The sequence below is a fragment of the Denticeps clupeoides genome, chromosome 16, assembly GCF_900700375.1.
Source record: "Denticeps clupeoides chromosome 16, fDenClu1.1, whole genome shotgun sequence".
Taxonomy (NCBI): domain Eukaryota; kingdom Metazoa; phylum Chordata; class Actinopteri; order Clupeiformes; family Denticipitidae; genus Denticeps; species Denticeps clupeoides.
The window spans coordinates 2,784,555-2,856,643 of record NC_041722.1 but is presented as its reverse complement, the minus strand read 5'-3'; the positions used below and the strand labels follow the sequence as shown (position 1 = coordinate 2,856,643).

At 42.1% G+C, this 72,089-nt stretch overlaps 1 protein-coding gene across 1 annotated transcript; it reads left to right on the top strand.

The window, feature by feature from the left end:
* Positions 1–15,866: 15,866 nt before the first annotated feature.
* On the top strand, positions 15,867–68,854 carry insyn1 (inhibitory synaptic factor 1). The gene is made up of 3 exons (XM_028957011.1): positions 15,867–16,532; positions 16,665–18,076; positions 64,341–68,854. The coding sequence occupies exons 2-3, from the start codon at positions 17,930–17,932 to the stop codon at positions 65,187–65,189; spliced, it is 996 nt and encodes a 331-aa protein (XP_028812844.1). The 5' UTR covers positions 15,867–16,532; positions 16,665–17,929; the 3' UTR covers positions 65,190–68,854.
* The last annotated feature ends 3,235 nt before the right edge of the window (positions 68,855–72,089 follow it).

Genomic DNA, 72,089 nt, shown 5'->3' with positions numbered 1-72,089 from the left:
TTCTTTTTTCCTCTGCTTGGGATCCTGTTCAGGTTTTAGCACCTGCAGAGCTCAAGCATCCCATCCCTATCCAGCGCTCAAGCACCCTATCCTCCATTATCTCCGGCTGATTAAGGAGTCACCTTTGATCAATACCCAGTGGGCAGGGCACAAAGAAAAACAGTGTCTCAGTTTGAGTTGCTGGAATTGGTGGTCATAGGTGGCAAGGTGGATTTTATAAAGTGTATGTTGTGTGTTCAGAGAAAAGCCAATTTGAGCAAGGAATCATGAGTTGCAAATCATGAGTTGCAAAAGTACATGAAGTTGAAGGCATGCTCGATAGGTGAGTTGGTGACTCTGCATGTGCTTTCTCCTGTGGTTTACTGGGATGAGCTGTTTGGGAATAAGTGGTTATGGGCAGTGAGAGAGTGAGTGAGTAGTATGGACCCTTGTGCCTACATTAATCCCTGTACAGGCAGTGCATTGCTTTGTGGGTTGGTTCAAGGCTTGATGTTAATCCTTCTTGTAGATTAGCCAAACTGATGGTTTTAGTTGCACAATAAACAGAGTTGGGAAGAATATTTTGAAAATGTAATTAACAATTTCTAAATTACATGCAGTTACATGGACATATTGATTGTAAAATGTAATGTAAACCGAATTTAGAGAAAAGGAGAAAGTGATAAAAAGGAAAGAAAGATAAAGAGCAAGGAGCTAGTCTCCAGAGAGCAAACCCTGGACCAAAGAAAAAAAAATCAGAAGAGAAGAGCTCAGAACCTCAACCCATTTTGGCCTTTTGGATCAATGGTGATACTTCTTGTATCTTGGAGATAAAGTGAACACATGAAAAGTCATGGATGTGGAATCTCTAATCTTACAATTCTTAACTGGTAATTTTTAAGTGTTTACATCCCTTTACTTGATAATGAAAGGCATTGACTAGCAATCGAAATATTATTGAGGTTGAGGTTGAAGTTTATTGTCATATGTACAAAGTACCCGGGGAGCAGTGTGTGGGGACGGTGCTTTGCTCAGTGGCACCTCAGTGGTACCTTGGCGGATCGGGATTCGAACCAGCAACCTTCTGTTTACGGGGGCGCTTCCTTAACCGCTAGGCCACCACTGCCCCATAGAACATAGAACATGATACATAGAAGACATTGAAGACAAAGTGCAGCAGCAATAAATAATAAGTCACAAAGGGTGAATATATAAGTTGCATAAGAAAGTGATTGTGCATAATTTAAGTGACAGTGCAGTGCATACTATGTGTTGTATAGCCTGATGGTACTGGGGTAGAAACTGTTTCAGAATCGTGATGTGCGTGTGTGAATTTTCCTGAGTCTCTTGCCTGATGGCAGGAAAGATTTTTATTGCATGTATCTTTAGTTTATAATGGAGGATGCTGTATAAGAATAGGCAGGAAGGAAAGATGTTTCCCACTTTAACCTTTTAGTGCTTTCGGTGTCAGGATACAGCACACGAATAGTCCAGCTCCAATATCCAACAAGAAAGGTTCCATGTCAGGTCCAGTGACTTGTCCCTTTCAACTATCAATTTCCACTACACAGGGATTTCAATAGTCAGCAAGCACTGCTTGCTTATTGGCTGACACAAATACCATTCCCATGATTCCTGCTACATCATTATTATTCATATTTGCAAGGTTTTGTATACAATATTAAGAAGTAACTTAAATTGTGAACCAGTAACTAATTTAATTACACTTTTTCTGCAGTACCTGAAACGGTTTATAATTATAATCTTTTTGTAAACTGCGTAACGGCATTTCATGTATTTCGTTACTCCTCAACACTGACAATTAATCATGTTCAGTTATCAGTCAAATGACTCATCACCACAACCAGAAGATACCAATTACCCCTTTACACCCTCTTCCTGCTGTGTCTACACATTTTTAACACCTGGTTGTCTGCCTGTGTGATCCCCACAGCCTTGTTCCCGTACAGGGCATCAGCAGTAATATGACGATCCACTTGTTATTCGTCTGTGTGTCCGCTCTACATTTCATTCTGTTTTGAAGGCCTTCAAAAGAATTTAATGTCTGTTTTCAGAATCCCATGGGTCATGTATTCTGACCAAAAAAAAAAACTTTATGTCCAAACAATTTGCAAAGGCATTGCGTCAGCTCAAAGCCAAGCACATTTCCTGTGTGTATCATCCACAGAGCCTGGGAGCTCTAGAGAATTCCACCAGCCTTTAAAGTCTATGTTGTACTCTTATTGTGGTGAATTAGTCTGTGATTGGGTCTTAGGAGAGTATTGGTTTTAGCCCAAATGATCTGAGCATAGAGTTTGGGGGTCTAAGGCAGTGTTGGCTGTTTGTTGGGGATCTAAGCTACCCTGTCAATTTTCTGTACTCAAATTCTCTTTCTATCAAGCTTGTGCTAGCACAACCCACACATGAAATGCTGATTTATTGTCTGTAAATCTGCCTATTCGAGTCTGGAGTGATGCGGTCAATTCAGGTTTGTGTATGTGTGGAATCTACATGCATTCCTGAAGTTGTGTTGGTGTTCTCTGGTTTCCTCCGATTGCTGGCTCCACCCATGGTCTGGAGACCTGAGACGGTGGCCTAGTGCTCATGGAAGAGTTTGGTGTAGAGAGAGAAAGAGAGAGTTCGAGTTGCTGTTTATTGTTTTTTTGTTCTTGTCTCTAGTGTTACTTCTCCCTATTATGTGTCCCGTCCTCTCACCATGTGTGTATTTGTGTGTGTGGATTCCCCTCTGTTGGTGTGTTTGGCTCTGTGCCGGGGTTTTTATAGTTTGTGTGTGGTTGCTTGAGGGTTTTGTGGTGTATATAGTGCTAGTTAGTTAAACTGTATAATCACTTCCCACATTAGCTGCAAATAAATACACTTTTATTGCATGTTCCTCCTTTCCACCATCCACCTGTACACATTGTGGGTTCCCCAGATGGGAACGTGACAGATGAGATATGAAAATCACTTAGTTTTGGAGTGTATATGCTGTTAATTTTTTCGTTGTTTAGTGGTTGTAGTTATTTTGTGGAGGCCTTTCGAAACACTCCGCAAACAACATTGTCCAGTGGTTCCTCAGTCTGCCAAATCTCCATAATCCAGAGCTGGAAACATCCACCACACTGGAAAGAAAAAAGGAGGTAGTGAGACAAGACAGAGGCCCAAGCAGGCCAAGCAGAAGAAAAGCAGTTTTATCTTTAAATACCTCCACACAAAATGCCAAAATGCCTCCTGATTTAGGAAAACATGCTCATGAGCACCGGTCACGGTGCTTGCTGTTACAAAGAATTATTTAAACTAAAGTTTGAATGGACATACACACATGCAGAGTCTTTACATGATTGTCAGAACCTACAGTATTAACTATGTAACATACTGTAGAGATTATGAATTTGTAACTATACTTTAAAGTTGATAAGCAAAATCATTTCTATATCTGTTGTTGCAACATTCAAACACGATGAGCTGCTGTTTATCAGCTGAATAAAACCTTAGAGGGAAAGGATTTTGAAACGTAATGTTCATTTATGTGTGTGTGTATATAAAATGTAGTAAAATAGTATATGGTGTGTTAGTTGGATCTTGAATTTTTTTCTTATATTTTGAAGACATTTGGTTCTCAGTAAGATAAAAAAATCTAAATACACACTTCAATTCTACACCCTCAGCTGCCTTCCCTCCAATGATCTCCATTCTGTCTGCTCTGGTCGTGTTGTGTTTACAAGTAATCATGGGCATCCTTCAGCCATCACATATAATGGAAAGATCGCACTCATGATCCACAGTCATTCCGTCCTCTCACTGAGCCTTCTAACCTCACCCCCACCAAAAACACACTCCCTCTAAAGAGTCATCCTGTCTTTCAATACAGCACCTATTCCCAGGATGCACTTTGGCTCCACAGTGGTCCAGAACTGTGGGACTTGCTGTGGTTAACTGACAACTCTCAGAATCAGAGAATAGGGGGGTGGGACATACCGTAAAGCCTCTAATCTAGCCTTTGGGGAAGCGCTATGTTTGTACAGTACCCTTAAATCACTCGCTAATCATAAGATCTCTAACAACGCTTCTGAATATCAATGGGACTCTGCTGAGGCTCATTCAGGCCAGTAAAAGGATGGCTGATCCGAACATGGACAGAAAACAGGCAATCACATTTGCCTCATCTCTGCTCTGACCCCCTAATCCAGGGCAGTGGTGGCCTAGCAGTTACAGAAACAAACACGTAATCAGAAGGTTGCCGGTTCTGCAACCGCCAAGGTGCCACTGAGGTGCCACTGATCCAAACCCCACACACTGCTCCTCACTGCTCACCAAGTGTGATGGGTGGAATGCAGAAGACAAATTTTGTTGTGTCACCGTGTGCTGTGCACTTTTCACTTCACTTATCCGACAAGGCCACAAGGTAGCAACAGAAAAAGTTTTTATATAACAAACCCGCCACAACACAGTCATGTGGTTGTATAATTACAATGTGTATGTCGCGTGTACATGCAAACATACGTTTGTGGAAGAGCTAGAGTGAGAGAGGGGGGAACATAAGCCTTAGGGACCATGCAATCCTGTCTGTGAATTGTACAGGGTCTATGCTCAGTGCCAGTTATATGCTGTGTAATGGTATCTGAAGAAGAGAGCGGGAAAGGGTGAGAGAGAAGGAGAGAGAGATAAAGTGGACCGTACCAACGCTTTGCCTTATCAGGCAGCCCAGGCCTTACTACTACTTCATCACCCCCTACCTCTTGCTCACACGCGCACACACACAGAGGCATGGAGAAAACAACCCCCCCTGCCCAAAAATCCAACCTGACCTGATTATTGTAACTATTTCTCCCCAGATGCAGCTGCAGTTTCCTGTGGTATTCAATCACCACGTACAAAGACACACACCATGCCCACATCTCCAGAACACTTCCTCATGCCGCATGCTGTCAGAGCCGGGGAGGCATCGCTGCCGGCTCCTTCACATTCCTTGCTGTGTTCTGTTAAAGACCCTTATGCAATGACAGATCTTGAGGGTAGAAATTATTTTTGGAACTTTCTAAATGCTGATTGAGTGTGTGCAAATGCGTTTGGATGGATGGGCCGGAGTAGGCGTCATATGTATTTATACCACTGGCTTTGTTAAGTAGTCATCTCTGATTGGTCAGTGTGCAAGGGTGATTAAATTCACACAAATGCACACAGCTTTAACTGCAGAGGTAGTTTCATCCAGCCAAATCAATTAGGCATTTAAACACATCTTGGCATTTAGACACATCTTGCATTAACAATAATTAAAATAAAATAATCGTAATCAAGCTCCCACTTTTCATAATAAGAAGTGATGTGTCCGGTGCCATTTCTGACACTAGTTGCCACAACCCATCATTATGGGCATAACTAGGGTTCCAAAGTTTACGTTCTTAAGTTCTTATATCTTATTTCTCTATTTCTGCATGAATAATATTGCATAAGATTATCACATAAAATTCATAAAAATAACCCAATTAAATAAAAATGAGATGTTGTTGCATGTTTATGTAAATTTCTTTTAACTTCTGGTTGTTAATATTTTGTGTGGCCAACATTCTTTTCCATCACTGGAACACTGGGACTCAGACACAGTCTAAGTGTTTAAATCTAAACTGAAAACACATCTGTTTTCTCTGGCCTTCTATTAAAGTCCCGGACACAGTGTCAATTATTAAGTCCACTTTATCACACAGTCCCCCTGTTAAGCACAGACATTCACCTTAGTTAGGCTGTCCTAGTTAGGGTACTGGGCCACTGTAGCACCAATATACCACTATAACCACATATTTCAGTATAGATTGTACAATGCCACAGTCTGCTGCTGCTTCTGTTTGTTCTCTCCGAGACACGGAATCAAGCGCACAGACTACTGGCAGACTCCAGTGAAGAGACCAGCAGATAAATCCTGGTTCCTGACAACTGCTAAACATCAACTTAGCATGAAACATGACTTCAAGGGTCACCACAACCAATGTACACCATGGCACTGGACTACACTTTTTACTTCTCCACCTCTACAACTGTAGACTTTTTTTTTATTGGACAAATCATCACAAAACCTGCACTGACACCATTTGCAGGCACTCTCTACCCTGGAAGGGGGTCCCTCTGTGTATCACTGCTTCCCAAGGTTTCTTCCTTTCTTTTTTTCTCTCTCCTAAAGTTTTTTTGTGTGCAGAAGGGTCAAGTGTCGGGGTTCTCAATGCCCATTGAGACATACTGTATGTGATTTTGGGCTATATAAGAAATATATGTTGTTGTTGTGACATGGTTCCAGTAGTCCATGACCTTAGTTTGCTTGTCATAGATCTTTTAAGGAAAGATAGTGTGCTGTCCTCTTTTGGCAACTTGTCCCTTTCTTTTGTTGTGGGGTCTGTTGTAACCATTTGTAATGTAAACGATTAGTGGAAGTGTGTCTAAACTTATTAACTTCATATATTTCTAACGTTTTCTGCATTAGAACCAGTTAATGGAACCATGCAATTTGATCGCTACAAATGATAATGACTTGTGCAAGGATGACATTTCCATGTTAATCTGCAGACGATTAAGATAAACATCAGTAGGCTTGTTTACTGTGTTAAGATGTGGGGTAGATGATTATGATATAAAATAACTTTAAGGGGAATGGGATTTTTATATGTACTGTAAATGCACACCCCATGCACACTCATTGTCTCATTGTAAACCAAACAACGTGTATAGTAATATAGATGAGTGTATGTTGGGGTAATTTATGTACGTGCGTGTGTGTTTGAGTGTACTTTGTACAGTGTATGTGTGACAGTTTTTTTAGATATATATGAGTGTGATACAGTGTGCATTCTGAAACCACATCAGCACCATGTCACGGGGTCAGGAAGACAAATGGCCTATCTGCAGGCTCACAGGCCCAGCGTCAGCCCAGCCAGGAGCCACCCTCTCCCAACAGCCCGGCCCTGGATGGAGTTCTCATCTTCAGAGGGAAAGCGTGTCGGCGGCAGGCAGCAGTTTGTCTCAGGAATAGCTCTTATTTCTCCCGCCCGGCCACTCAGGGCCAGCCAGGGCTGGGTGTGGGAGACAGATGGCGAGTGACGGTGGCGGTGACAGACGTTGAGAGGCTGTGATGAGTCAATGACTGAAGCTAGGGAGCGGCGACAGGGCCTGAGCATACACAGCTGGAGGGAGGGGCGTTGGGGGATGAGAGGAGATGTCGTGATCTCCAGAGACCCACTGCACACTTCCACTGGTCATTTTATTATATGCTGTTTAATAGCTATAGTGCCACACCAGACATGGCTACTTATCATTGCAAATGTTGGTGGAGAGCCCACAGGGGGGTCATTTTTTTGGCAGTACAGACACATTTGACTATTGCTGATAGTGATGTACGTATGTAATATGTAGTGAGTACCTCACAACATCATTTCAAGAGAAGCTGCTCAGTTGACATCCCACTAACATCCCACTACAAATCAACCAGTCATTCCAGTCACACTGATCTATAAAGCTCTTATCATAGGCCACTCTGAAATGTTACTGGACTACTGTAGCCTACAGTTAACAAACTTTTTTGCTAGTCATTTTTTTGTGATTGTGGAAACTACACTCCACGCTCCTTTTCAGTGGCAGTCACACCCTCCACACTTATTTTATCATATTTTTTGGCCCCATAAAATAGTTAAATTTTACTCATTTTCTATGTCACTCAGTTGCCGAATCAGTGATCATTTTACGCAAACCTTGGTAAAATGTGTGAACATGCAAAATGATAATGTTGTCATCGTTTTACAGTAAGGTAGTTGCTTTACGGTCAGTAGAAGGATCTGGGTCAGTACCTCAGTCATTGGCTCTCCAACCAATTAATCAACAGTAGGAAACAGATTAATGGGTCAACCAGGTTCATAACATTCCAACAAAACATCCAAATGGGAAAATAATGTAAAATATTAGAAATATTTGAAAGGTACCTCACAGTGTGCCACATTTTAATCCATCCAATTTTCCAATTGCTCTAATTCAGATCCCTGGATGACTTGAACATACTCCTGTCAATACATCCCATCAATAGTTTTGTTCACAAATCATAAACTCCAATTCACCTAGCACGAATGACCTTGGGCAAGTCAAAGGACAGCATACCCCAAAGTCCACACACACATGGAGGTGTCATGCCACGACACTTCCCACTGTTCCCATTATAATATGGCATATTGAGTTTTTTTTACAGCATGCAGGAAACAGGTTCTTTAAAAAGTCATTGGAAAAGGGACATTTAATGAACAAGTGTAAAGATGACTGAGCAAAAGGGGGAGAGGTATGGTGGAGAGAATAGTAGGACCTTTTACCGAATCCTTTGGGGAAGAGGAGAAAACCCCAGAATACAATGCAAAATGAAATGAAATCCCATTAAGACCCTCAGTCTAAATGTCAATTTATCAGATGGTGTCAAAGGTCAAAGGTGAGTGGAGGAGACTGGAGTATGGATGAAAGGCTTAGGAGGAAAGTGTAAAAATCACACGTGTGCACTAATGCCGTCTGTTGAACTGTGCTGTTTATACTCTTCCACTTAAAGGCAATAAGGAGCATTAAGGAGACGTCCCTCAGTGGCGAACAGGAACTGACAGACATGAAAATTACATTCCAAGCCTCCCTCCGCATATGTGCACACGGCTAAGTGAGGCACGCTTTCAGCCATTTACTGTAATCTGCATTTAATCAAACGATCAGCAGAAAGCATGTCAATCAGCGAGACGAAGGTGAGAGAAGGAAGGAAAAAAGTGCAACGTGTGTTCACTTAATACCAGAAGCCTGCTCTTAACAGATGGGTAGAGTCGGTGGTTATAGTCATAATAAATCAGGGTTTTTTTGTTCAAGTTATGATTCATGGCACCGACTCACATCTGAATCATAGAAAGCATTCAGACAGTGGATTTTTGCAAAATTGTGACTTAAGCAGGCAAATCCCTTCCACATACAAGTTGTACATTTATTTACAGATGGGAAAGGTCATTTTACCGAGTTGCTTACTCATTATGTTTGCTCATCCTGTGTATATCAGAAGTCAGAAAACATTTTAAAGATACTGAATGTCTGCTCAGCCGTAGAAAGAAAAAGTTAATTCATGAATAGGTATGGAGAACAAGTAGTTGGATGAATTCATTCAGAATAATACATTTTTCCATGCATCAATACTCAGATGTTTTTGTAATGAAATACAAAATAGATTTTGTATAAAAATAAAGCCTAAATGCATGAGACATGAGCAGCACCTCCTAAGCTGTGAGTTTGAATTCCGGGCTTGGCCTTGTGCGTGTGCCGTTTACATGCTCTCCCCGCATTGACATGGGTTTCCTCCCAACATCCAAATGCATGCACACTAGTTGAAATGGCAAATTTGTATTGTTTGTAAGAGTGTGTCAGTTTTGTGTGTGTCTGTGAGTACGACCTGTGCTTTCATATCACATCAGATACAACTAGACTGGAACTAGACTGAGATCCCCTGACTAGACAAGGATTATTAAATTTACAATAATCCCAGGCTACCTCAAACCAGTGAAATGAACTGGTATTAAATATTACTTATTTAAATTGTTTACTGATTTTAATATTTTGACACCTCAAAAATATTAGACTAATCCATCTCACAGCTACGGGAGAGCATTACGCATCCAGTGCAAGCATCTTCTGCTACAAGGCATCTATGTAGTATGTAGGGAAGATGAAGGAGAAAACTGTGTAGAGCATCTGGAGAGGTATAAAGGCTCAGAGTGGGGATCCACACACTTCCTTTCATCTGTGGGAAACGGAGCATTAGGATGATCGATAAAAACAGCAGTGAAACCAACCAAGGATCTCAAAAATTTACAAATGCAAACACACACACACACACACACACACACACACACACACACACACACACACACACCTGCCTTGTGGATGTTCGCAAGTACCCAGTTCAGATTCTGTTGCTGTAACATGGTGACCTCTATCCATGATAAAACTGGGAGAGAGAGAGAGAGAGAGAGAGAGAGATGGGCAAAGGCAGCTCGGGGCTTCCATTTTTAACCAGCCTAAAATAAACGAGGTGAGCCTGTGGAGAGATAACCCCTGATGGAGAGTTAGCCATGATCCATCATGCATACATACACACACTTTAATACTTGTACTTTACAACACATACACAGCGTAGGCCTCTATTACACTGATGCAAACACACATATTGCATCTTTCACACCAACACACCCACACACACCAATACTTAAAGGTCAGGAGAATAAAGAGCATGGCGTGAGGAGAAGACAGCCAGAGCCTTTTGAGCTTTTATTCTGTTCTCTTGCTCTCTCTCACACTCTCATACTCACACACACGAGCACAGGCTCAGTACAAGTGAATGACTGTGTCTAGGTCTGCTCGATGCCCCGACCTGGTCCACACCTTGTGAAAGAGCAACGTTCCAGCAGAACCCACCTGAGCGTTAAATCAACAGTGCCGCTAATCCTGACAATAAAAATATATTGAGAGAGATATCACACTCTCGCTGCATGCTAAAGCTGACCTGGATAATAAAGCCCCTACAGTAAACATCAAATCGGTAAACATCAAATCCTAATCGTGACATATGCTGGAAGTACATTTATTCCTCAGCCTGTGTACAGACATAGCACTAAACCCTACTCTTATCAAAGTGATCATTTTACAAATATATGTTCAGTGTAGCGCAAAGGTAAACCCAGGGGACATTGATTTCTCTGAGGTCAGTGATTATCAATCATTTCACTAATTACCCCCAGTGGACAGTGTGGTTTGCATTTCAGCAATAAATACTGCTTGCGGTTCCTGGCCTGACCCTGAAAGTGTAACATTTTCACCACTGTGCTACAGTGCTTGAATCTGTGAGGCCCTAATTGGGTCACATTAGTGAGCATTCTGCTGTAAGGAAGCCAGTGTAGGGGTCTGTGACAGACAAGCGGATCCCAGTTGTGCACAGAATACAAACTCTGCTCAGCAGTGCCACACAGTGGACAAGAGTTGGGGGGGAAAGCAGAAAACCCCACTGAGCAGAGAACACCAATTAATCACCGTTCCATTACTCCACAAAGTAGATTTTATGCAGGCAGTGTCTCCGCACATTCACTGCCTTTTTGAAATACCCCAAAGACATGGTCAGTTGCGTTAAGTGTCCCAGGATGCCAACAAAATCAATCAAAACACACAGAATATATACACTGCTCAAAAAATAAATGGAACACTTAACACCATGCAACTCCAAGACAGACTTCTGTGAAATCAAACTGTTCACATAGGAAGCAGCATCAACAATTAATTTCACATGCTGTTGTGCAAATGGAATAGACAACAGGTGGAAATTACAGGCAATTAGCAAGATGTCCCCAATAAAGCCGCGGTCCTGCAGGTGGTGACCACAGACCACTTCTCACTTCCTATGCTTTCTGGCTGATGTTTCGGTCACTTTTGAATGCTGACGGTGCTTTCACTCCAGTGGTAGCACGAGACAGAGTCTACAACCAACACAAGTGGCTCAGGTAGTGCAGTACATCCAGGACGGCACTGAGTATGAGCTGTGGCAAGACGGTTTGCTGTGTCTGTCAGCGTAGTGTCCAGAGCATAGAGGCACTACCAGGAGACAGGCCAGCCATCAGGAGACGTGGAGGAGGCCTTAGGAGGGCAACATACCCAGCAGCAGGACTGCTACCTCCGCCTTTGTGCAAGTAGGAACAGGAGGAGCACTGCCAGAACCATACAAAATGACCTTCAAAAGGCCACAAATGTGCCTCTGTCTGCTCAAATGGTCAAATAGACTCCATGAGGATGGTATTGATGACCAGTTTGGCAGTGCTCCTCCTGTTCCTCCAGTTTGACAAAACCCTCCATGTGCTCGCCAGAGGTAGCCTGACTGCCATTAGGTACTGAGATGAGATCCTCAGACCCCTTGTGAGACCATATGCTGGTGCGTTTGGCCCTGGGTTCCTCCTAATGCAAGACAATGCAAGACAAGACTTCATGTGGCTGGAGTATGTGAGCAGTTGCTGCAAGATGAAGGCATGGATGCTACTGACTGGCCCACCCATTCCCCAGACCTGAATCCAATTGAGCACATCTTGGACATCAAGTCTTGCTCCATCCACCATCACCATGTTGCACAACAGAATGTCCAGGAGTTGGGGTGGAGGTCCCTCAGGAGACCATCTGCCACCTCATCAGGAGCATGTCCAGGCATTGTAGGGAGGTCATACAGGCATGTGGAGGCCACACACACTGCTGATCCTCATTTTGACTTGTGTTGTGTTTGACTTGTGTGACTCAAAATCCGGAACTCCATGGGTTGATAAATTTGTTTTCTATTGATAATTTTTTTCAGATTTTGTTGTCAGCACATTCAACTATGTAAAATATTTAATTCATTCAGATTTAGGATGTCTTAGTTTTGAGTTTGCTTTACTTTGTGAGCAGTGTATTATTTATATATATATATACATACATACATATATATATATATATATATATATATATATATATATATATATATATATATATATATATATATATATATATATATATATATATATATATATATATATTAGAGGTGGGCATAGATTAATTTTCTTAATCTAGATTAATATCACTGTAATCTTGGGAGTAATCCAGATTAATCTAGATTATTAATGGCTCATTTGAATTCTGCCAAAGGCATTCAGAATATGTGTGCTACCCAAATAATGACTAAAAGTAAGTCTTTGCGAACGGGTTTCTCAAGCCAGGTTTCCAAAATGCATCACAAACTGCTTGAGAAAGCTGTTCTACTATGATAATTGGTGATGAAAATAAATTATGTTCAATAAGATGTACTTGTGTTTACCAACTGTTTATTCAGTTAAATAGCTGCATCTATGTTACCACGTCACGTTTCATGTTGTAATTTCACAGTTCGAAGACTCGTTCTCGCCCCCTACAGTGCAATTTGGCTAGGTATACATACGCACTAAAATATCAAGGTGAAAGTCATCATAGTGTAGCGGTTCTTCTTCTGCGTTGTGTAATTTTTTTATTTCGTTTCTTGAACCACAAATGATGAGCTGACACCCAAGAGATTTTCTGTGCGAAGTGTATTGTGTACAAAAAGCAAGGTTGCGTCAGAACATCTCGTCACATCGCGTCTTTCTGCACCTCTCTCTCTCACAACTCACGCCATGTGTCCAAGAGAACTGAACATTAACATAAAGCATTCACAATTTACAATACTGCATTCCTGTACAAAAAGCAAGGTCGCGTCAGAACATCGCGTCACACATCGCGTCACACATCGCGTCACACATCGTGTCTTTTTGCACCTCGCCCTACAAAATATGGTATAAACATAAAAAACATAAAAATAATATTCACAAAATAACACACATGCAAAATATTCCTAATATGTACATAAATTAAAATGAAAGAAATAACTTTTTGCACACAAACCCCACGTACCTCTCACAACTCTTTAGAAAATAAGAAAATAAAAGACACAAGAAAGAAGAAATATACTTATAAATCTAGTGTAACCATTTAACTAACGTGTGTAGTATAGACTTGTGAATAGATTAACGGCGATATTTTTTTTATCGCCCGATAAGAGTCTCACGTTAACGCAGCACATTAACGCCCGATAACGGCCCACCAATAATATATATATATATATATATATATAGAGGATGATGTTCATTAAGGTAACCAAATCCAGTGAGGTAAAGAGACAGGCAGTGAGAAAAAATACAGAGAGGATGGAGAACATTTATTGATCCCTGGTATCCACCGCTCTCAGTTTTATAAAGTAAAAATAACCCCTGCCCACCAATTCCCAAGCAAAACTCAGTCGGGAAGGCAGCAATGGGCAGCAACAGAGGATGGTAACATCCACAAAAGGCAAACAAACAAACAACTTGTTGCTCTTTTATATGGCCCATAACCAGGGTATGATGATTGGTCAGGGTCAGGTAAGCGGAAACAGTCGCGTAAACCCCTCCAGAGAAAACATGAAGCATGCTCATGTGACCGGACCACAAAAATATTGCATTCCATAAAACCTTTCCATAAATTTCTGCTGCCGATAAATCCTGACAGTGAAAATATTAAGTGAAACCAGTTGTCTCTGGCCTTCGTCCAGCTTCGTAGTTTAAAAAAAAAAAAGAAGAGAATTCAGAACGACCTTAACGCAAGCATATTATGAGTATTAATGAGAGCACCTTATTAGCACGCCGTGAAATGATCGAAAATTATAACAGGGAGGTAGTTAAGAGGTAGACTTGGTGAGAAGATAAGATAAGACTGGAAAATGAATGTCATTTTACTATTAAATCAAAAAACTGTAAAAATAGCATTGCTCGAATAACATGCAATATCTGAATCTGTCACTTTACCTATATAATAATATTATATTCAAGTTAGTTATATTGAATGTTACGTAACAGACCTTTACATTTATGATTGTAGTATTGCAAAATACATACACCAATGTAACTATACCACAAATTTTGCATATTATTTAATGTGCTCACAGTTTAAGTTTATGATTACTGATAAGGTTAAGAAAAGGGCATGGTTCATATAAAAATGAATTAAAGGACTAAGGAAATATATTAAAAGACAAAAAAATTAAGGAAATTATAATAATATAAAGTTTACTTAGATAATAAATTGTTGTCCATACTAGACTCATGTTAAAGGGATTACACTGGCATACTTCAGCACAAAGCCCAACCCTCAAATAATGCATTGCAAACTCCAGATAAAATACCAGTTAATACACTCAGCTAATATACCGCATCTAATTAGTACACATTGTGTAAATCAGCTTAATGTGCTTAAATACCTGAGCAAATTCTACTACCGTTCTAACGGTGTTCTGTTCATATGATGTGTAGAGACAGCCTCTGTTCAATAGTAATATGTGTGAATGGAGGTGTGTTGGCTTTTGAAGGTTGTTAATCATCTTTTCACTCTCTCTTACACACACACACACACACACACACACACACACACATTTTTTGTATGTAAACTGAGGTTGGCCCCATGGGGCTGATAGATCAATACGCTCTTAATTAAAAGACACACAAAAGCAATGGAACATATCAAATTGCTATAGTGCCCAACACAGAAATGCATATTAAATTAAATCAACATCCAAGCCGTACACACACGCACACAAACACAAACATTTCTCGTGTGTAAACTGAGGTCGGCCCCATGGGGTTGTGTGATCAATACGCTCTTAATTAATAGACACACAAAAGCAATGGAACATATCAAACTGCTACAATGCACAATACAGAAATGCACATTAAATTAAAAGCTGCCGGTTTGTGCTTTAGATCTGCCATTAATTAAAGACAAAGAAAATTCAAACAGAATTTTTGTACTGTGTTCTAGGCTTAATGAGCTTGAAGTAATTGTAGTGAGTGTACGACCAGGCTCATAAAAATACCAAATATTGTTCCTCCTCAGCCAAATTAGTCACCATATGTGAAAACTATGCCTTGAAATGTCATGGTATTAGAGGCTCATGCCGTGCCTACATGTTGTACCACTCCGTTCTACGTTCTTTTTCATCATTTTGCAGTGGATCCTTAACACGGAATAAATATTGATAATGTGAATACTTGAATAGAAAGAGACAGTTATGGACACTGTGCCACTGGTATTTAACTGGTAGAGATTGTAGGGTGGACAATAGTTATCTCTCTCACTCACACACACTCCAAGCAAGGAGGAGGGGCTTAAAACACTAACCTAAAATAAATGATATTGTGAGCATTGAGAGTGAATAAGTCGGGTCCCTTTCTCTTTAAAAGCCCGTGGCCCCTCCCTCCCAGCGAACAGGCAAGGCGAGCTGGCAGCAGCCTGAGCCCCGCGATAAACTCCAGCATCATCCTCCCTCCATCCGGCAGTCAGAGAGGACGCATCAGGGCGCGCGGCACAGAGGAGGGGACTGAGCGGACCAGCGAGAAGAGAGAGGGGGAGAGAGAGGGAGAGAGAGAGAGAGAGAGGGAGAGAGAGAGCAGCAACGCACACAGACATGCACACCAGCTGAAGCAACAGCAGCAGCAGAAGTGGCATTGGCTGATCACAGCGAGAGGTGTTTCAGTCTGGGAAGAGCAGACCGAGGGAAAGGAAGGGAAGGGAAGGGGAGGGGGAAGAGCAAGAAGAGAGGAGAGGCGGCAGCAACCTCCGCAGCAGCAGGACTCACCCTCCGCTATTCACCCCAGACTCCAGGGCCCGCCCGCCTCCTCCACATCTCCATCTCTGGGATACGCCAGCGAATGAACGCAGCCTGTGACTGAAGCCGCTTTGTCTGGGAACAGACAGCAAGTGAGACGGAGACAAGGCGGGGGGCGTGCAGAGGGGTTGTGTGCCAGCGGGAGTTTGTGTGTGTGTGTGTGTGTGTGTGGATGTGCCTTGGAGTGTCAGCGCGTGTGTTGCGATGGAGCGCTTGAGGCTGCAACACAGCTAGCAGAATGTGAACCCGAGCGCCGCCGCCGCCGCCACCGACTACCACGAGAAAGGAGGTGAGTGAACTCTGTTTTTCTTCTGTGATAAATTGCATCGTTGCCCCTCCCCTTCTTTTCTGTAGGTCCTGCTTGTACTGTGCTGCTCCGAAAATATGGAATAAAACCTCTCTCCTCCGTCCGTCTCCTCAGGTGCCATGCGAGATTCGCCAGCTTGCCCTCCGGCAGCACCAGGCTGGCTGCGTCTCCGGTGACCCAGCTTCCCGCCCCCACAAGGGGCCGCACATGGAATTTACCCCTCCTGGCAGCGCAGCAGAGGCTTTTTTTTTTTGCTTTATGAGAGACGCTGAACTGTCAGAAAAAGAAACGCAGGAAAGCGACCTCCGCACTGGACGTGGAGAAGCACCAGCACAGACCAGCAGCATGAGGAGGCGCGGCGTGGCCCGCTCACTGCCAAGGACCACCACGCGGCCCTGATGCCTTCCCCGAGGGTCCCACGCACATCCACGCGCCTCAACATGAGTCAGTCCTCAACCCGCCCCACGCCGCCAGCTCCGGGGAGCACGTCCTCCTGAGGAGACGTTCAAGACACAACACAACACAACGCGCGCCCACGAATTCGCACAAACTTCTCCCCCCACCAAGAGCCATCAGGCGCGTTTACCGTCCTCCGCTGAGGCGAGAGAGCGCCAGAAAGATGGGCGCTTGTAACTTCACGTCTTTTCTTCTGCTCTGAACTGGCACACATTTGGAGTATTGAGTTTTTTCCCTCTTGTCCTCTCAGTATATTTAGAAGGAGAAGATTGTCCATTCTAATAAAGGTAACAATGTAGAACAAGAGCTTCCTCGAAGCGGAGGTGGCATTTCGAGAATCCTTCAGGGTCAGCGGGATGCGGCGCGCTTCAGGCCAGGTCAGAGAGGTCCAGGTCGACAATCATCCGCTCTCCTGACGTTCCCCAGGTCAGTTCATGGGAGAAGGAAAAGATAAGACACCAGCGGGATTTATCTGTAGGCATCTGAAGGTGTGCTTAGAGCACACCAACGACAGGTGATCGTAACCACACACTCCCTCTCGTACAGACACGTCACACAAGGCTTTCTTCCACAGAGGTTCTCGCTACTAAGACCCTGGATCTACCCTTCTTGGTCTTGCCCTGATTTCTCCTCCTCTTCTCTCGTTTTTTTTTTTTCCATTTTTCAATGTCCTCTTCTCTTCCTTCTTCACGGCTGCCACTTGGGGGCTGTGGATGTCCAGCAGTAAACTGGAGGCACGCTCACAGGCCGCAGAGGGTCTTCAGGGCGCCCAGGTGCTTTTAAGATGTTGAGGTCTCCCTGCGTGGCCGGGGCGCCCGTTCGGATAAGCAGCACTGCGGCTCCTCGCGGCCAGAAACATGGACCCCGAATCGGCTCGCCCCCATCCACCGCCCGACGCCCCCTGGCCCTACCGCGCCCTGTGAATGATGTCCCTCAGCAGAGTCCCGTCCCACGACGCCTCTGAGAGCCCCAGCCAGAGAGAACTCATCCGCACCCACATGAAGATGGTGATCGCGCAGCTGGAAGGTATTCTCACAGAGCTCAAGGACGTGGCCAAGGAACTGCGTGAGGTAAGAAGAGACCCCGGCTTCTTTCTTTTTCTTTTTTTTAAGGGTTACTGCAAACTCATCTCCCTGCGCCAACGTTCCTGAGCGTTGTCCGTGAAAGCCCTTTTTCTCCTAGATTCAGGGTTTTCTGCATCAGATGCCACTTGATTGCTGGTTGGAGGTTTGCCGGCGTCCCCTAACCCTGAATTTAGTGCCTTTTGCAGAACTATGTGCCGGCGGTGGTGAATGAGTTCCAGGTGAAAGAGTGAGATGAGCTCAGGCAGGCGTCGGGTGCTTGGCACTGCAACAGTTACGTAACTGCACTGTTACCAACCGGACTACTGTATTCTCACAACTGCCATGGTAACAAGATGAAAAGATTTCGACTTTTGTGCCTGTGTGTATTTCATAGACACGCAGTAAAAGAAGCATTTAAATGTGTGTACTCAGGCCTACAGTGTGTGTGTGTGTGTGTGTGTGTGTGTGAAATGAGGAATGAGTAGGAGTGTGCAACTGTGAAAATAAAGCAGCCCTGACCATCAGTGTCACAGTTGGACCGTCCCCTCCCTGCAGAGACATGTCTGTCTCAGAGTACTAGTAAAGCTTAATAAAATATAATAATAATAATACATGAAACAAATAAAAGAGTGTGAGAGAGAGACAACGATGGAAGGATTAGTGGGTAAAGAAAAAGGCCGTCTCTGTGTCCCCTGAGACATTTCCACTGTCCATCTTTCACCTAGCATCTCATCAGGAGGCTGCAGGCGGTTCCAGTCCCCCCAGGGAGGTGCACCCGAATGTGGGATGAAGGCTATAACTCACCCAGCCCCCCGCCCCTCGCCGCCACCTTCTCCAGACATTGACCTCTTCCCTGCTTCATGCTGTGACATGAGCAGAGGCGTGGAAGCGGTGGCCTCACACAGCCCGTGTTTACGCCTGAGCCCCTCTCCATAAACCTGCCGTCGGCACGGGTGATTGATAATTATGGGATGCCGGAGACTAGAATAATGCTGGCTTGAGCTATTTATAAAAATAAATAATAATAATAAAAAAATAAAAAACTCGGCGCGGACTACAACACCCACACAGCATATGAACAGCTTTAAAAATAATACTGCAATGGGCTTTACTAATATTAACATTGACGGTAGCAGCACCAGCGGAAAGGATAACATCATTCCAATGCTGCCGGAACCACAAGCAAAAGCACAAAGGTGCCAGCTGTGCCAGCTTAGTTTATTAACACCCATGGCTCTGAGGGTACATTGACTTTGAGTTTTTTTTGTTCCGTGTAACACAAAAAAAAAAACAGGGAAAGTCGAGCACCACCAGATGCATGGGCGCCTAATGTTCCATAAAATCTCTAATTCCTTGCCTTATTAAATGAAATAATAAACAGTGATGAATGGCGCACATAATAATAAATACAGGATCTGCACCAGGGTTGCTAGGTTTGCTGAATGCCGAAAACTCTTTTCAATACGCACACACGCACACACAGTCTATCCGATACCCTTATGATGTGGTACAACATCAATTATGCCACTGTTTTTCCAGCATCAACAGCAACACATGCATATGCAATGCCAGCGCTAAATAGCTGAGCAGCATCGGGGCTGAATTAATGAACAAATAAATAAATGTAAACTCTGCCCGCTGGCTTTTTTACAGTAGGGCACCTAGAGGTTCTCACACTCTTCCTCAGGAAAATCTCCAGCATTTCAGCCGTTCTCCTGCCACCCTGTGTGGGGAGGACAGGGGAACATTTCTCTAATCTTGGTCCTATTCGATTTTGAAGGGCGAGCGTGGCAGCGAGCCATTATGCAACTCTGTTGGTGACTTACATAAAAGAAGGCAAACGGTGATGAATAAGGCGTCACAACCGTCAGTCTCTCTGGCAGCCCCATCAGAGATCTGCCACCGACATTTTTACCAGCCCGGCGAGGAATACGCAGTTAAATTTATCATCTGCGCCTCACAAAACAAGACGTTTCCAACGAGCACTCAGCCACGGGATGGGTGTCATCAACTGGAATGTGATTCTGATGGGTGCTGATGTATTTATTTTTTCTTCTCCCGTCTCCTTTTTTTGAAGTTACGTTATTATTCCAAATATTGCAATTAACTGTGCTGCGGCTATACTGTGCCATCCTGAAACGGCAGCGTCAGGATTTTATCCGCCCGTCACCAGAGCTCCTTATGAGGCAGCCGCACTTCAGAGCAGAGGAAGTAAAAAAATGAAAGGATAAAAAATGCAGCTCGGTGAATGTAGTCGTGCAGATTGTTAAAGGTCCAAGCAAATAAAATCCTTAAATGAGACAATCATGACGGACAAAGCAGGAATTTGGTGCCGAATGACATGTCTCCTGACAGACCCGAAAAGAAATTGGGGGCTGGAGGAAGTCATTAAAAGGCAGAGGGACATGCGGCAGTTCTGCACGCTGTCAGGGTAAATGAGGGAGAGATGTCCATCCGTAGAGAATGAGGGAGAAAGTGAGGAAGAGTACGAATTACGCGATCTAATGAGGGGACGGGGGATGGATTTAAGGACCTCCATAATGACAGGCACATGACAGGACACTGGGCACCGGGTCGGCATCGTCACCGGACATAATGAAAGAACGCAGACGGGACAGATCGCGTCAGCGCCGGCCCCCTCCATCACCGGAGGTCTGTCTATTTCAATGACAACTTCCCCACTTGGTATTCGATATGCCCGTCAGCGCACAGCCAGGCGAGGAGCTCGGTGTCCATCCACGTCCGTACGCTCCGCTGGCATGAGAGGCCTGCACGGGTCACTGAAGCACAAATTGCCAAGCAGCTCTCAGTCTCCATTACAGCGGGGATGAGTCACCCGAACCTCGCTTTTTAGACTGACACATCCTGCTCAGAATTCACCAATAGTCATCAATAAAAACGATGACGTGATGTTATTTAGGGCGTGGCCCATCCTTAATCCAGGTCTAATTGTGGTGGAAAATTAGGTGGTGTCTTTATGTCAGTACATTTAGTTTAAATGTCACTTGTAGTGGGGCAGTGGTGGCCAAGCGGTTAAGGAAGCGGCCCCGTAATCCGAAGGTCGAATCCCGATCCGCCAAGATGCTACTGAGGTGCCACTGAGCAAAGCACCGTCCCCACACACTGCTCCCCGGGCGCCTGTCATGGCTGCCCACTGTTCACTCAGGGTGATGGGTTAAATGCAGAGGGCAAACTTCACTGTGTATCCGCTGTGTATCACCAGTGACAATCACTTCACTTTATTGTAGCACCTGGTTCCAGCTGTGGCACCTGGTAGCACCTGTTTCATTGTACATTGTACTATGTACTGTCTAACACACATGTAGCTGAAATGACAACAAAGCTCACTTGAACTTGAACCCAATGGTACAGTAAAGTGTTGGAAGACAACATGCGTGTGTGTCCATGCACTGATCTGGAGTGTGTGTGTTTAGTGCAGTAGCATTCCTTCTCGGTCCCCATGTCAGAGCTCAGAGGAGGCAAATCTGCTCCTGACACAGAGCGAGCTGCAGGGAGCCCTAAACCCCAAATCAAAGGCTGCCGCTCCAGCGGGAGGCTGTTTATTTCCCCTCCCCCATCTCCGTCCCTCGCTCCCCCATCGCACTTTCTCTCCAGGCCAGACCCCCTGGCTGCTTCTGCTGCTGCACTGAGGCCAGCCACCAGTAGGGGCGCTCACGACGCGCTGACATCTGCTTATCAGGAATCCACACAAGTGACTGCCTGGGTGACTCCAGCCTCTAAATACAGCCAGTTGAGCTTAGACACTAAGATGGCTGCCTGGCTGCAGGAGGCCATGGTCTCGGGCGCTTGACTGGGTTGCGTGGACGGAGAGGTTTTGAGACCAAAAGGCGATCAAAAAGAAAAAAAAAAACACACGTGTGTGCATTTTTATACCGTAGGTGAATGCACGACAGACAAAAACATTTAGAAATTCCCCTCAAAAGCTCATGAAGACTGTTTCTGTGCCATTGCATTTGCTGTTAATTGTGAGTATTCTCTGTAGCCTTGAAAGCTTACAGGCAGAAAAACTGTCGCTTATGCCGAGGTTGAGCGGCAGAGCTGAACCGATGAAGGTGCCAGCTCTCTCGCTCTCAGTTTCTCCACTCTGGCAGAGCCCAGGGCAGGCGCCTCTCACCGGCCCCCGCCAACCGTCTCCAGGCTGGGTCTCTCAGTACACTGGTGGAGCTTCAATTTGCCAGAGATTAAGGCGGAGGATTTGAACAGAGCCGCGAGTGCACCCAGGCCTGCCAGCCAGCCTCGGCATCAGAGAGATCAGAAGGCAGAGAAGGGGGGCAGGACTCAGGAGAGAAGGTGAGGAGGGAGGACTAGGTGGTGAACTGGCAGAGAGGGAAAATTGTGACCTTTTGCGGCCAACATTTGAAACACATGGAAGCTACAGTACCCCGAACCTTACGGTACAAAATGGAGAGATATCATCCGCATCCAAACAAATAAATTAAACTTGATAGCAAGCTTGAGTGTGAGACTGGAAAAAAAAATATTGAAAAGATCATTTAAACCTACCACACCCATTTTAATAGCACATTTAACCAACCTGCTGGATGCATCATGGATGAAATTGCAATTATTTTGTCTTTCTCCTGACCTCATTTATATGACCAAATTAAATTCCTCAATGAATCTTGGCGACACGTCCAGAGACACCTCGAGTTCATCGTTAAAAGAAAGAAAAAAAAAAACAAGCTATGGGGAAACGGCTACTGCTGCAGCCGCTGCATTTTGCATGAGCCGAAATAATGAGACCCTTAAATGAAACCTTTCTGTTTGACATGCCGCTCCCCAGTAAGTCACCCAACTAACCTTTTCTCAAGCAATCACAACAACCTAAAGGTTGTGTGACCTAAACCTTTGTTTGTGTGTGTGGTCTTCTTGTGTCAAAGGACAAGTGTGCATGTACAACTTCATTGTGTCTATCCAATTTAGGGAGCTGATTGGTTTCACATAAAATACATTTAAATACATGCATTATTAACCAGTCAACATAATCAAAAATGCACCTTTTGAGAATAATTTTAGCTGAAATAGCTGCAGTCTCCATAAAGTTCTCTGATAGTCCTGTATGCTTCCATTACTACCAGTCTACAGATTCATTGAGCCACTTTGCTCAGCTAAATAGTTAAGGTTGTCTTGTGTTTGCATTCATTCATCAAATATTAGTGAAAAGTTGTTGACCACTCAGGACAGCACTTTATGCTAAGGTGAAATCCAACTCACCTCGACTCGTAATGAAACTTTTGAATTATCAGGTAACCATTTGGATTATCAGTGCTGTTAATCAATATGTGGTATTTTGCACATACAAACACCACTTGCAACAACTCCTCAGTTGATTTAATTTTCAGAGGTGAAAGTGCAAATGGAATGTGGTATTGCTTAATATATTGAATATATTAAATGTCCTTAATTCCATTATTTCCTTATCCTCAGATGAGATATATTCCTTATAGGTAGTGACTCTGACCACCCACTCAAATCTACAGCTTGTTCCATGGCCCCTAGAGAGGCTAATCATGGACTCTCATTTGACGGCCAAAACTGAATTTCAAGTTTAATTCATTTCTTGATGCAGCTTCTGCCAACCCCAGTCAGCATACTTGGAGGATGCATAACGAGAGTAAACAGATAAACAACTCAGAAAGGCCAAAATGATATTTTACGCCAAATTTATGTGGCTCAGGCGTTTCTGAATGGAACATAATGAGGCAGGCATGAGAGAGATTTGGGAGAAGAGGACTCTACATAATATAAAAATCTGCAACACCATCTCTTCCTCTGGGGCAGGATAAAAGCACAAAATGTAAAGTGTACAAGATCAGAGGGAAGAAGATCAGGATCAGATAGTGTCTTCTCCTCAGATCCCAAATCCCTTCTCTTCTTATGGCCCAGAAAGAGTCTGTTTTGGTGAGCGGGTGACAGAATGCCTGGAACCACTTAAATCAATTGTTGGTCGTGTTTGAGATTGTTTTGGCCAGTCTTTGTAAATTTAATAAATCCAGTTGGCTGTACTTAATGGTGTGAAAAATGGCTTCCTTTGCTGGGTTTAACATAGATGACCGCAGCGGTCATCTGTTCCATGCACTTTTCTTCGGGAGAGGGTGCATGTTGCTAATCAGCCCTGACCGTGATTTACAGGTCTGATTGAGATGAGGGATGCTCAAGAAAGCATGCATGTACACATAATGCTGTCTAGTAAGAGCAGCGATGCGCCTGCATTTGCACACATTTGTCCGGAGAGTGACCTTATTCTCAAGATGAAGGTCATTTTGTAGGAGCCGCTACAGAAGGGGAGGGATCATGGGCTCATTCTAGTGAGTCAGAGTGTGGTGCTGATCCTCGGCTCATCGCTTGGGATCATCTGCACAAAAATTACCCCGCTGCAAATGGCGGCCTGCTTCAACACGAGCCGACCCAGTTTAGAGTGATGCTTTCCAGAAACGAGCAGATGAGAGGAGCCCCAGCTGTCTTATCTGCAGCTTAAACACCAAGTGTTCGGCAATCTGCAGTGTGGCCTCTGACCTTTCAATTGCTCAACTGTCCCTTCAGCTGTCCTTGAAACATCTCTTATTCCCGTTGGTCAGAGGAGACGCATTTCCAGATTTTCCTCAATTGTCCATCTCACAGTGAAGCGTATAACAAAATATTCAGAAGCCAAAAACTTCCTCTATGACAGGAAGCAGCTGGATTATGGGTATTCTTTTCTAATCCATCTAATTAACAACAACAACAAGTCCCCACTTCAGTCTGCCTCTAAATGTCATCAATTACTACTTTTTGGAGGATTCGTTGGCATATTAAAAACTGGTTTCAACCTAATCGCTGCTAATGACAGCTGAAGCGAGGGGTGGGGAGGGGGAGGCTGGCTTTCACTGAAGCCCAGAGTGCATTGCAGCAGCCGTGCGCTACTGAGAGCCACCACTCTGATAGCGGCCTCATGCATTTATCCGGCCATAACCTTGTGCTAACAGTCACTGCCGGCCACCTGGCCACGCATGGATGCCTGCCACCACTGTCATTGTCAGCAGCGCTGTTGCACAGGTGTCATCTGCTGACGACAGAGATGAAAGGCTCGCAGACAAAAAGACAGATTAATAACGCAGGGATGCTGATCACCCGAACTAACTGGAAAGAGAGAAAAGTGGGGAAAGTACGTGTCAACATTCTCCATTTTGGGGGATATTTTTGCCTGGAACCTTGGGGAATGCTCCGGGGCTGGTAAAATGACAGCTAAGGGTAGATAAAAGGGGTCACCTTGTTTCATCACCATGGTACTCCACTACTTACACACACAGACACACACACATACACAAAACTCCAATCCCAGTTCTCTCCCACTTAGCTTCCATTTTGGGCATTCCCACAAATGGTAGGGCGCCTTGTTTCCCTTGTAGATGGAGAGGTAGTGGGATACGTGTGAATTGCCACCACTGTATTTAGTTAAGTGCCATGGCACATTTCAGCAGCCCCCAGAATTGAGAACCAGCTCTCCATGTTGCACTTTGCCAGTGAAGTCTTGACTGACACCTCTTCTGAGAGCATTGAAGCAGTCAGTCAGGCAGCACTTTCCATGTGAATATTTTTAGCTTTCCTTGCATCTGCCACATTGTGGTCACAGCAGTCACTGTAGGTGATTTCATCCACAATGAATTACATTTGCTCTGTTACATTTACCTGATGAGCTTTTTGAAGAAAAAAGTAAGTCAATCAGACGAAATATCTTCTAAGAGTAGATTTAAATGCAATACTTTTTACTTTTACTTGAGTACCTTTGCAAACTGTACTCTTACATCACTACATTGGGCAACAGTTGACTCGTTTAAACACGTTTCACCATTCAGACGTAGCTGAAAAAAAATAATATGAAACAGTTTCACCAGTCACATGACCACACACAAACAAATTGTATTTTTACCATAATTTTTCCCTCTGTACAATGTTCAATCAATAATTCCAAAAAACCCATAATATACGATCCCATTTTACCCATTCAAGTTATTTCATTAGCATGACCAAGTGCAGATCTCTGGTTCTCTGTCATCTGGCGGCGCAGACTTACTTCACTTGTTTAATGCTCAGTCATCTCAGGGACCTTTACGGTCAATCACTGCACGGAACACGCAAAGAGTAACATCGGCATCAGAATTACAAGACCCCAGTTTTACTGAATTGATAAAGCCTGTAGCTAGCACTAACATTTGATGTTTGAAAATTTTTGAGCAATGTCAGAATGGAAATTGCATGTGAACCATATTTTTTCTCAAAATCCTATCATTTTAAGCTACCGGTACAATACCCTTTTAGTTTGTTAATATTTTGTTAAGTGGTGCCAATGAGCTAAGTAGATAGCTATAGATTTTCTGTAGAGGAGGGAATTAGCGTTATCATTAAGCTGTTTTATTTAATATATCAATGCTAACACATATAATTAGAATATGTCTGTCTACTAATTACTACAAATCATATGTTAGTATTATTATTATTATTATATTAAATATCAGAATTAGCACATAAAGCACTTTTCTCGCTTGAGAAAAGGTTAGTTGGGTGACTTTGTACTGGGGAGCGGCATGTCAAACAGAAAGGTTTCATAATTAGCACATTAAATTTTTATGTTTGAATACATAGTTTCGAAAAAATAAATGAGATATTAAAATCAAAGAGTTAAACTGTACTTCAGTAGTTTAATGACTAAATAATTTTGTATTCTTACTTCAGACATTTTTTGGATAACTTATTTTAAGTGAAGTCTGTTATATGCAATGTTGTGACATTCCTAGAGATGCAATTCTGGGAATGTACAGAAGGGAATGTTAGACCCTCACTCTGGGTGTGTTACATAGTGCCAAATTCAAAGAGTTTGTAAAGAGTTTGTGCAAAAAATTTGGGAGGGTTTGAGTCCAGAGTGATTGAAAGTGGAAGTGGAAGTGAAAGTGCTGGAGTGCATTGGAGTTCTATGAAGTGTTGTTATTGTTGATATGTTTGAGAGCTCGTATAGCCTGCGGGAGGAAGCTCCTCCTCATTCTCTCTGTGTTGGACTTCAGGGAGCGGAAGTGCTTCCCTGATTGCAGCCGAGAGAGAACAGTCCATTGTTGGGGTGGCTGAGTGTCCTTCACTATCTTCCTGGCCCTGGTCCAGCACCGCTTGCTGTAGGTTGATTGAAGGTCAGGGAGCTTAATACAGATGATGTGTTCAGCTGATCGAACCACCCTCTGTAGGGCTCGCCTGTCCTGCATGGTGCTGTTCCCGAACCAGGTTGAGATGTTTCCCGTCAGGATGCTCTCTATTGTGCAGGAAACAGAAACAAACTAAACAGGGTCGGAGCAGTCGCGACAGCAGCCGACCTCACTAGCGCCATCTTGTGAACCAGTATTAGCTTCTGTTGCTGTAATGAGTGGTGACCTATTTTTTAGGTAAAGAGTTCAACCCCATGCGGCATTCTTTAGGACCACAGCCTTATAGAGGGCCCAACAAATGTAAATGGGAGGGGAACTTGGCCTTCAACTATCCTATACTCTTATGTATACTCTTCTTGGAGACTAGGGGGTGGAATGAACTTCCACTAGATGTCTGAATAGCTGAGCTTGGGTTTTAAGTTGTTAAGCGAGTGGTATCTACAGATCGGAACCTAGTGAACCAAACAAGGTCTTTCACTGATGGATATTTAAAGCACTTATGTAAGCCAAATGCTCTAATTGTAAATGTATGGCTCACTTCTCCAGTAACCACAGTAACAGACCAATTTGTTCAATGTTCTGTAGAATTACAGAACTGGGAAAATTTTATATATATGTACAATCTGAACAAAATTTGTATTGGGTCATATTTTGTAGTTTTAGCTTGTGTCTGGGTGTGTATGCAATACTACAGCACTAAGCACTTCATTATGTGCATAGTATGTCATAGTATTTAGCACATTTACCTCACACATATATTAAAAAATAAAGTTAATCTTGTTTTACAATATTTTTATCATTGTATTTTTTATTTTAACAGGATACATTCACTGCATATTGTACTTGTATAACTGTCTATGTGAGAAAGAATCTTGAATATAGTTTGTGTAAGTGTGTGTAAGTGCACATCTGCATTTTACTGCCAAGCAGTGAGCATCAGCTTCCAGGTGACATGGCAGAACACAAGAAGTCTCTGGAGAACTCACAGCCCCTCGCTCTGCTCGGTACCCATGGCTCCTCTGATTATTTACTCTGCTCTGGGGTTGTAAAGTCACCTGGGAAGATGAAAGATGAGGTGGATAGGGGAAAAAAAAGATATATATGTATATTTGTCCTTATCTGACTCCTTATCTGACTCAGCGTATCAAAGCAGTGATAATGCTTGTTGTCAAGTACACATACAGATTTATGCACCCAAAGGGTGAACATTCTGGAACAATTCCTTGAACAATGCTCACATTTAGTCAGATGAGGGGAACATAAACCCAGAAACAAAATAGAATGGATACTGGCCTTGTGCATGTACAAGCCAACCATGGATGATGCATTACAGAATGCACTAAAACAGAGACCAAATAAAACATGAAGAAAGAAAGCACAAAAACATATTTGAGTCATTTGTACATTGAATGCAGCAGCAGATTTTGTGATTTATAGTTTTAAATGATAGACATAAACATTTTACAGTAACAATTACCAGTTACATAGTCGTTTAGCAGTTTGCTTCCATGCTCAGAGTAAAAATTGAACTGAGCCAGACCTGTCCTAGTTACAAAGCTACAGGTGCAGCCTCAGTTCAATTTTTACCTAAGGTGGGCGAGGAGGCTGCGAGGGAATGCACACATCAACACACCCAAGGACAATGGACTTTAAGGTGGAGTCTTGCTGCTCACACACATACATGCATGCATAAATACATACACACACATGCACACACACTGAAATTAATCAGACAGCCCTGGCCCGCCGCTTCACCGCGCTTTATTAATACTGCATGCTCGTCACCATGCCAAAAGGCAAACAACATGACTAACTGCAGTGTTTAAGGTCTGTCCTCCTTTGGCAACGTGCTGAGACCAGACTGAGGCAGTAGGAGAGGGGACTGGGAGATGATGTTTGCAATGGACTGATGTTGGGACAGAAACTGAGGTCACAGGGTTGAGTCTCGTCCTGGAAACGGGATGATGGGCAAGAGCGCAAGAGTGACTGAGAGTTCTGTCCATACACAGGGCTTTCAGAGAGGAGAGGGCCAGGAAAAGAGACAAACAGGTCATCACTTCTGCTGCTCGGGAGGCTTTTTTTGGAATCTGGACAATAAATAAAAGCAGCACAAGGAGACTGGGGACAATGTGTTGCTATGTTACCAGACTACTGGGTGTGACTTCTGTGTCACACCAAGAACATTTTCTGGTGATTAATACAAGTGAACAAGAAATGGTTGCCTGATCACTGGCATATATATATTCTATATTCTTGATTCATATTCATTCATTCTCAGAGCCCGTCAGCCCACATCCATCTTCAAGAATCAGAACAGAAGAAATACATCAAATTCCACTGTAAAAACATTGAATGTAAAATATACAGTACTTTAAGTGCAAAATAGTTGTCAAAGTATTGTACATTTACGATAAGAACCCGGGAAAATATTTGCAGAATGCAGTACTTCTGTGCTATAAAACTGGCAATGTGCTGTGAAGTACCTGTAAAAGAACACAAGTTTACAGCCAGTGGTGGAACTGTGTTTAAGAAAAGAGTTCAAGTTTAAATAAACAGGAAGCTTTCTGTTGTAGTCAGTATGTTGTCTTCATGAAGCATGAAGCAGGGTTCGGCAACATTCATATAATAAAATCTGAGTCAATGAGAACAGGGAAGGATTGAAAAGGAAAGAGTCAAAAATGTAGTCAAAAACGTAAGCGCATGTCAATGAAGAAAAAACGACAAAGAGTAGGTGATGCCAGTCGGCTTACATGTCTCCTGTTCGTCCCATCGCTTTCTGCTTCCGGGTGGTCTTCCTGTCTGACGGCCGTGACAGTTTTTATTGTTGAGTTGGATCCAAAGTGACACTTTAACCTTGTTGTTATAATCATTGCAGTGAAATTCATTTCTATTTTCCATCTGAATCAGTGGAGGAATTATGCTGCCAGCATTCAGGTATGGTTGTGTTCTGTTAGTGTTGCACATGGGTTTCTGAGCACACACTTTACCATTTGAAAGCAAGCACACTTACTTTAATGTCCACAAGCGTATGAGAGGCCCAAACTTCATAATGAGCTCTGGGTAATAACATAGATAGTAGTGCTTTGGCTTGAGAGGATTTTCTGGAAATGTTTCAACTCTGAAATATAGATATTCATCAATGAGAATGTTTAAATATGCTACTTGATCAGGGGTAATGGGGGGGTGCACATATGTAATTAACAACTTGTTGAAGTAGCAAAACCAACTGCAATGCTAGACTCTCTGCTGGATTGTCTGCCCTGTTTCCAACTAATATAGGTAGCACTTTCAAGAGAAAACAGTTTTGTGCAGCATGTCCAGATAACCTCTCAGAACATGGGTTGATTTCGGGAGACTTGCCACTTGCATCAGATCTAAGATATTAGAACTGAGTAATGCATCTATTTATTTCTACATGTGCAAAATGCTTTAGCTCAATTATCAAATGATTAATCAACATTGCTAAGCCAAACGATACTGCTCCTTCAAATAGATTATGACCTAGACAGGCTGAATCAAATCTGATGCCCCTTCATTGCCGGTAATTTCTCTGTCCTGTATGTTCTGCTCATAGGACTGTGGAGTTCTTGTTGTAGCAGTTACTAGTGGATCAGATCTAAACATTTCTTGGTAAAGAAATATGCAGTACGACATACTGAGAGTCTAGATTATCCACTACAATAGTGCACAGTCCATCTTTTAAAACGTGCCCATTCATCAAACAAATACCAGTGTCTTCCAGCTCCTTCAGATCCCATATCAAACACTTTTTGTCCGAAATGTTTATAATCCGTCCCCCTATAAGCTGCAAATGGTCAATATTTGATCTGAGATATGGTGGAAGGTTGATATAGAGCAATAACATTTTGCTTTCTTTTCCCTGGATTTGCCACCTCCAGTGAGTCTTGGTAAATTATCAAGACAAAAGATGATACTTCAATTTCAAACAATTTGTTTTGTGAAATTACTTCTCTATTCCAAATGTTCCAAAAGATCTCCTAAATGATTTGACTTAAATAGAGCAACAAGTATTTCTTTTATGGCAATATATTGGGCAAAGCATTCTTCGCCAGAATAATCTGAAGTATACAGGCAGGCATTCAACAAGCTGATCATTTTTAAAATTGAATTTCATCAATTACATTATTTATAGTAGAATCAGGAATGTTGTGAAATCTTAATTTCTATTTCAGTTTTGAGAATATATGAGACGGTTCAAGGCCATAAATGTCAAACTGAGGCCAAAATCATTTAGCGTGAAGCTTTAAATAAAGTTATATCAAATTGTTGAAAAAAAAAATGTTTCCAAACATGTGGTACATATTCTGAGTGGACCTAACAGTTTCACAATGGTTAACCAGTACTGAATCAAGCAGGTCTTCAAATTTGTGTTTATTGTAAGTTCTACTCAAAAGAGATGAAAATGTGCTTTTTTTTGTTACATCCCTTGAAATGACAACGAATTCTTCTGCCCTTTTCTAAATGAGAAATGAATTCTTTCAAATGATCAAACTGACAACCTTTGAGGAGGCAAATTAATACATAGCTGTTTGATTCATCCCTTCTTCTAGATGGCTGATATTTCCTGTGTTTTCTGTACATATGGGACTTAAATGTAGAAAACTTTCTACATGTATGTGAACATTCTGGAACACCACAAATGAACGATTGATTTGTTGCATTTTTATGTAGTTTTGTATGCTGAGTAAAGCTCGGTGAATAGGAAATATGTTATTTCAAAAATTGGGGTGTCTGCAGGAACAAGCGTTCAGTGCTTAACTGTGTAATTTTGGTGTAGAAATGAAAGCAACATTTTTTACAGTGCATGGTTTGATATTGCACATGATTGCATTGCTTCAGTTTAAAAGGCATGTGTGGGTTCTCCAAGTTACGATGATAATTTCTGTAATACATTGTGTTTGCACGTGTTCCAATGTTGTTCTAATGTTGCCTATTCGACTGGTTTATTTCAAAATGCTTGTAACAGGCTTAGTACAAGTGTTTGTAACAGGTTAAACTTGGCTCATTAGGGTCACTTCACTTTCACGTTCACAAATGGAAAAAATTACATTTCGGAGCGCAATGAAACAGAATTCACTGTCAGTGTAATTTAATGTATGTGAAGGTTTATGAATGGGTGTCTTTATCAGAGCTACATCCTTCCCAGCAATTTTAGGAAGCAACTTGTTCAAACCCTCCCCGCACATTTGCAAGCATGCAGAGTAAATGTCAAGGGACTGAACGCAGAAATGATGTGTCTCGTTCAACATGTAATAGTAGTAAAAGAAGCACATTACTGCATTTTTTTGTAAGAAAACAGATGGTGGGCTCAATCTTCTGGCCTTTGGAACAGATTTATATATATTATATATATTCCCTGGACATTCCCTGTGTTTTAGGGAAAGTGGTGATGCAATGTATGATACAGAGGTTGGGCGAGGTGAAAATATAGGTGGTGTTGGAGACACGACAGGGGGAGATGGAGACAGAGGCGGGGACGAGGGGAGGGGTGGTGAGAAGGGAGACAGGGTCCATATCTCCAGGCTTACAGGCAGTTCTTCCTGGCGAGTCCCGGGCAAGGTGAGGTAAGGTGAGGTGAGGTGTGGGGGGAAGAGAAGGGGAGGGTGGTGGTGATGAGAAACCCTCCCTCTGGCTGATGGAGTCAAAAAGGTTACCAGTTCAGCCAACATTTTCTATAGCGATGACTCACAGACATAACTATCACTATAGAGACCAGCCAGGGCTATTAACCACCTGTCGTTCCCACTGTCTGACAGCACACTTCAATTCGCCAGACACACACACACACACACCTCAAATCTCCCACTGAAAGAGGCTTTCTGCACGAGGACACAATTATGCTTTGTGAAAAGAAAAAAGAAATGGCATTAGTATTTAACCTGTTACGTCTTTACCTACTAAACTAAACAGAACACATTTACAGTCTCTCCATAGTCATTTATCACACAATGTGTTCATTTGAAACATCATCACAGGAAATGCTGAACACTCACCATTGTGTGTGGGGTCGGGTGACAAGCCATTTGTTAATTTCTGTTGCTTTATAGTCTGTACATTACATGCGGTAGACTTGTTTTTGGTGCCTTTTGATGCTAAAAATAACATACATCTATGTGTTACAGAGTGCTTCGTCAAAAATTGAGGGCAAAACCAACATATTAATTGAGAAACAGGGGAATGTGGGTCAGCGAATCCGGTGCTGGGTGTAATGCAGCAAAAAGTAACCTAATTACTTTTCCCCATAACGAAGCGGTGCAACACACCACTGATTCTGGTTACTGCATTACACGTAATGGGTACTGAGAGTCATTACTTTTAAGTGGAATAAGTCATGCTTTGGTGACTGAATAGTTCAGTCGTCAATGCATGATCAATATAACAATAACTGTGCTGCAGCCTGTACCTGTGTCCCTGTGTGTGTGTGTGTGTGTGTGTGTGTGTTGACCTGTTGACACATGTTACTGCAGCACAGTGCATTTACTTTAGCATTAGTTATTGAATTGGCAAACAACTTAGCAAATCTTATCATGTTTTATCAAAGCAAATCATCTGAAATGTCCAGATAATATGATTTTTAGTGGAACTTGTTATGATTTTGGTTGCTATGATGAATGCACACCTTCAAATAATCCTGCAATGGATTTAAAAGCTGTTTATTAGGCCTATGATTACTGTTAAGGTTTAGGTTATAACATAAATAAGATACATTTTTTTATGCAGTCAAAACCCATTGGAGTGTAGCAATTCATGCATGATTGGAAGGGTCAAACTTATTAAATCATTCAGGACAAATATGGCAACAAGGTCCCAGAAATCAATGGTTATGTCTGTTATTATCTCAAAAGTGCAATTCATTTAATTTTAACTTCGAGAGGAATGGCTCTATAATACACATAATTGAACAACTTTTTAAAGAATTTCTAATTAGTAGATTTAAATAGCTCAGCCCAAATTTGTGAAATTCCCCATGCAATGTACTTTCAAAGTATAGGCAGAAAAGGTTTTAAATGGTGCCTACTGACTTCTTATCAGTTCCGTACCCAAGTTTTACCAGGACTGCAGGGTGTTCTTTTTCCTTTGGCACAGGTTGGCAAGTGAGGTGTGAGTTTCAGCAGTTTCACTCGGCAGCGTGAGCATTCCAGGGAGCAGTAATGAGGTAATCTCATTACAGTTTGGGGGAATAATTAGTCATTTGTAATGGATTACTCTCTTTGAGCAATCTCCACCCCCAAAGCTGATCGAATCACAACAGAAGCCATGGACCAGAGTACGTTCCTGTCGGCTCCACTGGACCAGCTACAAAAAAGCCCACCGTGCTTTGAGCTTCAAATGCCCATAGCTGCAGCCTTTTTTGCATGTAGGAGTTATGCGGCGGCTGATACGCGGCACCCTCCCCATTTTAATTAAAGCGCTCCTTAACAAGCCTCGGTGCGAGCTGCAACATTATCTCTCCCCCAGCTGCTATGTAAATGACAGCCCCATCTAACCCCCTTCTCGTGATCAGTGGGATTTCTGCATGCGCTGCTCCAGATAAACAGGGGTGCAGGCCATGTGCCGCATTTTATTACATGCCGTCGGGGCGCAGAGAGTTTTACTGCCGCCTAGCCCAGCAGAAATAAACATTCACCGAGTTACAGCATTTATCCGACGCCCTTATCCAGAGCGACATACAATCAGTAGTTACAGGGACACTCAGGGTTAAGTGTCTTGCTCAGGGACACAATGGTAGTAAGTGAGGTTTGAACCTGGGTCTTCTGGTTCATAGGCAACTAGGCTACTGAATCAAGCAGGTCATCAAACTAGGCTACTCTCTGGCCTATACTCACCGACCAGCCACGATCAAGCCCCTCACAATTTTCCAAAGCAGCGTTAATTGAGGCCCGAGGCAAGAGGGGCATCGACAACAGGCATGGAGGGACTGAAGGGAAGCCAAGGAAAGAAATACAGTTGTCTGACTCCTTGGCGTGCATTTTTCAGGCAAGCACAGGCTCCTGCGGGGAACCGCAGACTGTCAAACATTCTCCTTGGCTGGAGCACTCGCCGGACGCGCTGACACCTGCAGGAGGGTGCTGTTATTGTGCACACCGTTTGCTAATTGCATTGGCACCGCTCTGCTTACTGAAGAAGTGATGCGGAGCAGGGAAAGAATTAGTATAAAAAAAAAGCTACAAGGAGAAAAGGAGGGGGGGGGGGGGGGGAGACACTGGACGAAGCCTGTGGCAATGTCCATAAGGACGGCTATGGACAGCTCCTCTGCCACCAGCTATGTCTCCCTGGTTCCAGCAATGACTTGATGAAGGAGCTGGAGCCAGGAGTCCATGCTGCCGATGGCAGCTTCTCTTCCTGAGTTCCTTGAACTCTGGGATGCAGAAAAGCAGAGCGAAGTGGCCCTCTGGGGACCGAGGACCCAGGTTGGAAAGGCCATAGCTGGTGGTGGTCAGGTAATTAGGCAGCAAGTGCCACACAGTGGGCCAGGAGCCTCAATGCCATAAATATGCATGACTTTTTCCACTTAGAGGGACGAGAGACCAGGGGCACGAGGCACTTAATTCTCTATCTAAAAGTGAAAATACAACGTTGAAACAATATTCTGGCAGTGAGATTTAAGACTAAATTGGCTTAATAGGTCAAAGTGACTCTGGCAATCTGCAACCCCTAAAATATCTACATCAAAAAAACCCTGACGCACTACCCTCATAATTGCGGTGAGCCCATGTTCGCGAAAAAGCAGATAAATAGCTGCAACACTGAGAGGGCCGTGTCTAATTCCACCAGTGGTCTCATAATGGCCACGCGAGCAGAGCGGGACCCATTGCTTTTAACATGGAAAACAAGGCAACCAAAATCAATACGTCTTGCTTTTCAATTCAAAAAGATGGGGCTTCTTATTTCTTCCATCTGTGAGTTCAGCGCGGCCAGAAGATATGTTATTGATCTTTGACTCCATGACAGTGGAGAATATCCTTTAGGAATAACAAACTTTGTTAAGAAGCTGAAAATGACATTTGTGTCTTTTTTCTTGGAGTTGTAGATAAGGAATTATAAGCAGTGAATCTTATGAAATTAACAAAAATTAAAAAATACTTTAGCAGGAGAGGACCCTAGAAGTGACCATTCTGCGATTTTCCATTTAAATGCACAGATTTATAGGCCCAAACTGCAACTAAAGGTAAAATAATGTTAAGTAATTGCTAGCTAACAGACTGAAGGGGATTTAGATACCTAACTGTGGATTTAACAATATAGATACTGCTAACTAATTTTAAATGTCATAGATAATTTATAAAATGATTGCCTAATAGCATCTTATGGGATTGGTTGTTTCAAACTGTTCATTCCAGTGATTATATTGGACCTGCAGCTGGAAAGTTTTCCTAAGAAATTTATCCATTCATCACTGTTTCCTCACTTTAAATGTCTAAGATATGTTTTAAAAAATTAAGAATACATCAGTGTTGCAGTAATAGGGCACACAAACAGGCTGTTCCCGGCAACTGGATTTGTTTTGCACATCACACTGCAGCCAACTGTAAAACGGTCAGCGCCAGCTCAGCCGATATGTTAGACGCTGTGCTGTGTTATTTACCATCTTGTTGAGTCCGGGTGTAGGTTCATGCTGAAGCTGTTTCCTTGCCTTAATTCTAGAGGGTGAACCAAATAGCCTCACATGCATGCAATAAATGTGGCTATTTATTTGTGTTCTGACTGCTCGACGGGGAGAAAATTAGAAATCGCTTTCCTGCTCCTGGCGATATTCTGTAAGACTCATTAATACATTAGTGTGTGTGTGTGTGTGTGTGTGTGAGCGATGCTGTCAGCAGGGGTCAAAACATCAGTCAAAAGGCATCCTGCTTGTCTTAACACTGCTTCTATGTTTTGCTAAGCAAGAACATGAAAAACACTGTCGGGTCTCAGCCCTGGACTAATACTGGTTTGTACTCTGGCTGCAGTGGCCTCTGCTCTGGTGTATGGATTGATTTTTTTGACGCTGCCCTAAACTGGTCATCCCACTGACGTCTGCACTGGTCTCTTTACCAATATGTGCTGAAAACCCAAAGCGTAATATCAATATTTAGTTTTGAGTTCTATGCAGAGCAGTAACTCAGCGTATATTTAACTGATCGATGGCTTTGAGCAGTGAACTGTAATGTGAATTAAAATGTGTTGTTGAACTCTTGCTTGGCTTTTTGCAGAAACTACAGGATGCCGTTTAATCCACTTCTATCACCGAGCCGAGTCTCTGCTTGGGGGTTCATTGGCTCAGTATTTTCTCACTCAGGGGTAACGGAAACTTAAAAGGGTCTCAAATTAATGGAGGAATTATGTCAACAATTAGAAACAACATGCAACTTGCCACTGTGTAATGATTATGGAAAAATGGAGTAGAGATTTTATTCCCCAAAACAAGTCAATAAAAACCCGGTTTACACGAACCAGCTGTTTTTTAAAAATGAGACTATAGAACTCCACTAACAACAAAGTTCTGATAGGAACAACTACATAAGTCTGGATATGAGCTTCACATCAGCTGCTTTCTGTATGAAGTCTTGCCTACCGCATATATGCATCCCAGAAACCTTCTACCAACAAATACAGATGATAATGAGTCATTATCTTTCTAATATTGCCCACACTGTTCTGCCCCGCTCCCCCGCCCACCTCCAAAAATAAATTTAATAAATAAGCAAACAAATAAATAAATACGCTAGACACTTGGTTGTTTAAATACTGTAGTGACTGCATTTGTTTCAGATGGTACCATGCCCGTCGGATATTTCTGTCTTTTTAAACAACCATGTCATAGTATACATCCCATGGACATGAAAAAGATTTTTCTGTGTTTCATATGAGTCAACTTATTAACCTGCATTAAGCGAATAAATCTAAGTATAAATTGATGTGACCATAAATGAACAAACAGAATGGGTGTGACCATAAGAAGGCCAGTTCTTACTGAGGATAATTGTGGTGAAAATTGTGGCTTCAGTTTGCTAGGAAGTATAATGATTGAACTTTGTATTACTTGGAAAAAGTGGTCTGATTAGTCCTGATTTACTCTATTTCAGAATTATGGGTGGGATCAGTGTAAGAAAGGAAGAAACATGACGTGATGCACCCATCTTGCATAATCCCTACTGTTCAAGACTGTAGAGGGAGTATTATAATCTAGAATTTCTAGGTTATTGCTACAGTTGGTCATATCTGGGTTCAGCAACAAGAAAATGAAGTCAGCAGATTACCTGATTCTGCTGAATGTTCAGGTTTCCATTTTTATTTTTCTTTCCTGATGGCACAGACATGTTTCAATATGACAAGGTCAGGATTCGATGAGCTCTAATTGTGAAAGAATGGTTCAGTGAGCATCAGACATCCTCTTCACACATAGTCCTGACCTTGACCCCACTGAGAGTCTTTAGAATGTGCTGGAAAACACTCTGCAACTCAAAGCATAAAGGTGGTTCAACATTCTAACATTACAACAATTAAAATAGAACTATTTTTGGCAAGGCAGAATATGCTTGATAACTTTTTTGCAATCTATACGAGTAAAAGGTCGAGTTTGCTGATACACAGCATTTCACTTCAGCCAAAGTGAAGCCGCATGGATCCTGGATCCATTACATGGCCCATGATGCATCTGAAAACTAATGAAGGCTAAGATTTGCGATGTGAAATCACATCACTGTCTATCCCACAATCCCCCTCACATGCTATAGAGCTCCACTGAAATAAGCATGATTTTCTGCTTGCCCTGCTTTGCTCCTGTGAAAATTTACAGTCACACAAACACACATGCTTAACAGATTGCACAATATGGTTTGAAGATCCCATCTGGCTTGGCCAGCACTGTTGGGTATGGAAACATCATACCATTATTAGCCTTTACTCCCAAGATGTAGGCAATCAAGGACCAACTCCTGTTTAAATAACGCGTCTGGGAAATACTTGAGGGCATCAACACACACAGGATAGGAGAGGTGGCAACAAAAATTCATAACAATTAAGGTGGCAACTGTACAGGCACCTTTCCATTCAAACAAAAAATTTAGTTTTTTTATTATTATCATTAAATTATTGCAGTGGAATGTTCACATTATCTGATTGCTTATGCTTCTTTAAATTAGCTTAAAATGAATGCTTATGTAAAAAACTTTAGTTATTCATTACTTTATATGTAGATTTTCAACTAGAGCACTGGATTATATAGCATTCAGTTCAAAAACCGTATTTACTTCTGCGACGAGTGAGTGAGTTCAGTGGCAGTTCACTTTTAAAAAGAACCAGTTAACAGATCAGCTCATTCACGTTCATGCTTTATAAAGCATCCATGTTAATTTGCTACCTTGTTCATTTGGTCCTGGATTGTTTTGCTGCCATGTTAGGTATTGGTGCCTTATCTGTATCAACTGACCGATTTATTGTACTTGTGCTTCATTCTCTAGTAAGCTTATAGAGTTTAGGGAACACATGTCAACACTGGGTACTGCCCCCGTGACCAATCCATTGAGGCATAATGTTGTCTGCCATAAAACTCATGAAACTTCTGCAGATGTCCTTATTTACAGGTGTTTAGAGGGCATGGTAGCATGCAGGGGTGCATCAGAGCTGTCCTGGGGAGGGCGGTGTAAGTGGATGGGCCGTATCATTAGTGCACCATCATCAAGGCCAGGCACCGCAGCAAGGCCAAGGGGCCAAGATCGCCGACAGTGGCAAAAACAGAAACACGCTCGCCCAGCAGGTAGGCCCTCTTCAGGGTCAGGCCGGGCCATCCTCCACCTCTACTGCTGCTGTGACGACGAGCTTGGTCCTGGTGCTCTCTCTCGCTCTCTCTTTTTAAAATACCAGCTATTTTTAGAGTAGTCTGCTCTTCAACAGATAGGATGCTAATGAGGCCACAGTTACAGATGAGAGGAGGGGTTTTGCTCGGGAGCTGCTATGCTTCTGTTTACAGTAATCTGAGAAACCATCTCATAACTCAGTGCTCCTCACACTCCCCATTGATGCAAACAAACGTGCAATATTAATACAGAAATATTAAACTCTGTGAGCGTGAAGTTCAGCACTGATGCATGATGAGATGTGTAATGAGTAATATGCGTCAGGCCTGAAAGTGATGTGCATAGCTCTGCCCAGCTCAGTCATCATCATTTCTCCATTTAATGTCTTACCAGCTTGCAAATGCTCTCACACGATGTCATACAGCATCTCCGACAGACCCGCAAACAGGAGGGGAGTCGAAACTGGCCGGGTATCGGGGCGCACGCTTCTGTGCCAGGATCTCACATTCTTCTGAAGAAACTCCGCACATGATGCCAAGAAAGAGCATCAGGCGGAGCTGCGGCGAGATACCAGCAAATCTGCATCACAGATATCCAACACAATCCAGGAAGTGAGGAGTCTCTATAAGTGCCTTATGAGTCTTAAGGGATGTAAGCAATATTTTTTTTTTTAGTCCTTGGATATCGGCGCTGCATTGTAGACGTAGGGTGTGAAAAGGGAATACGGATTTTTCCAGGATCCTATATCACAGCTGGTCCTCAAGAGGGGAGGTGGGAGGGAGAAACTCAGGAAAGCAGCACTTCCTTCTGGAGTGATCGATGATGTGCAGTTTGATTCACTACAGTAAACATTCTCCCTCTGCTGGGCCAAAAAGAAGCGAGAGATGAACGAAAGAAGGTGAAAGGTTAAAACAGGGATAATCCACGGTGTGGTATGCATCAAAACACAGAGGCACAGAGCTGCCAGACACATTCCGCTTCCCAACATCAATTATTGCCCATCGAGCATAGTATTTAGTGTAGGGAAAATTACTCAGAAAAAACTAAGTGATTTAAATCAGTTTGACATTGTTGTTTGTTGTAAAATGTTTCTTGGCCACTAAGACCACTAAAAATAGAAAAATACAATGTCCTTAGCTTCTATGACTTTGATAGTGAGAGCACTTCCAGTTTTTGAAAGTACTCCTCTGTGCATCATCCTCAATCATTGTCAAGATTTTGAGGTTGTACTGTTCTCATCTACTATGCACACAAAAATAATATACATAATAATAATAATATACATAATAATAAATATGTAATAACATACATATATACAAGCCATACATAACTGAAGATGTATGGTTACTGAAGAAAGTTAATTAAGTTTTATTTAATTAATAATAAAAAACAAGCCTTGTCTTTTAACAGTTGTCTTGCATCGTTTAATAGGGATAAATTCCAACAGAGTTTGGATTATACTCTAGTCACCCATTGTGTTACATAAATTACGCAGCCAACATATGGCTGGTAAATAATAGTTCTAGTGCTTATTTCCAACCAGCCAGGAATCAACGACTAATAAAGACAATGCAGAGCAAAAAGTAAGAAGATGGAAGTTAAAAGGTGGGGAGAGAGATGAGGAACACAGAAATAATGGGAGAGGAACAGAGGGAGGAGTGTCCTGGTGCTTTATCATTCCTTCATGACAGTTCCATAGTGGGTGAGACAGAAAGAGACAGAGAGAAGAGAGACTGGGAATACTGAAGGTGTACTGGACCAAATCCCATTCAGGTCCAGAGGACACCTCAGGCCGTTGACTGAGTCGACCCTGGAAATTCTGGTAGCATATGTGGCTGTGGGTCGGTGGGGGTGCTTTGGTTAGGGTGGTAAAGTGCTTGGGTGTGGAACGAGTGCCTTCATCTATCCTGGCAACAGAACACCACATCATTAAAGAGCCGTAGATCCGGGCAAAAGAAGCTGTGCAGAATGCGAACGGATTGGCTTTCGACTGCATCATCAAAACCCTGCCGGTCTCCATTATATCATCCACTTTTTAATTTCACATCCCTTCTGCTCTTGCACTTTCCTCGCCATGTCGCTGGAATCCATCCCAATCTACATAATGCTAAAAAATCAGTTCTTGTCGCCTGCCGAACAAGAGAAAGGATGAAAAATGCTGGCTGCGCCCCACTCAGAACATGAAATAATCATCCAGGATTTATGTTTGGAGCTTGTATCAAATTAATTGCGAGCGCAGAGAGGAGGGTCAAGAGAATCTCTCATGGAAATGGATTTTACCTTGTCGCCGCGTAGTCCTGCTGCAAACGGACTGCATGCTGTAAGGCGTTTGTTCCCTTTGCCAGATAATCCACTCAGAATGAGAGCAGGAGTGTGTGCCACGCCGGCACATGGAAGGCGCGGGGCGCAGGCCCCATGCCACGTTCTGGCTACTCAGCTGAATGTGAGCACAGATCACCGCTTTCTCAACAGCACCTGAAAAATGCAGGTTTAGCGCCATCGAGGAGCTGCCCGGGGCCAAAACCTGTAAAAGTAACATTTACGTCGTTTAATTGCATAATTTAATTACTTTCGTAAGAGTTGGTGTGTGTCCATGTGCAATTTAGTCGAGCGGTGCTTGAGTCGACTATAAAATCAGACTACTATCCTGGTCACCAGTAGGGAAATCGATATTTCGATTAGTGGAGTTCAAATGAATCTTATAATCAATGGATTGCGATGCAGAGCAAAACAATATATATTGATTATATCATATATCGATTATATCATTATGACATTGCTTTGTGATTTTCTGGCTCTTTTCAGCGGTGCATTGCCTGCGAGCAATAGAATGAGTGTGTAGAATGAACCTAGCCAGGAGTTTAGTAAACCATGCATATTTTTACTCCGAGCTTGGTGGCAAGCGTGCCGCATTGAGCACAACTAGCCTTTTTTTAGAAGAAGTATGAACCTCGCTGAAAGCTTGAATTGTTCTGAAAGCAATGAGCAGTAAATCCTGCGCTCACCTGACGCCATGGACATCTGAACCAGGTCATTTTTTTTTCCGTCCGTGGCATCAGGTGATTACATACGTGGCAAACTAAAGAGTCCACACGGGTGAACAAGACCTTAACTCTTGTATTTTAAAACATCAAGTAATGTTGAAACATTTATGGGATAATTTTGACATTGATCATCCTAACCGAATCGTATTGAGAGGCCAGTGATGGTTTACACCTCCAATTTTTTTGGATGATTGATTCCCCTGTGTCAGGTGAAAGTCAAGTATTACATCATAGACCATCGATTTAGCTGGTAGCTCAATTTAGCTGGTGCACACTTTTCTTATTTTGCAAATGAGACTCACATTATCCCTTCTGGTTTTAGTTTTGTCCGCAGGCAAAAATGCATTCTTGAATAAACCTTCTAATATCATTCTGACATAAAATCACCTCAGGGGTCACATGATTACATTACTACAGTGCTCTGGATTTAGAAAAAAAAATTTTATCAAAAAAAGTAACATGTAACAAAAGTGAAAATCCGCTGTGTGATTCTATGAGTGTACTGCAGCGACATTCTTCATGTTTGTTCATGTGTGAATGTCACTGCTGGTCAGAATCCAGCCAGGAGTTTACAGTATGGAATATGTCTTTAAAAATATTCTGCCCGTATATTGGGTAATCATCAGTACAGGGTCCGAGTGGCTCAGACAAACAGCTTAAGATATCTATACATTTCTGGAGATTGCTGTGTTGTATCTATGCCACAAGAAAAGCTTGAAAGTACCTGTTTTCCACTAATGGCTGTTCTGCTTCTTGTTGTATTTCTCAGATTCTAGCATTTCCTGACTGAGAATAGGTGTAAACAAATAGAGGGACCCTAAAGGCTTATTTATGTTCCCATTACGTACAAAAACAAGTGTATCCATTTTAACTGACTCCAACCACACACTTCTGTATATCAGTGTTGAAGAATACATCTACAAGAGGGCCAGATGAAACCTCACACAACCTCTCCTCTGAAATGTCTTCTTTGTGACCCTCTTGATCTATTGGTTATACTGCCACCACAACATGCTCAGTTCTGTCTGCATACGCAAGCATTTTAAAATTGCTGTACAAATGTTGGTGGTAGAAGCCTAGTGGGCAAGACACCTGCCTGTGAACCAGAGGACCAGCTTCAAACCCCACATGCTATCATTGTGCCCCTGAGCAAGACTCTTACCACTGAGTGTCTCCAAGGGGACTGTACCTGTAACTACTGATTGTAAGTCTTTCTGCACTAAAGGTATCTATGAAATGCAGTAAATTGTAATTCCCAACATCAGTCTTTAATGTTAAATAGGCTTCGATAGGCTTCTCAATTGCATAATGTTTTATGGGTTCCGGTCGAGCGGGTAAGGAAGTGGACTCTTAACCAAAGACTAGCAGGTTCAAATCCCAAATCGCATGGTTCCACTGAGGTCCCCACACACTGCTCCCTGGGTGCCTGTCATGGCTGCCCACTGCTCACCAAGAGTGATGGGTTAAAAGGGTGGTAGTAGCCTAGTGGGTAACACACTCGCCTATGAACCTGAAGACCCAGGTTCAAATCCCACTTACTACCATTGTGTCCCTGAGCAAGACACTTAACCCTAAGTTGCTCAAGGGGGGACTGTCCCTGTAACTAATGATTGTAAGTTGCTCTGGATAAGGGCATCTGATAAATGCTGTAAAATGTAAAAATGTAAATGTAAAAGCAGAGGGCACATTTCTTTGTAAGTGTATTCAGTGTAATGTATGAAGCACAACTAGATGCATAATTGTCTATAATTGTGAACATGATTCCAAAAAGCTGTTTTTCCAGACTACAATAAATAGAAGGAATGCAGGCACTTTGTAAGTGCAATTTAAATGTTGGCTAATTTTACCCCTGGCAGTAGCCAGTATGTTGGCAGGGTCATGTTCAAACCTGGCTCTCACCTCCTGCTCAGATAAAAGCCTCTCCACCGCACGCTGCCGGCTCCACCACCACTTCCCCTTTGTAGCATCAGAAGAGCGACGACAAATTTGCCGTCATTATATTGGGCTTTTCACTCGCCAAGCAGACACTTATCCCTACGTGAGCTACTTATTAGTTTGACATTACACAAACAGAGCCTAAATGAGTCCTTCAGCAGGTAAATATGACTCAGCGGATTTAGGGACGGGGAGGCGTGCGCAGCTCGGCATTGTGGGGGCTGAGTAGGGAGAGCAGGGCTGCAGGTTGGTGAGAAGGTGCCTCCTCTTACGCCATGGAGATCCGTGCCACGCGGCTGACTCAGTGCACACGGCGTTTGGGTGGGTGCGTGTTCACCTGTGATCCTTCATCTTCAGCATCACCTACATACACAAACCGACCCACAAAGTGTACAGAGCTCTGGCAACGACGCAGCCAACATCAGTACGAGAACATACGGGGATTAAAATCCAATGTCACAGAACAAGGAAAAGAAAAAGGCAAAAAGCAAAAGGGACGAAGACAGAGAAGAGAGAAAATGGGCGAGGGAGCTTGAGAGAGGAGCTGACAGTAAAGCTGGGAAATCCACTGGGTTTTACAGGCATGGAGGCAGAGAGGAAGTGACAGCGGCTCGAGGGGGACAGACTAGCATGAAAAGACCAGAAGAAGGGAGAGCGGGAGAGAGAGATCAGGAGGAGAAAGAAAAAGAAGGAAAGGGGCAGGAAGAGGGGGATGAGATAAATGGAGAGGGAGAGAGGGAGAGTGAGAGAGAGAGAGAAATATATAAAGAATGTGTCACCTAGTGGGAGAAGGCATGGAGGCAGAGGCTGTCAATGTGCTGCTGCGTGCAGATCAGATCTGGGGCTACTCTACACACACACACACACACACACACACACGCACGCATTCAGAAAAGCTGCACCATGGTGACATCTGAGTCAGCCACAAACCTCTGATTTCATATCACCAGTCTCTTTCACTCTCCCTATCTCTCTCACACACACAGAACATGGCAAATGTGTGTTCAGCATTTGTGTGTTTCCAGCATTTGTTACATATCTGTTTCCCAGTCATGGTGGACTGCCTGCTGAGCGCAGGTCTGTTGTTAAGACTGGGGACAAGCCAAGGTCAAACTGTGTATGGGAAGTGGGCAGGGGTGAGTCAGTGTGTGTAGGTGTGTGTGAGTGAACATAAATGAGGAAGTGAATAAAACAAAAGTGACAGACACACACACCAGAAAGCATCAAGGGCTGATATGTGTTTTAGAGCAACATCACCAGAATGGTAGGTAAGATAGTGTTAATGTGCATGTGTTCTTGACCTTTAGTGGTGATTAAGCTTATTCTTACACTGTTTGGGCATTGGAGTCGTAGGAGTGTGTATTTGTGTGTGTGTGTACTGTTCACAAGCTCAGTTTACAGTATGTCATGCAAGGTGACAAGATGGATTCCTGTCTAGTCATGGCAACTTGCAGTTGAAAGAGGAGTTGGACAGTGATTTAAAAAATGAAATTCGAAGATGCTGACACATCTTAAGTTGCCTTCTTAATGGGACAGCTCACACAGGCTCCCAAAAATGTATTGTAGTATAAAAACATTTATACTACAATACTTTCTTTATTAGGATTATTAGGATCTCATCGGCACATTTTTTTTTTTATTATATTGGACCTTCTGCCTAAAAAATGACTTTCCCACGTGAAGAACAGTCGAAGGAAATGCACTGTGCTCGCAGAAAGGAAATTCATGCTCATGAAATGTGTTTTTGTTTAGCAGGATGGGAAGTCTGCACTTTTACTGTGTTCCAAGGAGGTTTTAGTGTTGATGTAAAATTGCAAAGATGGATGGACAGAGTATGTAGCGCCGTCCCTAGAAATTTAATTAAAACATGTTCTTATACACATTTAGCAAAGGTATCTGTTCCTGTCTATCTTTTACATACACACTCATACCAACCAAAAATTTCTGCTGGGCTTTCATCTCCAGCAGAGCTTTCCTCTCTTTCTCTCTCTCTATCGCTTTTCTTCATCCTCTTGGTCACTTCTATTCTCATCTTAACCTCGGCAAACACACACCATCACGCACAAACAAGCTTCCTCCAAGACACAGTTGTTGTCATCAGCCAGGGTGCGGTATCTGGAGCTGAAATTGAGAGGTGTCGTGGGGGGCGGGGCGGGCGAAGCTGGCGAGATAAGCCAGGCGTTTACACCCTGAGCAGACGTGATTCCGCTTATTTCACACTTCACCATTTAAATAACACCAGCAGCGCTGAGCGGTAAATCGCGAGTGGGAATCAAATCATTCACTTGGTTCACAGTACATGGGTCAGGGCGCAGGGGATGCTGGGAAAGGGAACGTCATGAAAACACAAAGGCAGACAAGCTCCCTTGATAACTTGCGAGATTCCACTGCGGGCAGCGCGATCACTTTACTTACTAAGGTTGGAGGTCCACTAAATTTCTTCTTTTGACTTCTTAGCATCAGGATTTCAGAACAGCGCTAAAAGTTAGGGTCCTCTTCTCCCTGGAAATGTCCTCTTTTACAGACCAGAATTTTTTTTTTTTTAACACGAGCGTCACACCTACACACCTCCTCTTGTAAGTCGCTTTGGATAAAAGCGTCTGCTAAGTAAAGTAAAGTAAAGTATTCACTTCCACTTGGTTTCCCACCCTAGTCGAAGTACATTTACAGCATTTATCAGACGCTCTTATCCAGAGCAACTTACAATCAGTAGTTACAGGGACAGTCCCCCTGGAGCAACTTAGGGTTAAGTGTCTTGCTCAGGGACACAATGGTAGTAAGTGGGATTCGAACCCGGGTCTTCTGGTTCATAGGCGAGTGTCTCACCCACTAGGCTACTACCTCGGTAGCACAGCGTCCACCTTGTGTCCTCCTTTTTTTTCACAAGCTGAATTAGAATTTATATTTGGCCACATTCCAACGCTTTAAGCAAAACAGATTAGCATGTTGCTAAAGGGAATTAAAAAGAATGATGGTTCTTGTTCATGCTTGTTCATGCTTGTTCTTTTATTTCACACGATGTCAATGTTGCCGACATTGTAGAAGACAGTAAGAACTGTTTCTAACTGAAACGTTCCAGCTGAATTTCTGAAGGGCCATCGACTTTCCACCGAGGCTTTTTGAACGGGAACCGGATATTCAGGGATGCTGACAAACTGATGACACAACTTTGACTCAGTGTTTAGACGCTGTTAGCGATTTGACGTTTTCCTCCACGCCAGTGCTGACTTAACTGGAAAGATGAATACGCTTAACATGGAACAATACGCTCTCATTTTTCATTCACTCCAATTTGTGTCAACAGTGCGGCACAATGGTCGTCTGTTTATGAACCGGCAATTTAAGAGGAGGTGGGGGAGAAGGACGGAGATACAGAAAAGGGACGCGCAGGAAAATTGCTTGTCCCCAATTTCTTTTCTCCACAACATTGCTTATCTGCGCGAGTTAATTGGCCACTTCAGTATTCCTGGTGAATGTGTGTTACCTGAGGGCTGAATGTCATGCTGCTTCTGCCTTTCTTCCCGTCCCCCTTATCTGTAATGAGACATGCGAACACACGGAGCGCCGCAGCCGCCCGGGAAGGACGCGCTCATTTGGTTGAGGCCGGGAGTGTCACGTTGTGCTCCGGTTTGCGGCCTGTTGGCCTTATTAGTTCACAGTGGGCAACAGGCTCATCAGCACTGATGTGACAGAGCTGACTCACAGATGGGCGCCGGGGAGGATGGCTGGTGGTGCGCTGGTGCCGCTGCCCACACAAGCCGCACTCGTCATCCAGCGCACTCGTCTTTGTGCCAACGTGGTCTCTGCCCAGCTCCGCTGCCAGTGATTGCTGCTCGGTGTTAATCACGAGGATAGCTGAGAAGAGATACTCTAACCCTGGGAGCAAAAGTCATTTTCCTCGTGGGTGTGCTCGCAGCCAGTACTCGCTAGCTAAATGGTAAATAATGAGTCACAATTGCCACCGTGACGATGAACACATCTATTCACACGTACTCGGTGGCCAGGCTAATGATTTAAAGAGCTCCGGTCAGAACACTGGACATGGCATCAGCATCTGCTGAGCCAGCCTACTTTCATTTCAAATTATGTCAAGCATTATGGGATATAATAATGATCATGTGGAGCTAGGTTTTACAGTTTACCTATGCAAATATTGTAAAGCACAAGTCATTGGGAAATTGGCATAAAAATGCTAATACAATACAATTGGCTAAAAATACCAATTCAAGTCTCTGTGTATTATCAATGAATAAATTATAGTTTAGTTAAACACAATGAGACAATGAGTGGAGGCTGAGGGAAAATAAAATGGTTATGCTGATTAGTTAACAGCAACTTGCAGGAAGGACTACTTGGACAGAGTTAGACATTTCAGGCAGTGTAGGAAAATTACCTAGATTTATATATTGAAGCCTTATTTCTAGAAATGACTTAAGGACAACTAGCTGGCTTATGGAGTGCAGTGTTTGGTGTTATTTGACCAGGTGTTTATCATTGAAAAGTAGCCTCTTATGGGCCATATGGCATCAAAAAATTTGTAACTAACCTTTAACTAGTTGGAGGTATTGAAGTGGCCAGACAACCTGAAATGTCTCTCTTAGTGTCTATATTGATAGAGTATGTCCTATTTTGGCGGTCTGGGTGTGTCCAAATCCATTTAGCTGGTTTGAATGTGGAAAAAAACAGATAATGGTTGTTCTCAGTCAGACATTTTGGGCATTACAGGTGCATGGCAGGAATATGAACTTGGTAAACAAAGCAAAGTCCAATGTTGTATACACTACTAGCTTTGCATTCTGTTCTCAGTCAGTAATGTTTTTGGTAAATGAAGAGTGCATAGCATGTGTCCTGCTTCAAAAATATGAAAAAGCGTGCTGCCACCGTTTGTTGTATGTTGTAAGTACGTTGCAATGTTGCAGTTCAGTCTTTTCAGCCAGTCCAGGAAGAACCTTTGCACTGTGTTCCTTGGTGATGATTATGTGAGGCTGTTGTATTCCTGTGGGACTAAGATCAGGACGGGACCATTTCAGGACACAAACATTTTTGTTCCTGGTCCATTCCAGCATTGCTTTTCCCATGAACATAATGCCAAGCTTCAGTGAAGCTTGTGGTTCACCTTCCATTCACCCATCCACAACAACACCATCACCACACTTTAGGCATATGAACAAAGTCCACCTCCTAGACTATGATCCCAATCACAAAGCAAAGCACAAAGCAAGCAGTTGACTTCCAAAATGAAGTTGCTCCAAAACAATTACTGCACAATGTAACTATAAACTGTTAGTCAAACAAGTTGAAAGCGGAATTGTTCATGAGTTGATCTCTAATTATTATATTTTGATGATCAAAGAGAATATGAGCAGCTGTGTTCTTGTTGGTCAGTCAGCAATAAGTGGGTGTTGTACTTTTGACTCCGCCTGCCAGCTTGTACAAATGTTTTTTTATTTATTTGTTCGCACCTCAGACCTAGTTTTCATTACTCGTACAACCAAAACATGATTGCCAGAAGCTGGCTTCCGTTTCACCTCCTCAGCATCCATTTTTGCGTTTTTCTCATGCTCGCATGACTGCCCATTTACCATGTAAAAAGGTCGGGCCGGGTTTGGGCAAAAATCGTCATTTCTACTCACAATCCTGCAGAAGATTTTATTTTTTTTTGTGATTTTCACTTGTGATACACAGCAGCACAGCACACGGTGAACACAGTGAAATTTGTCCTCTGCATTTAACCCATCACCCTGAGTGAGCAGTGGGCAGCCATGACAGGTGCCCGGGGAGCAGTGTGTGGGGATGGTGCTTTGCTCAGTGGTGCCTTGGTGGATCGCGATTCGAACCAGCAACCTTCTGATTACAGGGCTGCTTCCTTAACTGCTAGGCCACCACTGCCCCCTAAAATTGCATGTACACAGTCCAACAAGCTCTGCTGATTGAAGATCTTCAGTCTAACGCTCTCCCAACTGAGCTATTTCGGCTCTGCATGTGCTCTTCATTGCAGCATGTGCGAATGAAGAGTACTGAATGTCCACTGTTAGAGTAATATGATTTTTAGAGTATTTCTTTTTACTTAAAATTGTCTAATAATAACACTCTAATGTGTAATGATTTGTTTTTGCATATTGGTCATATTATGCTATACTACTAAATCCCCATGACAAAACCTATATTACATAGCATGTAGCTGCTTGAGAATATCATTGTACCGATTGGTAAATGCTGCTTCACTGACATCAGTGAAACTATAATAGACTAGTAGCATTCAATGTCTGAAGAACAAGTCCTCACAAGCAATTACAAGACTCAAGCAGCCTAGATAACACTCACTTAAACTAGCACTCCTCTGAGAGACCCATCAATATACCCCATCTCCTGCCTAACTGTGGGTGAATGCCTGCTAATGGCCACAATGCATGCTGGTATTAATCCACTTTATAAATGTGTGGTTTTACAGTGAAATGAGGCTCAAAGTCTCACCTTGTGGTTGCTATTATTATATTATCTTTATTAAAGTAATCAATTATAATAATGTTTATCTGTGTATTGAAAAAGGTTCAGCACTAGTGGAATTAGTTACATTACTTTTATTTAGCAATTGAAAGCTATTACATTTTAAATAGGGTAACTTGTAACAAATTACATTCCCATTACATCTTCCCAAAAAACACTGAGATGGTGTGATTCACCATACCTTAATATATCTGATATTGCCTGATGCTTGTAGCTGCTGCTAGTGCTGTGAATCAGTAGTAGGGTCACTTTTGCCCAGAGTACACAGGATTCACTCTGACAAACTGTTGGGTACATGATGCTCACTTGAAAAGGGATGCACATGTTCGCCAAATGCACAGAGAAGGGTCACCACAAAACGCCACACAGGATCACTCATGAGATGCAGTACATCCTGTTTTCCACAAAGTCATTGTTTCCACAATAAAAAAGTGTTTTCTGGCTGATGCTCTGGGGGACAGCATGTCTCTCCGCCAGGCTCCATGTTCCCCTGTGTCCCCTGCGAAGAACACCACTGAACGGAAGCCTCTGAAACAGCCGGTATTGACCGTCCCTGTGATTCGCTGTTTGATCAGGGCTGGTTATGTTAGAACTTAATTTGCAGCTCACCCTATGTGGGTGGAGGAGCCGAGGGTCTATATATAGGAGGAAAGCAGCAACTCCTGCAGAGGTGAGACAGGTACGTGGCACGCAGATGGTGCAGCACAGAGGGAATCCTCCTGCTGCAGGACGTCTCCTGGCGATTCACAAATAGGCATCCACGTCGACTCCTCCTGGATCATGCCAAGAGAACACTTTAGGAATTGACAAGTCTGATAAAGGTAGTGTGACTTCAAAGACATAACACCATGTGTGAAGGGGGCTAGAGGGTGGAGGAGTGAAAAGGACTTGTACTGACATATTTTGTCTTTGAGACGTGCACCCTGTAGATTGTCACACAGAGATGCCTAGAAACCTGGAAGCAATGGCAAACCGTTCAGAGAGAGAACGACCTATTATGTATTAATATTGACTTGTTCCCTGTTGCCATAGGTGGGGTTTCCATAAACATCACACTTCACCATATTTTTACATATTCCATGTTTGCTCGGTGTTCCTTTATAAAAACAGCTTATGCAGGGAACACACAAGTCAAACACAATATTTCATTCAGTGACATCAGTGCATTTCATTTTGAGGTTTCCTTCCTTTTCCAAAAACACAATGTCAAAAAACATGAACCTCTGCAGAGAGAAATTTATTTCCTGCATGTATTTCTCATCTGGATTTTTGTCAGATTTGTGTTTTGCTTCATTAAGTGAGCAAGATCATCTTTGATTATCCAAAATCTGTTATACCAAACCAGAAAATAACATTTGAAATATGCTTAATACACAAGGCATAACAATATGAACTGGTGACCCTTAGTGAACAGTGGACATCCATGACAGATGCCCGGGGCACTGAAAAAAAGAACATGTTGGATTTATTTAATTCAGTAGTGGACCGTGGTTGCACTTTGGCAGCAACTTGAATAATTGTGTTAAATTAACACAAGTTATTCATATTCAAAAAACAAGTGTAATTTATGTTGATAAAGTATGATTGAAACTTTGTTAAAATGTTTTGTTAAAAATAATTTAGGCTCTGAACATTTTAATCCTTCTTGGTTTTATCACTTTTCACAATTCAATAACAAATACTATTTGGTTACTTAAATACTACACATTATTTACATATTGCATGTTCATATTCTAGTGTCAATTACACAATTTTACAATGGAGGCCTTAAAACTGATTCATTGCAGTGACAGAAGGTAACGAATCAAACTGACATTATTGTTCTACTATTATACAAGTCAACCGTGAATAAGTTATGTCAGTTTTTCAGTGTTTTGTCAATTCAATCACAACAGAAATTAGACGTATTCTTTTGAAAAAGGTTACAGGCAACCATTTTGCAAGAGAACAACACAAACATTCTGTTCAAGGACTCTATTGTCAGGATGAAATTAAATAACAATTGTAATTGTAAACAATTTGATTTAACTATAGACCTGCTTAATAAAACACTTGTTTATGTCTAATACTTTTCTATTAACATTGTCCAATTCAGATAAAAATGGGCAAACAGTTGCATGTCAAATCCTTTATTCAAATACAAACAGTGAACTAATACTGAGAGTAATACTGAGAGTAAAATTTCAAACACTGACTTTATCATGCCTTCTTAGTTTAAAACAGTGTTCAAAATTCTTTAATTAAACTGATTTAAAGTTGAATTGACCATGATGGGACTATTTAGACTGTGGACAGTTCTCCATCTTTTCACTTGCCACAACAAACAAACTAAAATTGAAAATTGCTGCCAATCACAGAATGTTGAGCAGAGAGAGGAAGAAGGGAAAAAACTGGCCCCGTCGACATGGCAGCACATGAGTAAACAACTGGTGAAGCAGAGGTATAAAATGACTGGACTTAACAATGAATTATTGGTGCACAACAGTAAGCTTGTAGTGTTGTAGCAGTTTTATCTTCAAACGTTGGGCTTTTCTCAGAGTTGAGTCACATCCAACTCCATTATCACCTTTTGAATGACCTCAAAAGTGTAGTAGAGCTAGAGTGGATAACTGGTGTTCAATGAGTAAAAAATGTCCAAACAGCATGGCTATTGCAATGGCCACATTATCCAGATCTTGAAGCACCACCTCACCCTCAATGATGATGCCAACATCAGAAAAGCTGTTGCCTGGAGTCTCTCTGGCGACATAGATTCCCACTGTTGTTTTCTCAATAGCGCTCAGTGCAGTCATGTCCTAAAATGAATTAGAAATGTTTTATTTTTAATAATCATCTGGTCCGCAATGTAGTGTAAATCTAAAGATGGCATTCTCCTCCTCACTTTTCCTGGAAGTTGTTTTTATGTTTTAGGGTTTTATCATTAACCTGGACCTGGCCAAATTCAGCCCTTGTCAGATAAGGGTCAGCACAGTGTGTGAAGATGGTGGCATATTTCCTTCTTTCACCAAATGTAATAGAAGCAATATTTTTTCACTCTGTGGCAGAAGGATCAAAATGATTTTTCACATTCATGATGGGAGGCTATGAAGGAAAAGCAGACTGTTTTGGACCATTTGCGTGACAACTGTAACTTTTTGTTTTAATCTCAGCGATGGAATCTCTACCAAAGCAATAAAAAGGGCAAATGGAGCTAAACAGTCCAAGTAGGATCACAAAGTTCACCGACTACATTTTGAAATGTAGCAAAGCCGCAATCTACCCACAAAACTCTCACCATTTACTCCTGCACCAATGTCGGGATTCTCATTTAGATAGATGCAGAGTCCTCTTATGAGGGACTCCCTTCCAACATCAATGTCATCCTTAAGAAGGAAAGATATGATTTTTTTCAGTAGCACAGACTGATTGAGGACAAACACTGAGCAGCATATACAAAACAACACTACCTGTTTGGCACTGACCTTTATGGACCGTCACCCAAATATGAAAAAAGAGTGTTATTACCTTACAGGGGCTGAAGGAAATGTACTACTTGGAGCCTATAGGATGTACAGATTTGGTAGGATAAGGGATTTGGCATTCTCCAGGGCCACAGCCAATATTTAAAATATACATTTTCTCTGTTACACCTGAAATACAAAAACCTGTGTTCTGGATATGATTTTCTGGAGCTGAAATGCATCAAAAATGTGTCCTGGCTGTGGGACCCGGTTTGGGAGCTACTGGGCTGTACAATCTTAGCATTTAATCTTGGAAATTTGAGCTGAACATGCAAATGGATACTTAAATGTTCTGCAGCGATCACAGCTCACGTCTGCTCTGAGAGCTTTGTGTCTCTTTATTGGAATCCCCAGTGATCCGCGCAGATCCGTGAAACAGCAGATGTATCTGTTCCATCTGGTTTCCTCCAGGTTTATAAGCAACCAGTACTCCATGAAAATCTCTACATTATCGATCACAGAAGGTTTTTGCTTGTGCTGGAAATTTTAGCGAGGATTGTACAGGTCCCCAAAGTCATTACTTGGACAGTTAGAAAGGGGGGGGAAAAAAGCAGCCACAATCAAAATGGATTTTGACTTAAGATACACAACTCGCTCCTTAAGAGTGGGGCACAAATTGCATAATTTTTTCCTTCGTCTCCAGGCCTCAATATTTTCCGTTTGGTATGGAGGAGTGGACCACGTTTGCCACGTAATGATATATTGGGTTCGCACAATAAAAGTAAACGGGACAGCTCTCCCATTAAAACAGCCCTGCAGGCCATGGCTACAAAAGGAAGCCTGAAATGCCGGCAGCGTATCGATCTGATGCCCCGTACTGAACAAAAGTGCACATTGCCCTTACACTTTACCTCCTGCTCTCCCACTCGCTGCATCCACCTTTCTCTCCCTCATCTCATCTTTCAGCCTCTATTTTGACAGTAGGTTAAAGAGACAAACACACTGACTAAGAATAAAAAGTTGAATAGTGTCCAGGGTGACTAGTGCAGAATTCAATAAATTGATGATAATACTTTTACTGGGAACTTGGATAATGGTGCCTGTGACAGTTTGTAATGCATTAGTAAGCATTAGTAACTCCATAAATCCATAAATATATAAATCAGATCTAGATAAAATATTTTCTGAGATAATTATGAATAATACAATACACACTAGCCTGGAGTATTTGAAGTTCTATTTATTCTATGCTGAGGACATGATGATCATCAGGGATAGTGGTAGTAGCAGAACTGTAAAAAGTTTTTTGGACCTCTAGACAGTTTTGTGGACCTCTAGTGTATGTCAAAGCATCTGAGGAATAAAGTAACACTCACATATGCACACAATCACACAACATTGTGAGTCTGAGCCAGGCTTGGATGTAATGGACTTGGATGGACTTCTGAACTGAGAGGATTTAGTGCAGGATTTGTGCATTCATCTTTGTTCTTCTTATTCCGGCAGCTTGCTTTGCAAACTCAGTCCTCCTTGTTGTTAAAGTCATAATTTCTCTCTGGACTTGTTTCCAGAAGGGACCATGTTTCCCATTCAAATCAACATATCTATATGACCTACCTAGAGATTTAGCATTAGACCCCTAAAGTCCCCTAAAAGTGGGAAGTAATCCCCCCCCCAACCTTAATTCTTTCACTCTTTGATATATTGCAGCCATTTGCTTAAATCATTTAAGTCATTTTTTTCCCTCATTAATGTACATACAGCACCCCATATCGACAGAAAAACACAGAATTGGCGACAGAAAACCTGAAATATCACAATGAAATATCACAATATCACAAATGTCACTTTCCGTACCCACTGTATTTATATTATATTTTATAAGGCATGCTTTGCTGGTATTTAACAAAGGAATGAAACCACTCAAGATTCAGCTTTTTTTCCTGCATGCTAATAGGTTGATTGTGGTCTGTTGACTATCCAGAAGTCAGAAGGATCCTGTGCAATCTCCAGAAAATGCTGCTCATGCATTCATCTGAGGACTTTGCTCTAAGAAAAGTTTTGTTTTCTAAAAGGCAGACAAAATAGGAGATGATGTCTAAAGAATGACCAGACTTACACTCAGGCTTATGACAGGGTAATTACTCACAAATGCTCAGAGTGAGGCCTGATTTATCCTCCAGGCAGGACCACAAGACACATTGAAACCATCAGGTCTGCTTGATCTAAATCAAATTCACTATGCACAGCATCAAGTAATTTTACATGTTTATTCTCCTTCCATCTTCTCTTTAAAAAAAAACCCCTCTTTATGGATATTTAAAATCTCTAAACTCAAAATCAGCTTCAGCAGCAGATTTTAAGATATTTATTCTGGTTGAGTCACAGACTCTTCTGCACTCATTGTTGAACAAATGGGTCGACTTACCCTACAGCCCTCATATACAGCAAAGGTATCAGCGGTGGCTGATCAGGAACCAGACAGGAAGCCTGCTGGCAACAATGGAGCTTTTCCTATCTTAAAAACAATGTATCTAGAAACCAATTAAAATGTCTGTCTTCGGGACAAAACAATGAAAGATAAGATGGTTCTTTCTCCTCATGCACTTGTTTTGTACGATTGTAGGTTTCTGGGTCATCCCAGACTAAAGATATCTGGGGTGGTGGTTTCTAAGCAGGGGTTGTATGTTGTACATTGTGAGGGAGGTTCACTGTCTCACGAACAGTGAGAGTCTGTGATAATTTGATTGCACTGCCAGAATTTTTGGATGACCGTCTCACATTGTGCATGCTGCAAATGCAATAAGTACTTATGTATTTATTAATATGACAGTTTGTAAACCCCAGATTCAATGGAGGTGAAATGCCAATACCAATTCAAAAGTGCAATTCATATTGTTCACTTTATGCATCTCTCTACTTCTATTTACATTCGACCATTTGTATTGTTTGTTAATATGTACATCATTGCCTTACCTTATATATTTAATATATTAACTTACTTCTCTTTGTCATATATACCTTTATCAGTGCCAGTGAAAGAGAATCTTCCACACACAGTGTCCCTCATAATTACTGAGGTAGCTGAGTGCTGCCATTCAGTCACCCAATGTGAAGCTGTCACTGCAGACGTATGGGAGGGAGGAAGCTTTTGTGGAACTTTCTAAACTCTGTTTGCATTCCCGGCCCACATTTTCAAGGCTGCGATGGACGCAGTTATTATTTTGATGAGGTGTGCATCGGGCTGCGGTTCACAGATTTTTCTCGGATACATCAGCGGTTCGACACAGACCTGTAATTTCCCCTAAACTGGGGGAGGATAATAGAAAGATGATTGATATTGTTCTCAAGGAAAGTAACAAGGAGGACAAAGGGTCCATATAGACTGATACAGACAAAATGAGGCTGAGGCCTCTAAAGTTATATCTACATAGTTTTTGTTCCACATAATTAATGTCAGTATGCATGGACACATATTGCAACATGCTACTGTGTATAAGGAGAAAATTCATTGAATAAAGCTGTTATTTACACTGATCAGTGGATAAGCTGACAGACAGATCTCCAACATCTAATTTATAATGTTAGGTTCTTAAACCACTGTTCAATTGCTCTGCTGATTTGTAAAGGTGTATGAATAAAGAGCAGTAACATATAAAGCCTGCATGAGGTAAATGGGTTTGGAAAGCATCTGTGTTGGCACGTAAAGCCTAGCTGGTTATTGTGCTCCCTGCCAATATGAGTCCAGCAGAGGTGCAACCAACAGACTAATCCTGACATTTAATGAATAAAATGGTGTTAAGATGGATTTTAATAACCCTATAATGACCAGAGGCAATATTCTACATAATTAAGATGGGAAAGTTTTGGAAAGTCTTGATATATTGAGACAAAAGCATGTTTTGATTCCTCTAGCGCTGTGGGTAATGGAGAAGTTGAACAATTAACGCCACAAATAAGGCTACATGTTCTCAAAAAATGGTGCTGATCAAGGGTAAATTGCCATGAATTTTGAGATCATTAGCTTTCTAAATGAGTAAAATAAGGCCCTCACTCCCAGCTGAAACAACTCTTAAGACATTCAGCTCCTTTATTTAGAATAGAAAACTCAGTAATCCACTGATGATTCAGATACAGATAAGAAGTTAACATTAGGGCCGTCACCTACGGGACTGATTTTCAGCCAAATGAACTTTTGTTAATACAAGGAAATAATCTCTTGTAAATATGAACCACCGTGTTAAATGAGTTTTTGTGAAATGGCTAGTAATGTGTGACATTTACTTTACTGAAAGACAAAAATGTCTAGCACATCTTTAAAAGATTAACATCTGACACCTCCTCACATCTAAGAAAATGGTGGTGGAGGTGGTTGACTTCTCACCATTCAGTAATTATTTTTAAATTATTGGGTGTAAGGATGGCAAAAATATAAAACCACAAAACAACTGTCACAATTTCAGTTAAAAATATGACATTTGACAGCTATTATCTTTTTTTTTTGTCTGCATACTTTTTTACTCTCATTCACATAATCGTTCGGGTGATTACAGCACTCTGCTCACCTCCTAAAATCATAAAAGTTTAATTAGCATAAAATCAATTAATTTATTTAATTAACTTTTTCAGATAAAAACACTCAAACGTTGTCTCCTTTTGCAGAGCACTTCCAAAATCAGTGACTGGTGAGGATAATTTGACATGACAATGATCCATGGAATGGAAAGAAATGACTGGAACCTGCAGCAAAAGATGAATGAACTGCATTAATAGCCTGATAAAGACTAATATTATTAGCTGCGGGGATGGTGGCTTTTGTTAACTCTGGTTGTAATGAAAAATGCAGTTACTGACATTGTAAATGGTAGTGTGATTACACACACACACACACACACACACACTGTATGACTGACTATTGTTGTACTGATTAGAGTTCATATCACATGCTAAGAATAGAGGCTACTATGTACCAAATTGAATAATATTTTGGAAGTGACAGAACATTATTAAATGATTTCATAGGTAAATACTTTCAATAAGCCAGCAATGCATGGGCTGTGAACCCAACCATTATTTTAAAGCATAAGGAAAGTGTACCTATCTCAGTTCTTGTGATATTAATAGTGCATGCATAATAGAATGTAAAATAAAGCAATGAATTGTTTTGCCCTGATTCTCTGTGCCTTCATTCTTAATTTGAAAAGATGGAATGAATTCTGACAGAATAATTTAAAGATTTTTAATGGCATGTTCATACTCGCCTAACCTCAGCAAGTGTTGCTGATCATTTGCTATAAAGACAGCGGGAATGCTTGCTATTCAAAGACCATCACTGCATAGGAAAGCAGAGATTACCTTTAGCGAGCATCTGCTTAAACCCCGATGGGGTCGTGAGAGCAGGCAGGCAACTCAACACCACACGGCCGCTGCGCAGGCCAATTTACGGATCCTCCAGACTCAACAAAATACCAGAACAAATGTTTGTACCAGGAATGGTTAAGCCCTCGTGATCATGATCATGGGTGTTTACAGTTTAAGCTAAGGTAAAAAGCACAGAACCTGTTTCTGAGGTGCAGCCCCTGGATTTGCATAACTGGTTTGTAAACCTTCATCCCAGTGTGACCGTGAACATCAACAGTGAACTGCATTCTCCTGAAGCACACTTTATACATCAGAAGTGCATAATCACACACACAGGGAAGAAGTGGATACGGATAACCTAATTATCCCTCTTTACATTCTAGATACTGTAGGTAACACTGGCTCGGCAAGTTATTCATGTTTTTAGTTTTTAAATCATGCTCATCCCATTACAAATAATTGCTTTAATGTTTCAAAAAACATGTCCGCATTAACTAACACTTTCGCCTAACCTGAAGTCTGCAACCCCTTATTTCTTGACCCACAATTACACCACTCAGTCGCTGGTGTTGGAGTTTTGGAGCAGTAGCCATGTCTTGCATTCGTTCAATGCCTTCTGGCATTTTCATAAGGACTGGAGGCACCTTCAAGCTCTTGACAATTAGAAGCATTTGCTGTCAGAGATAGTAAGATGAATGCTTTTTTATGTACTTGCAGCGTAGCACAAATCTCATCCCTCAGCTCTGTATAGAGATAAATGTATGTACTGTATAGGGATTTACAAATACAAAAATTGACAAACATCATTTCACATTTGGATTTCATTCTTTACAAATTCACTACTTCCATGCTGCTGGTTTAATATGACGCATTCCAGTGCATTTTGGCACAGAGTTGTGCTTTGATACGCTCTGTAAATGCCAGTGAATTCTTTCTGAAATCCCCCAAAAAAACAAAGCCCCCTCTCTTTTATTGTTCAGTCATTTAACAGACACACATATAATTATCTTAAAACGAGAGCGCGAGAGAGTAACAGTATTTAAGTACCAGCATTACTAAAAATAACCAACTGGCAGAGTCGATTTGAATAGATCAGATCATTAGCATCTGCAGCATTCATCCGACAGCAGGTCTGGTCACATGTAATTTGAGGTGCCGAGGAAACAGCGTGTGATGGGGAGGGGAGGAGTGCATCTGAATGCACGCTATGCCTTCGTGAGCCACCAAGCTCGACAAAGGCATGTGATTTCCTTCCATAGGCTGTAATTACTGTAGCGGCTCCTTATTGTGCTCTCACCATTTAAAACACAGTGTGTCCCTTTGCTAATGACTTGCGCCTGATGTGTTCATTCATCCTTTGCTGTTAAGCAATCTGTTTACCCAATAATTCACTCCATAGCCAACTCAACACACATTTTCTTCTGCGAAGAAAAAGGCACAGGGATTACTGTTCATTGTTGCTGCATCGAGTCCATCTGTGACCTAGAAGAGATTTTGCGGGCCCTCGGAGCCCAGACGGTTATCTGTCTTAAATTGCTCCTAGCACTGGGAGTGGAAGACGCCGCAACTGGGCAGGCACACGGCTCAGCAGGCTCATTTGAATCCTGTTGTTAATGTGTGGGTAGGCTTCCTTGTTCACAGCAAAATCACCAATATACCACTGAGCTGTGAAAAAAAAAAAAAACTCAAAATGGCCTCACGCATGAACCACATGCAACTGAACAGGGCGTCAGTATTTATAGACAAAACAGCATACTGGCCAATTGCGGCCACTGTCACGTCTACATGCACATCTTCACATCTTCAATGAATAAACAAATATTAAAAAGGAAATGAAAATGACGTGAATGTCACGGTTGACGGGGACTTGTGAAATGGCTCTGACAAGCAAGACTTTTCAAACACATTGATTAAATTAAATCCTTTTTTCTACTTTGGGGATGAGTAATCAACTAAACAAAGCTCTCTCATCCCCTGTGGGCTTGCCATTCATCCCGCATTAGCCCCCCTGAGTTTTAAGCCTGTACATCATTTAAGAGAGGTTTACATATCACTGCAATGTTCTCATTGGTGGCGACTGAACACTCCACCTGGTCATCCTGGTTTAATTTGTAAATTAAAATATATTGATCCCAAGCCGATTAACCCAGCAGCCTTTTCTTTTCTGTCATTTTTGACACACACCATTTCTATTTCCTTTAATCATACAAATAAATGAACAGATGATTATTGATATACATCACAAATGATCAATGATCACTTGCAAATGTTGTTGGTATTTTGTGAACGTGTTGTGAAAAAATAATTGCCATGTCGTCATGTGTACAAGGTCTATAGATTTTTTTTTACCCCAGGCTACAGTAAACCGAAGGCCACGGTTGGCTTTTAGGGAGCTATATTTGACTTGTGTGCGTCATATCTGCTGACATCATGTGGATACATGAGTGCAAAGAACTGCTCTTAATAAAACTATTAGTAAAGTGGCCTCACACCTCGTAGGCGAATCCTCCCCATATTGGTTCTCCAGTTTCCTGGATTTATTCTAGGTGAATTGCTGCCTCTAAATTGGCCATACATGCGAGTGTGTGTTTGTGTGCACCCTGCAGTGGGCTGGTGTCCAGCCCTGGGTAAGTCTCCGTCCTGCACCCAGTGATGTGCTTCGGCAGCTTTGACCCTGAGCAGGGCCAGGGAAAGTGAGTGAGTGAGAAAAAGAATAGTGTCAGTTTAGAAATGAGTGACATTGACATTTTTATACAACTGCTTCACTTTAGGAACTGTAAAATGTACACTAAATATATACACAAAATGTCTCCTTTTATTTGAAAAATATACTGCTTAAATTCAGCTTTAGATTTTCTTTCCCACCCTCACTAATCAGCTAAACCTCCTGTTTGAGACACTGAGTGTAATTAGCAGCTCTGGTTGGTGGGAATAAAACAGCAAGGGGTAATTCTACTTTTGAGACTGAACTTTCCACCTTTGCCTCGGGTGAGTGGATTAGCACACTCTGATTAAGTGTGCAACCACAAGAAAACCAGTGACTCCACCACCGTGAACCTGAGACCTGAGACAAAAGCTGTATATAGGCCTGCATCAGAGCGCCAGTCTGAGCTGCAGGAGGTGTGGCTGTCAAGAATCCGTTCAGCTACATGGCACAGTCATATCTAACACGTGCAGTGCCTTTGCTCAGCCAGAGGACTGTTGCTCATGTGCGTTTCTTTTAATTCTACTAAGACAAGAACAAATAAGACTGAAGTACTTCTTTTGGGTTTTTAGAGTCAAACATGAAAATGATAAGCTCTCTAGTTAACAGTAACTAAGACAGAGTAAGCTAAATCCCCAGACTGCACTTCTTTATTGCTTTTCGATTCCTATCCAGTCCGCATCTGTTTTGATCATTCGTTTTGGGTTCATGTGGTCTTTGTCATGATCCTGAATTTTAAAACCACTCTCCCCTATGAATAGTCTTTTTTTTTTTTTTTTTAAGTATGGAACAGAACTCACCTGTGGAACCCATGTAATCACTGAAAGGCTGAAATCATTACCCTTTCCTTCTCATGTCCTCGCTATGATGACTTTAAAGTCATCATAGCAGAAGAATGAATTATAATTTTCATGCCTCGTGCTAACAGAAGATTTCCCTATGATACTAATAACATCACAATTTGTGTTTCTATATTATTTATGTATTTTAAATCTGGTGCCTTGAATATGGAGCTGAAATGTCAAGTGTTTGAGGCTTGCATTTTAAACACTTATTTGGCAAATCAGCAAAATCAATGGGGCTTCCAGTGTAATTATGTTTTTGATGTAAGTTGTAAACACTCAGCCATCATGTTCGAGATGAGTTTCACGAGATGGTGTTTTTAACAAGACAAGTCCCCTTAATAGGACACTCCTCGTTTGGGAGTAATGTCACTGCTGCACAGCTCATTACGTGTCCTGAAGAAAATCACTCATCCTTGCCTCTTTTTCCCTTCTCTCGTTTAAAGGTGGTCGGTCAAATAGACAAGCTGACGTCAGACTTTGACTTCGACCAGGAGCCGGATGACTGGACGGTGGCCACAGCAAGCAGCACATCCAGCAGTGACCGGGGCCTGGGGGAGGCCTTCAGGCTGGACTTTCTCAGCCAGGACATACTCTCAGACAGCTGGGACCTCTGCAGCTTCCTGGAGGCCTCCTCTTCCTCCTCCGCATCAGCAGGAGCGGGAGCGGCGGCGGCAGCGGCGACTACCCGCAGGAAAACAGGGTCTCACTCTGGCAATGGGGACCGGGACCGAGGACCCCCCAGTACCGCCACAGCCTACTCACAGATGAATGGGGGTCTACCCATCCCCAATGGACCTATCATTGTCACACCAGACTCCTCCAGTGAGGAAGCTTCCAGCTCCACGCACAGTCAGAAGACCTCCCGAACCTCTGGCACTCGTGAGAGGGTACGCTTCAGCGACAAGGTCCTGTACCACGCCCTCTGTTGCGATGATGATGAAGATGAGGAAGAGGATGAGCCGGAGGAGGAGGAAGACGAGGATGATAGGCGTGACTGTGGCACGCCTGACACAGACAGTGAGCCCAGCCCTCTGGCAAGCTCCCCAGTCCCTCCTCTCTCCTCACCTTCAGACCACTCCATCCTCCATAACTGTCTGGACCCCATGGCGGTGTCCTCTCTCGGCAGGGTCTCAGCAGGGACACGCACACTGACGCCGGGCAGGAAGGGTCTCCTCAACCCGAGCTGCCGAAAAAAATTACTCCGCAACAGCAGCACACAGACGGTTTCAGACAAGAGCACCCAAACCGTACTGCCCTATGTCCCCGCCAAACAGAAAACCAAGGACCACTGAGAGAAGAACATTTATCTTCAAAAAAAAAAAACTAATACAAAAGACTGTAAACTTATTTAAATACATAGACAATAGATTAATACACATAAATTAATTACTAATATAAATAAATGATATATGGAAAAAAATCTCTTGACTACCTAAAGTCATTCTTAGGCTCAGGGATTTATAGGTAAAAAAAAAATGTGGGGGTGGAGGGTGGGGAGCTGACGACATGGATCGATAGAAGTGATATGGCAGCGATAGAAGTGAATGGGCGGTCCCATTTGAACTGTGCTAAATATTAACTCCTAACTTTTTTGCAAATTTGCATTATTTATCGGCTACAGCTGGATGTGAAGGGTCATATTTTCCCAGTTCTATATATGGGGAGTGTTCTCTAACGTCACAACATTTATGCTTTCTAGATTTACCGAAACAGGTAAATCATCTGATGGTAATCTTGAATGTGGATTTACTAGCAAAGTTTAAACAGGGAGGAGCCTCCTTCAATATCAATACGTCACACATCTGGGTATCACGCAGCGTCCTGTTTTCCACCACTTCTTTTTGGGGGTTAGGGGTGACCTATTGGGTAAGGAAGCAGACCCGTAATCAGAAGGTTGCGAGTTCAAGTATTGAACTGCCATGTTGCCACTGAGGCAAGGTGCCATCCCCACGCACTGTTCCACAGGCACCTTTCATGGATGCCCACTGCTCACCAAGGCCAATGGGTTAAATGGACGTTCTGTGCTTCAGTGTTTAACAAAGATGATCACTTCCCTTTCTATAACTTCTTCACCTGTTCTATACTGTGCATATCAGTGGACATTACAAATGTTATCCGTTATAGGCATCTTGGGACACACAGGGCATGTACACTACCAAACATGTAGGTTATCACCACTTTACAGCAATGCAAGTATTCTGATGGGTGAACTAGTAAATGTGACACTAGTGAACACTCCCCAAATGCTACGTCTTACAGAGTGCTGGGAAAATACGGCCGATGTGCTGGTTGTGGAAATCATGAAGAGGTGTTTATGGCACAATATACAGTGGTATGCATACTATATAGCAGAGTACGGTTTTTCTTAATGTGATTTAAAAAAAAAAAAAAAAACTGTTGCATACTCTGTATTTTTTATCTATGTATCCATGCTGTCAAGCATATGCCAAGGGATAATTAGCAGTCGCAGATGAGTGTTTCTTTGTGAAAGAAGAGCCTCTTTTTTTGCACCCTTTATAACATCTTTAGAAATGACTGACAGACATGAACATCACTGTTTAACCTGATTTATTATTTTTTAATTATAAAGCAATTAAAAAAAATCTCTTCCCCTTTTGTCTGCTCCTGAAAACAACGAGGTGACGAGGGAAGAAATGAAAGGTGGTGCCCTTGAATGGCCAGGTCACGGACTCAGTGATGTTTTCCTCCATGGGTATTGCTCTCCAGGAGGAGGCCAAGGTAGACAGAGGTGAAAACTTGAATGGTGGTGAATAAAGGCCAGGATGTAAAAGGTTATGCAGCCCAGCAGGGCTCTGGCTCCACACCGGTTTTTGAGAGTGACACCAATAGTGCAGATCAATAGGAGCTAAGAAAGCCCACAGAGAGAGCAAGAGCATGAGAGAGAGAGCGAGAGAGACCCTTCACAACAATCCCTCAGATAAATGAAAAATTTATTTATTTATAACTATATCTGTATTGTCAGACCAGCTGGCATTTACTCTGAGGAAAATAGAGAACAAGACAAAGAAAGATGGTGAGGAAGGTGGAGGAGATAAACAAGAACTTTTGAGTGGGTGTAGGTGGGAGAGAAATGATACATTAGACAGAACGAGGGCTGTGATGAAGGGCAAAGTTGCAGAGAAAAAAAATCACCTTCCCCAGAAAGATCGCTTTTTAGCTACACTCATGGTGGCAGTTTAAAGTGACCCAAATTTGATTTTTATTCAGGCCCATCTAATCACATCTCACTCTGATCTGATCTCATGTTGACTGGATTAAAAAAATCATGCAATAAGTGGTTTCAAATCCAATACAAATCTAATACACCCAGTCAAACCATGTGACGTGTATACGAAGACATATTGGATTTGCGAGCATTTTCTTCCGATCAATCCATCATACATTGTGCTCTTTAAGATTATTACTTTGTGACAGTGTCCCTTCTTTTTAGTTCTTTCTAAAATGACACAGGAATTAGAATACACCCTAAACAGATAAAAGAAGACCACCTATATGTTGAGCCTTCTTTACTCTTCCAGCTATAAAAAGAATAGAATAACAACCTTACAGTGGTTAAAGCTGTTAATGAATATGAGAGCAAGACTGAGTAATATTAATAATAAAAATAATGACTCTATATAGGGTTATATAAATTCAATGTTCATAACATATTTTGCACATTAACATGGATTTTATACAAACTATAATTTATTAATTGTATTAAACTTTTACAGCCTTTTCACATCCATTCAGTGAACAGGTGTGATGCCACATAGAATGAGGTGAAAAGGAAGACCAAGGTTCAACATACACTTTATTTCATACAAAAGAAAGAAAAAAACTGAACGATGCCCGTAAACGTAATGTTAAATGACATTAATGTTCTGTTCGTCAACAAAATTTGTGATTAAATATCATCATCAACACATAAATGCTGATCACGTGACTATAATGAAATATATTATGTAATTCTGTTGACAAATAAAAACGAGACTAAATGTGGTTTTGTAAAATAAAAGCTATACTAAAATGTCTCTTAAGACATTTTGAGACGAGACGTTATTTACTCTCGTTTAATCACAGTATTGTTATGCAGTATTTCTGTTTCCTGTGTCTCCAGTTCAATCACACAGATGACATTACTTCCTCAATTCTTAAATCTTTTTTTGATTCTCTTCTGCTAAGTTGGCAATGGGATGCCATCTTTATCTGCAGTAAGCCCACGCCACAGGTTGAGGCCTTAGTCAATGGATGTTGTAGGTTGTCATTCTGCAGAGAGGGTCAGCATTGCATCTCCCCCCCTTGACCCTCTGATCAGAGATGAGTTCATTTAGATGCTCATTGTAAAAAAGTTTTATGCCATACACTCTTTCTATTCACTCATTCCACATTCACTCAGGTTACGCTCTCTGTTTTTTCTTTCCTTTGGTCTGAAAGGGGCTGTAATTTGCCCTAGTCTTTACAGGGAGAAACTTAAGGAGAAACACGGCCACTGGAGTGGATGTAGAGTATTATCATTTTTGTATCTTAATTTCACCCTCTGTTTGATGTACGATCATTAAATCCCAAAATCTCATAATGTACAATAATTTTACCCCTTCATTTTATTTTATGTTTTGTGGTTAGCATGACAAGGTAAAGATCTCTGTTTAAAGATCTCTCATCTGATGGCACAGACATACTTGGCTTGTTTATTCGCAGTCGTCTCACATGGCTTTGCAGCCAATCAAAAATAAATATATATGTTACATCGCCATCAGACTTACTGAAATGAAAGGAAGAAAGAAAGAATGCGTGATTAAAGCCTGTAGCTAACACTGGCAACACTGAATGGGTTTGACTACATTTACATTTACATTTACAGCATTTATCAGACGCCCTTATCCAGAGCGACTTACAATCAGTAGTTGCAGGGACAGTCCCCCCTGGAGCAACTTAGGGTTAAGTGTCTTGCTCAGGGACACAATGGTAGTAAGTAGTAAGTGACTAAAATAAATGTGTGTTTTTCTCTATTCTACTAAATACTACTAAGTACAATATTGACTGAGCTAAATTGCATTACTAATAAGACATGTTGAAGACTAAAATACATTTTTCCTTGACTAAAACTAGACTAAAACAGTCATGGAGGACTAAAATAGTCCTCCATGTAGGTTTTTAGTTGACTAAGACTTGACAAGACTAAAAAGAATACAGATGTGACTAAGACTAATAAAAACCTAAATGACAGACTAAACTAAAAAGACCAGACTAAAACTAAAATTAAGACAGGCTGCCGAAAATAACTATACTCGTCATGAACATGACAAGACTGGAGACTGTAGGGAGTGTCAGGTCTAAATGGAGGTGTGATCAGGAGGGCGTGGCATGTGAAGGTCTCAGGGCTAGTACTCAGGGGATAGTGACTAGGTGTGAGTGTGTGTGCAGCATGCAGCAGCAGATGCGGTGCGAAAAGTCACAACAGGTTTGCACTTCAGCATTAGCACAATCCATGCATGATGACGTGATTAAAAATATGCAGGTGGATGCTCAGTCTTCTTTTTTCCATTCAATTTGCAGTTGACAAAGAATCACAGTGGTGGTGCTACATTTGACAAGGCCTGCACACGTTTAGCACATTATCAAGCACTGTTCACTTTAAGTGCCCATCAAAAGGCGATAGAAAAGCTCACAAGCACTTCACCAGTAATCAGAAGGTTGCCGGTTTGAATCCCGATCCGCCAAGGTACCACTGAGGTGCCACTGAGCAAAGCACCGTCCCCACACACTGCTCCCCGGGCGCCGGTCATGGCTGCCCACTGCTCACTCAGGGTGATGGGTTAAATGCAGAGGACAAATTTCACTGTGTGCACTGTGTGCTGTGCTGCTGTGTATCACATTTAACTTCACTTTAACTTTAATAAATCCACCATACTTCACTAGATAAAATGTTATACTTGCTGTTTGCAAACTCACCATATGTGCCATTCTGTGATGTCTGTATAATTCTCTTTTTACACATTTTGCACATTATTGCGCAAAGGAAAACTCAGGTTTCAGTAAATTAATGTAAGCATTATGAATTTTGAGTAGATATCTAACAAAACTGTTGTAGGTCTTACTCTATCCCAATTATTTAGACGATTCTCAGTCTGCACCCACCCCTCTGTCACATCTGAAGGTTTAATTTGCCTCTTGTGCCTGACAGTGTCTCCTAACAGCTTCCCTTTTTACCGCACATATTTTGAAAGGCACACTGATCTCTTATAAGTAAAGTGTGTAGATCAGCCCTCCAACCGATAAAAGCACCATGTGACAAATAGAAACACTGGGTCACACGTAATAATTACACAGTATTAAACACAGTTGATGTGAAGTGTAATTCACTCTTGACTTATTATATAAGGTTTCTGGGCAACCTGAATGCTGCAAGACAATGACTGGGTGACACCCAATACTCATCATGCCAAGCTTATCATGACTCTATGAGCATATTTGGGGCAGTGGTGGCCTAGCGGTTAAGGAAGCGGCCCTGTAATCAGAAGGTTGCCGGTTCGAATCCCGATCCGCCAAGGTGCCACTGAGGTGCCACTGAGCAAAGCACCGTCCCCACACACTGCTCCCCGGGCGCTGGTCATGGCTGCCCACTGCTCACTCAGGGTGATGGGTTAAATGCAGAGGACAAATTTCACTGTGTGCACTGTGTGCTGTGCTGCTGTGTATCACGTGTGACAATCACTTCACTTTCATATTTATGACTGAATGCCATTTTTGTTATTCAGAAGCCCGGGATCAGGAACCTTCTGAAATCAGTCAGAATTTAGGAGCAATTATTGTACCAACCATAAAAAGGTCTTATGTTTCAATGCTGCCAAGAAACATGATAAACATGTAAGCATTATTTGTGAAAAAGAACACATTCTTTACTTTATACAAAGTTCATGCAAACTTTTTTTACAGTTCCAAATTTAATAATATTTGTCATACTTAAAACTGCTCAAATAAAGTGTGCTCAGCATATGTGTCTGAACTGCTCGCCCCAGCCATTGACGGTACATCATTAAAGCCTGACGTAAACTGGACATGTTTAGTTTCCAGTGGCACAACCTCTACCCTCCATTTCCAGTTTAAATTATTTACATTGTGTCTTCATGCCAGCTGCCCAAAATCTGTGTATGCGCAGAATCTAATCTCATTCTGCCTCAGTGACTGATCTGTTCCATTTTTTTCTTTGTGCAGAACGAATCGCCTACTGACATCAGGCCATGTGGCATACATTAAATCTCACATCCATCATTAGTTCAGTTCAGTTCAGTATCTTTTGTGGCATGCATCTCTACACGTCAGATCCCACTTCCATTTATTTCTTGTGTGTGTTTTTAAGATGAAACTGCTCCACTGAGGAAGATGCATTGAATGACAATCGATGGATCACACCCTGCTGCTCTGTCTGCCATTTCACTGAGCGAGATGAAAGACCAACAGGTCTCCAGGCTCATCAGCATAAACAAACAAAGTGGCCGCCAATAGAGCCGAGCAGAAAATGCATCAATCACAAGAACACACAAAGCTCACCCTATGCTACGTGGTCTACACACCCAGATGTTACAACGTTTCTGGGCACCTATACAACCAAACACAGTTTTTAATTGTATTCAGTTGTATCTCAGGACAACCTGAATCCATAGGAAAGGAGTATAAAAAATATGAAAACTCCTTCTTCTTCTCATTGTATGTGTTTTAGCTGAGCCCTGAAGTAGGTCACACGTGCTATAATGTCCTGTATTCATGATGATGTTACATTGGCACATACAATGTAGCTGGACCTTGTTGCTGAACAAGTACATCCCTTCACTGAAACAACATTGCCTGATAGAAGTGATCTCAACAGCACAATGCGGCATGCAACACTACAAAAACGGTTTAAGAAAGAACCATAAGGACTTAATAAGTAAGCAAAACACATAGACACCAATTACTTTAAATCCATTACATTAAAATAATTCTAATATTTTGACTCTCTTTACCTCAAATGGGTCTCATTGAATTTTATTAGAATCTCATTAAAGTCTCCTGTGATGTGAACAATGAAAGGTTTCTATGGGGTATTTAGATTCAAAGCTGTGCCAGTAAACAGTTGAGCTTTTAATCATTCTGCTGCTGGATCAGCGTAATGAGAGGTTATTTGGGCGGCACAGGCCAGCGTCTGCAGT

Bases quoted from the DNA above. Each gene is read 5' to 3' on its own strand.
- insyn1 (XM_028957011.1), top strand. From the start codon at position 17,930: ATGATGTCCCTCAGCAGAGTCCCGTCCCACGACGCCTCTGAGAGCCCC. The intron at 18,077-64,340 runs GTAAGAAGAGAC...TCTCGTTTAAAG, and splicing joins TGGCCAAGGAACTGCGTGAG to GTGGTCGGTCAAATAGACAA.